Here is a 72,089-nt window from a genome sequence, read left to right as displayed (position 1 = left end):
ACTCAAAACAGCACAATCCTGCTCCATTCGCATCTGTGACAGAGCATTTCATTATCTGCTCATTTATATCAAAGTAAAGATACATTAAAGTCATGATGCATGTTTAATGATCTACATCAAGCATTTTCAAGTGTTTTGCAAGAGTTTTGTAAAGAAACGGAAACAATTATTACGTATTGTCATTATACTAGTATAGCTATACAGTGTGTATATATATATATATATATATATATATATATATATAATTGATTTTTAAGCATGGTAATAGATATATGGCTATATTTTAAATACACAAGTAAAAATCTTACTTTGTGCCAAGGTTAAGGACTGAAGGCAGGAGAGCCCTAGGAGAACCAGCAGAAGAGAACGACAGAACATGGCTGCTGATGATGGAGACAATGATCATTTAGATGTGTTATTGTTTAAATGAACAACAACAGTATCTGGATATGATCTCCACACTGGTGTTATAAGCCAATCAGAGGAGGAGGGAGAATGTGGGGTGTAGTGGAAGGGGTTGGAGGGCAGTTTGAGAAAACATTTCCTATTTGACTAAAAAAGAACACACCACCACTTCTTCAGCGAGAAGCTCACTGTGGTTGTCCCCAAAAACGATAAAGATCAATGTCTTCAAATATACAATTTCCCACGACTGTGTTTAATCAAATGCACTTAAAACATGAAACCTTTAAACCTGTTAAAACAACACACTGTAACTCATGTAAATCACTTCTACCTTATCATTTTTTGTTGTCCACATGACCATTGAGATGGATCTTACACTGATTCTTTGCCGTAAGCTGCAAGGTGAAGAGAGAACTAACAGCATCAAGATTCAAGGATGACCACATTGTCGAGGATCCATCCTGGTCGCAGAACAAAAATCAACCATCGGAGGAAAAATAGAAGCAGCTTTACTTGCTGAGGAGACTGCCTGAGAAACTTCTACACTGGAGAACTTGAACTTTCTGTGTGGTTTGGTGACTGTACTGCCCAGGATATTAAACACTCATTACAACACCTTAGAACGTCTATAAAAAGAGAGATGGGCGAGCAGTGATAGTCATTATGGCTTGTTCTCACCCTTTCACTCTTATGAGATCTGGTAAACCATTCCACTTCCAGGTCCCCCTCACACACAGACACTGATACTGACCAATAGAATAGGTTTATAGGTTTATATTACCTCCACACCTGTAAATGGTGCCAGAGCGCTTCTGTGAAACACATAGATACTAATTTGTTCCTGGTGTAAAAGACAAAAAATAGATCATGTAGTGACCATTAATGTCTCCAGTGCACAGTTAAGTAGGTGGAAGCAAGGTCATGGGTAGCATCAGGGTGTTCAGGGCTCTGACAGCTTGGGGGGAGAAGCTGTTGCAGAACCTTGTATTGTTGGTCCTGATGCTTTGAAACCTCCTAGCTGAGGGCAGGGTCTTGAACAGTCTGTGGGAGGGGTGAGGGGATGCTTCACAATAGAAGTGGCTACATATGCAGCGTCTATTAAAGATGTCCTGAATAGAGGGGAGGGAGACCCTGATCATCCTCTCGGCTTCTCCACAGTGGAGTTGGTTTAATTAACCCAGATGAGGACCATAGAGATATGTACACCCAGAAACTCTCTCCACTACTGAGCCAATGATGAGCAGGGGAGGGTGATGACCCGTTTCTTTCCAAAAGCTGACAACGATCTCCTTTGTTTTGTCTACATTAAGAAACAGGTTGTTGATGTGACACAAGTTCACCAGTTGTTCCACCTTCTCTCTGTATAGTGTTTCATTGTCAATGCTGATGAGACCCACTACTGTTGTGTCATCAAGAAATGATGAGGTTGGATACTGACTTTGTCGTGCAGTCATGAGTGAGCAGATTGAATAGCAGTGGGCAGAGCACACAGCCTTGAGGTGCCCCTCTGTTCAGTTTCATGGTGCCTGATGTTCTACTGCCGATGCGCACTGACTGTGATGTGATTTTGTAGTCAGTTAGGCTCTGGATGTCCTGCCACATGATTCTAGGATCCTTAGTATCACAGTAGTGATTGTTAATTTTCTGTGCATACTGATGCTTTCTTGATGGCTTTGAGAAGGTGAGCTCTTGCCGACCTGAGAGGCCCTTCTTCTCCCAACTTGAAACAGGGTCTGGAAACACAGTCCAATAGTCCAATCCTGATGCAGATTATAATAAAGTGACAGTGCATTAAGTAAAAGACAGGAGGTGGAGCTAGAGGTAGCAGAGCTGAAGATGTTGAGGTTTTCATTGGGAGTGACAACAATGGACAGGATTAGAAATGAGTTTATTAGAGGGACAGCGCATGTAGGACGATTTGGAGACAAGGTGAGGGAGGTGTCATTACAATGGTTTGGACATGTGCAGAGGAGGGACATGGGTTATATCGGTAGGTGGATGCTGAGGATGGAGCCACCAAGAAGGAAGAAAAGAGGAAGACCAAGGTGGAGGATTATGGATGTGGTGAGAGAAGACTTGCAGGTGCTGACCTAGACTTGCCCCACCTTTTAGGTGGTGTAAAGGGTTTCAGGAGAGACATGTAAATGGTTGGATGGATGCGGTACCTAGGGGGCAGGTCTAGCCAATAAGCCACCTCATTGACCTGCCGAATGATCCGGAACGGCCCAATGAAACAAGGGCTGAGTTTCTTACAGGGGAGCCAGAGTCTCAGGTTTTGTGTGGACAATCAAACTTTATCCCCCGGTTGGTAGGAGGGGCCTTCGATCTCTGAGAGTCCGCAAACCTCTGGGTGGTTCACTCGCACACTCTTCCGGAACCAGTAATCTACTGCGGGAACGTGGAATGGATCGTCCGTCCGGAGGAACGGCGGGGTTGGAAACCCAGCACACACTGGAATGGTGTCAGACAGGTGGTGTCCTGGCACAAGGAGTTTTGCGCATACTCAGCCCAGGGGAGAAAGTGGTTTCACTCTGTTTCCACCCTAGGAGCCGAAAGAACTCCTTCTACACGTGGGATGTGAACTGGGATCCCTGGTCTGACATGATTTCATCAGGGAGCACGAAGTACCGGAACACGTGGTGAAACAGATCCTTGACGGTCTCTAGAGCGGTGGGCAGGCCACGGAGGGGGACCAACTTTCAGGCTTTTGAGAACCGGTCCACTGCCATGGGGATGCACGTGTGACCGTCAGATCGGGGCAGATCGATAACAAAGTCGATCCCCAGGTCTGACCATGGCCGCTGCGGGATCAGCAGGGGGACCAGCTTCCCTGCGGGTAGGTGTCGTGGGGTCTTTGACATGGCACAGACTGGGCAGCCCTGGATAAACCGAACAACCTCCCTTCTCATTCCAGGCTTCCAGTAGCTTGGGCCAAGAGGAGAGTGCGTCTTCTCCCCGGGTGACCAGAACCAGGGGCTTCATGATAGGATTTGAACAAGGTCTGCCAGCATGCCTCCGGGACGAATGTCCTTCCCTTTGGGCACCCTGCTGGGGAAGGATCATCTTAGGCCGCGCGGATTTCCTCCTTCAACTCCCAGGCGATGGGGCATAGGATGATGCCCCATCTTGCCCAGGCAGGCATCTTGCCTGCCTGGGATTCAAACACTTGGCCTCTCGGAGGTACTGGAGGTTTTTATGGTCGGTGATGACCGTGAAGGTGTGTGCTGCCCCCTCTAGCCAGTGCCGGCACTCATCAAGCACCAGTTTAATGGGGAGGAGCTCCTGGTTCCCGATGTCGTATTTCTGCTTCACAGGAGACAGCTTCCTTGAAAAGAAGGCACAGGGCCGGAGCCGTGATAGGGTTCTCGACTGTTGGGACTAGGCGGCCCCTGCGCCGGTGGAGGAAACATCCACCTCCACTACAATTGGGAGCTGGGGATCCGGGTGCCTGGACGGGGCCAGTCCAGTACCGTCTTCACCTTCCCCTCATCCATATGGATTCCTGACGAGCTGATCATATAACCCAGGAACTGCACCTCTGATTGGTGGAACTCACACTTCTGAAGATTGACGTAGAGGTAATGGTTCCTTAATCATTCCAAGACTTGGGTAACATGACTGTTTTTTTATTTTTATTTTCTGCTGTAACAGAGAAATTTCCCCACTGTGGGAGGAATAAAGGAATATCTTATCTTATCTTATCTTATCTTATCTTATCTTATCTTATCTTATCTTATCTTATCTTTTCAATTTAGACAATCATGAATTGTTGGAGAAATCATCTGAACACCTAATTCATAAAAGTCTGTAACACCATAGGGGAGATGGACAGGCTGTGAGGCATGATGCGCTATTCATAGTGTCCAGAGTGGGTGATGAAGGCTGTCTTTCACTAGTCCCCCTGGTGGATGCGCACTAGATTGTAGGTACTGTGCAGAGTTTTTTAAAGATCCGGGCACCCCGTAGGTCTTCCAGGGCGGCTGGGACCAGAGGGAATGGACACAGGAGTGAAGCGATCTGAGCGTTTATATTCTTATAGTCAATGCAGGGCCAGAGTCCCCCTCCCTTCCAAGGGAATCTCCACCGCTGATGAGCTTGTGCCTGCCAAGGGGATCAGGTTTGGGAGCGGACAGGGTAGGTGCTGCAGGCACTGCTACTTGCACCGGGTGCTCCACTCGAGGATGTCACAGGGATCCCATGAGCACTTGGGGGAGTGTTTAGACAGCTAGGGTCGGCCCAGTTGACGCTCACCGTAGAGTTCTTCAACATGGAACAGCCCGACTTGGTGGATGACCACTTTAGCACAGTATTTTACCCAGCCACGCTTCAAAGGTTTTCCCTGGATAGTTTGTCTGGCCAGATCCTGTGTCCCTCTCTCCCAGCGCAGATAAAAGCTGGTCTCGGGAGATGAAGTTCCCCGCGGAGTAAACTTGGGCAGGGACCTAGATGGTTACTAGAGTGACTGAAAGTTTAGAGAGATGGGTGATATCAGAGGTGACGTTGACTGTACTCACTGTGGGTCGTGGAGGTCTGGCGGGACACTGTGAAATAAAGTGGCTGCGATCTCTGCAATACAGGCATGCTCCGGCCACGAGGCGACTCTCTCTCTCCTTCCTCGACAGCCGATGAGAACCAACCTGCATGGGTTCAGACTCCGGAGCGAGAGACAGTGTGAGGAGGAGCAGGTTCTGGCTCCGGAGATCGACAGGCCGCCAGCCACTGGGAGCTGCAGATGGACCGTTGTATGAAAGCCTCCAACCCCAGTGCATCATCATATATTGCCATCACCAATCTAATGTCCGGGTTTAACCCTTGGCGCTAAGCCCCGAGGAGCGTGGTCTCGTTCCAGCCACTGGTGGCCACTAAGGTGCGGAAATGGAGGCTGTAATCCATCAGGGGGGAAAAGTCCCTTGGCGCAGATTAAGTAGTTGATCTGCCGTAGTAAGGGCCCCAGTGGCGGTGCAGAATACCTCTGTGAAATGGCTTGTGAATAGCGTGTAGGACATGTTTACTGCGCTATTGGTGCTCCATATTGCCCTCGCCTAGGCCAACGCCCTCCCGGTGAATGGGGAAGTGAGAAACGCCACCTTGGCTCGATCGGAGGGGAACTTGTGAGGTTGCATCTCAATATAGAGATTTACTTGCAGAAGGAAGTCATTGCACTCTGCCGCTTCTCTGGAATATGAAGCCAGGAGAGCCATCGGGCTGCTGAAGGTGGGTTGCAAAACCCGGCTGGCGGCGGTTGCTACGAAAGCCTCCCGGAGAGCTGCCGTGAGCTCCTTGATGGGATCCGAGATGGAAGTGGGTTGTGGATTCATCGAGGTAGTGTATAGTTGGGTACGATCTTCTGTCAGACGGTAATCAAGGGACGGAAACAAGGTTTAACGGTCAGGAAGAAACAGTACTGGTAAACGGTGTTTTTGCCTTTGCGCTAATGTTTCTTCGCTCCATAACCCTGTGTGCATCCTACAGTTGGGTCCTCCCATCCACTCACCCAGCACTTACCTAGCCCTGCACCCATATCTCTGACAGAGTGAGTGTGAACAGGGGCTTTAGGTAGGGGGAGAGATGATGGGAAACAGAAGAAGGTGGTTAGTAAGTCGGCGAGGTGCTGGGTGCTGAGGGAAGGCGTGGTCGGTGGTTCCCTGACAGAGGATTAGATCATTTGGATAGATCTGATCTCTTCATTGAATTGAGATGATTTCACAGTTTCTATGTGTTTTACTTCCATCTACTGGGCCTGATTGTGGGCAAAGATGTTAATGATGAATTTCAATTTCCTTCTAATAGTCATGCAAAATGTTTAAATGCTTCTGTTCCTGTTTCTTTAAGGATTCTTCTCTCTGTGTGTGATCCTAAATCCATTCATTAATACATATTCTACCACCATTATCTCTGGTTCCTGACCCTGATCACATCAAACATCTTTCTGGATATTGTTACTGTCTTCCCATGGTCTCTACATTTAAATCTTTCTATTCCAAAAGAAAAAAAAAAGGTTTTGTACTCCATCTTGCTTACCAGGATGTGATTCTTCGTTCTGTCATATCTGAGTAGTCATGGGGTGGTGGAGCAAAGAGGTTGAAAAATTACATCAAATTACATCTGATAAAATATATTCTTATATTTTATATAGTTCTTATAGCTTATTTATCTGCCTTCTTTTTCTTTGTTTTATTTTTTTAATTTTTTAATTTTTTTATTTTGTATTTTATTTTTTTCTCCCCATTCTATTACTAAACAATTGATGTCATTTTCTTTGAATAAATGTTACATATAAAAAAATGTAGTCATATTTTTGCCATGGAAAGTATTATTATATTTTACATTCATTTATATGGGAAACATTGAGTAAGATTCTGGAACGAATTATGCTCGTTACGCGAGGTTCCACTACATATATGAATATTTATATAGATATATATAGATAGCTCAATATACACTAATGTTTACAATCATTTAAATATTAATTATTGATCTATATAATTTTAATTATATGACTGTATAATTCCAAATCCTGTAAATAAAACCTCAAACTATAATAATATGTAATAATGATTATATCAGTATTTTAATGTTGTATAAAATGTTATCATAGATTTTTTTTTTTTAATGTGGAATTATTCAGCAAAAAAAAAAAAAAAAAAAGGAAATTGAGGGTAGTGATATAGTTTATTATTTTGTATTTTATTTTTTTCTCCCTATTCTATTCCCTCATGCCAGGCCATCGTAAAAAGCATTTCAGTGCATGTGGTACCCTGTATGTATGTGTATGTGACAAATAAAATTTGATTTGATTTGATTTGATTTGATTTGATTTGATTTGATTTGATGAGAAGGTACCAATTCTGGCCCTTGAGTAAAGTCATTAACCTTCAACTGCTCACACTAGATTGTTTATTAGGAAAAGTTCTATCACAAAAATTCATCCATTGTTGTTGTAAAATTAGTTTATATAATTACTTGAATGTAGTAATCTCATGAGTAATTAAATTAATCTCATCATGTTCTCCCAGTATACATGCACCAGTTCCTGGAAGAACCCAGAGTTTGCTAGAGAACAACCAAGACCATACCAAACATAAATCAATGTTCTAAGAAGAGATCATTCAGAGATGCAAACCAAGAGGCCATGAGTTAGGAATGTGCTTTTATTTGCATAAAAGACATCAATAAATCAGTGCAGTTACAGGAGAATGTTTAATATATAAGTTGTTCTGTAAGAAATGACAACAATTTGCTTTAAAAAACATCTAAATCTAAATCATTATGAGACGTTTTAAATGTGTTGTCTGATTCTATGCTGACTGTTTAGTTTTTTTTAAGATCTCCTTCACCCAGTCCTTCTCAGGGTCCGCACAAATCCGATGTTCTTTTTTGGTTTCAAGACTGTAGAAGAAGGAAGACAAAGGTCAGAACTGTGGTCTGTGAATCACATAATTTGAATGATCTAAAAATAGCAGAAGTTTGAAATCGTACATGACTCCAGGAAGTGTGCAGTCGAATCTCGTTTGTTCAACATTGATGACGTTCGTTGGAGGCACCGGATTTTATGAAACTCAAAACAGCACAATCCTGCTCCATTTGCATCTGTTACAAAATATTTTATTATCTTCTCATTTATTTAAATTAGTTACATCAAAGTAATAGGGCATTTTTCTAATGATCTACATCAGCATTTACATCAAACAGAAAGTGATCTGTGGTGTATAAAAACTAAAATTGTCATGCTTTTAATAGTGTATACATTTCAGGAATTTTCTGTTTATATTTTACTCAAGAGACTGATAAATAATAACATATTCATTATACAAATTCTTCGGTCTTTATCATGAGGCCTGTTTTAATTATCTACATCAGGCGTCTTTTTTTCAGATTTCTTTCTTTTTTTATTCTTTTTTTTATATTCATTTCTGGTATCTACTGCAGAAACAATCTAATTGACTTTTGCACAGTACAGTGTGTACTGTATTGCAATATATTTACAGTGGAAACTCGCTTAAGGAGTAATTCGCATAACAAGCACAATAAAAAAAAAAAAAATAGCTACCTTAACAAGCGACATTTCGCATAACAAGTGACATGGAAAGGGGACGTCCCCTCTCTTCATGTCACTCGCTTGTGCACCGGGACATTCCGAACCCGTACTACAATAGTCTGTGTTTAGCACTCATTCCGCTAGCATGTTAGTGTCGCTTGTAATCACACATTTTTCCAAACTTGTGTTCAATCAACGGTTACATATTCTTGACGATGTTCCAGGTTGGTTCGTTGCACGATAGAAGAAAATATGTAGATGATTTACGCTCCTAAACAATTTATGTCATTTTCTTTGAATAAATGTTACATATAAAAAAATGTAGTCATATTTTTGCCATGGAAAGTATTATTATATTTTACATTAATTTATATGGGAAACATTAAGAGTAAGATTCTGGAAAGAATTATGCTCGTTATGTGAGGTTCCACTACATATATGAATATATATATATATATATATATATATATATATATATATATATATATATATATATATATATATAGAGAGAGAGAGAGAGAGAGAGAGAGAGAGAGAGATAGCTCAATATACACTAATGTTTACAATTATTTAAATATTAATTATTGATCTATATAATTTTAAATATATGACTGTATAATTCCAAATTCTGTAAATAAAACCTCAAACTATAATAATATGTAATAATGATTATATCAGTATTTTAATGTTGTATGAAATGTTATCATAGATTTTTTTTTTTTTTATGTGGGAATTATTCAGAAAAAAAAAAAAAAAGGAAATAGAGTGTGTTTATACAGTCCATCTCAGCACTATGTTGGAAACCCGCAGATTTTAACTGAACATCTGAATTCATGCTTGGGTTCAAAATGTGATTTTTTTTTTTTAAACCCAGAAAGTAATTAATATTTACACTAATATAAATCAGACTCCCGGTTTACAGTGAACACACAAACACACATATAATTAGAATTTAGTTATGATAAAGGTTAATCGCTATATTTAAAATACACAAATAAATCTTACACTCTGCCATGGTGAAGGACTGAAGGCAGGAGAGCCCCAGAAGAACCAGCAGAAGAGAACGGCAGAACATGGCTGCTGCTGATGAAGATGATGATCGTTAAAATGTGTTAGCATTTAAATATACAATAATAATGTAGATATGATCTCTACAATGGGGTTATAGCCAATTAGAAGAGGAGAGAGAGTGTGTGGTGTGGGTGGGGGAGGAGAGTAGTTTGAAGATGAGAAAACATTTTTCTTTGAGCAAGCAAGGACAACCATCCCTCCACCCCACCACCACATCTTCAGCTAGAAGCTGACTGTGGTTGTCCACAAAATGATAAAGATCTAAAAAACTTTCCCACAGCTGTGTTTAATCTCATGCACAAATAAATAAAGAAAAAAAAAAGACAAATTTGAATCTAATTATGTTAAAACAACACTGACTGTAACTCATGTAAATCATTTCTACCCAATATTTTTTTAATTATACATCATTAGTATAAAACATCAACAGTGTCATAACCTAAATGTCAGCAACACCAATGAGATGGATCACACACTGCTTCAAATCTGGAAGCTGCAAGGTACAGAGAGCTAGCAGTCACTGTGCCAAAAGACACTGTCCTATGTCCATTGGGAGCTGTGCTACTGGTGCTATTCTGACCGTGGGCATTAACAGGAAGAACTTCAACAAGCTCAACCCACAAGTGTGTCATACGAAACAGTCCAGGCGATACTGCCAAGCTCAGCAGTTTGGGGATGGACTTGGCAGTATCGCCTGGACTGTTTCGTATGACACAGTGACAAAATCAGCAATGTTGTTATCTAATGATCATCATGCAAAAGTTGTTGAATGGTTTTGACATTGTTGGGGTTAAGCTTGTTGAAGTTCTTCATGTTAATGCCCACGGTCAGAATAGCACCAGTAGCACAGCTCCCAATGTACATAGGACAATGTCTTTTGGCATACTGACTTCACAGTGGAAGAGCCTATCATCTCCATGACCGTTAAAAGCTTAACCGAGTGAGAGTCCTACAGTGTGTGAGCTCTTTTTTCTTTTTGGTTTTTTTCTTATTAGAAATTAGTAAAGACACATGGTGAGGGTTAGAGTAAAGTTTATGGGTCAGTGATTTAGTGTTTAAAAAGGACCCCCAGCGGCCCCCAGCGTTTCGCTGGTCGGCAATGGCGCCTTCAAATCGACCATGTTTAGACGAGCTCACCTACAGACATGGATGCCCCTTTCAAGTTGTTCATTGTCTGGGAAGAAATAATGGCCAGAGCTGCTTAGTTCATTCTCTCAGGTCTGATGATAGACATGTAGTTGACAAAACTGCCTGAAATTAGACAGCAGGCTGTACAGTTCTATAATAAACTACATAAAAGTCAATGTAGGGAGGAAAAACGTTGTAAATCAGTTTTTATAAAGACCTGCGTCGACTACTAAAAAATTCAGTGGTAAAGCTGAAAAAACTCTTGTGCAAACAATATCTTTATAAAGTTCTACAAGACATGATGGATGGAAAGACCCCTGGCATCAGTGGGGTCCCAGCTGAGTTCTATAGAACTTTTTTCTGGGGGTGTTGGGTGAGGATCTCTTGCCAGTTCTCAGTGAGAGCATTGTGGCTTTTGGTAATTGGGAGGACGTCCTACCAGCACTTCTAATTGTGCTGATTTGAACAAACAGGTGGTCTCAAATACCTGGGAGTATTTATTTTCAGGATCCAGTCAGTACCTGGGCACCGAGAAGCTCAGGGGAACAGTTTCACTTTAACTTACCTCAGGATTTAAACATACACAAATGGATCTACTTCAGATACTTCACTAATATTATTGTTGTGTCTCCAAATCATGTACAGAAATATATATAAAGTACATTTCTAGTAAATGTTGAGATGATTAGATTGTTTGGATAGATCTCAGCAGTTGTGTGATTCTTTGCCTTGTCATATTTCAGACGTCCTGTGGTGGTTGGAGCACAGTGGTTAAGAATTTGGACACCTGATGGGAAGGTACCAATGTACCCACCTTCATCTGCTCATACTAATGAAGGAAATTTGCCAAATTATGTAAAAATATTATGTTCAAAGAGGCCATGCATATCTTTTGTAAGCTAAATTGGTAGAAATTGGAAAATGATCTTTTATTAATTATTTTTACAAGTATTCACCCATTGTTGGAATATAAATAATTGATATAATTACTTGAACGTAACCCATGAGCAATTAAAATAATCTTATCATGTTCAACCAGTATGCATTTATACAAGTTCCTGAAATAACCCAGAATTTGTTAGAGAACAACCAAGAACATACCAAACAGAGAAACGGTATTCGAAGAAAAGATTATTCAGAGACACAAAACAAGAGGCAATGAGTTATAAATGTGATTTAATGCATAGAATATATCAATAAATCAGAGCAGTTACAAAGATGCTTCTGATAGCTATAAAAAAGCTTTTACCGTTATGGACAGCATGAATTTGTTTTAAGCAACATGTTAAGCTAAAGGAATGAAGAAACACGTTGATTTTGTCATCTGAGTCTAGGTCAATGTTACATTTTTGATTTTCATGATCTCCTTCACCCAATCCACCTCTGGGTCTGCACACATTTGAAATTGATTTTTTGTAGTGAGACTGTAGAAGAAGAAAGAGAAAGATCAGGATAAAAAATGTAATCTGTAAATCAACTGGTTTAAATTGTGAAAAATAGAAGAAGGTTAAAGTCGTACATGACTCCAGAAAGTGTACAGTCGAATCTCGTTTTTGTGACATCGGCGACGTTCACTGCAGGCATCGGTTTTTTATGGAACTCAAAACAGCACAATCCTGCTCCATTCGCATCTGTGACAGAGCATTTCATTATCTGCTCATTTATATCAAAGTAAAGATACATTAAAGTCATGATGCATGTTTAATGATCTACATCAAGCATTTTCAAGTGTTTTGTGAGAGTTTTGTTAAGAATCGGAAAAAATTATTACGTATTGTCATTATACTATTATAGCTATACAGTGTGTATATATATATATATATATATATATATATAATTTTTTTTTTTTTTTTAAGCATGGTAATAGATATATTGCTACATTTAAAATACACAAGTAAAAAACTTACTTTGTGCCATGGTTATGGACTGAAGGCAGGAGAGCCCCAGGAGAACCAGCAAGACAGAACGACAAAACATGGCTACTGATGATGGAGACAATGATCATTTAGATGTGTTATTGTTGAAATGAACGACAATAGTATCTAGATATGATCTCCACACTGGTGTTATAAGCCAATCAGAGGAGGAGGGAGAATGTGGGGTGTGGTGGAAGGGGTTGGAGGGCAGTTTGAGAAAACATTTCCTATTTGACTAAAAAAGAACACACCACCACTTCTTCAGTGAGAAGCTCACTGTGGTTGTCCCCAAAAACGATAAAGATCAATGTCTTCAAATATACAATTTCCCACGACTGTGTTTACACATGCACTTAAAACATGAAAACTTGAAACATGTTAAAACAACACACTGTAACTCATGTAAATCATTTCTACCTTATCATTTTTTGTTGTCCACATGACCATTGAGATGGATCTTACACTGATTCTTTGCTATAAGCTGCAAGGTAAAGAGAGAGCTAACAGCATCAAGATTCCAGGATGACCACATTGTTGAGGATCCATCCTGGTTGCAGAACAAAAATCAACCATCAGACGAAAAATAGAAGCTTGACTTGCTGAGGAGACTGCCTGAGAAACTTCTACACTGGAGAGCATTTGAACTTGCTGTGTGGTTTAGTGACTGTACTGCCCACGATATTAAACACTCATTACAACACCTCAGAACATCTATAAAAAGAGAGATGGGCGAGCAGTGATAGTCATTATGGCTTGTTCTCACCCTTTCACTCACTGTTCACTCTTATGAGATCTGGTAAACCATTCCACTTCCAGGTCCCCCTCACACACAGACACTGATACTGACCAATAGAATAGGTTTATATGTCAGTTTACCTCCACCCTAGGAGCCGAAAGAACTCCTTCCACACGTGGGATGTGAACTGGGATCCCTGGTCTGACATGATTTCATCAGGGAGCACGGCACCGGAATATGTGGTGAAACAGATCCTTGATGGTCTCTAGAGCGGTGGGCAGGCCACGGAGGGGGACCAACTTTCAGGCTTTTGAGAACCGGTCCACTGCCATGGGGATGCACGTGTGACCGTCAGATCGGGGCAGATCGATAACAAAGTCGATCCCCAGGTGTGACCATGGCCGCTGCGGGATCAGCAGGGGGACCAGCTTCCCTGCGGGTAGGTGTCGTGGGGTCTTTGACATGGCACAGACTGGGCAGCCCTGGATAAACCGAACAACCTCCCTGCTCATTCCAGGCTACCAGTAGCGTGCTTGGGCCAAGAGGAGAGTGCGTCTTCTCCCCGGGTGACCAGAACCAGGGGCTTCATGATAGGATTTGAACAAGGTCTGCCAGCATGCCTCCGGGACGAACGTCCTTCCCTTTGGGCACCCTGCTGGGGAAGGATCATCTTAGGCCGCGCGGATTTCCTCCTTCAACTCCCAGGCGATGGGGCATAGGATGATGTAAGGGCCCCAGTATTGCCCTCGCCTAGGCCAACGCCCTCCCGGTGAATGGGGAAGTGAGAAACGCCACCTTGGCTCGATCAGAGGGGAACTTGTGAGGTTGCATCTCAATATAGAGATTTACTTGCAGAAGGAAGTCATTGCACTCTGCCGCTTCTCTGGAATATGAAGCCGGGAGAGCCATCAGGCTGCTGAAGGTGGGTTGCAAAACCTGGCTGGCGGCGGTTGCTACGAAAGCCTCCCGGAGAGCTGCCGTGAGCTCCTTGATGGGATCCGAGATGGAAGTGGGTTGTGGATTCATCGAGGTAGTGTATAGTTGGGTACGATCTTCTGTCAGACGGTAATCAAGGGACGGAAATAAGGTTTAACAGTCAGGAAGAAACAGTACTGGTAAACGGTGTTTTTGCCTTTGCGCTAATGTTTCTTCGCTCCATAACCCTGTGTGCATCCTACATTTGGGTCCTCCCATCCACTCACCCAGCACTTACCTAGCCCTGCACCCATATCTCTGACAGAGTGAGTGTGAACAGGGGCTTTAGGTAGGGGGAGAGATGATGGGAAACAGAAGAAGGTGGTTAGTAAGTGGGCGAGGTGCTGGGTGCTGAGGGAAGGCGTGGTCGGTGGTTCCTGACAGAGGATTAGATCATTTGATAGATCTGATCTCTTCATTGAATTGAGATGATTTCACAGTTTCTATGTGTTTTACTTCCATCTACTGGGCCTGATTGTGGGCAAAGATGTTAATGATGTATTTCAATTTCCTTCTAACAGTCATGAAAAATGTTTAAATGCTTCTGTTCCTGTTTCTTTAAGGATTCTTCTCTCTGTGTGTGATCCTAAATCCATTCATTAATACATATTCTACCACCATTATCTCTGGTTCCTGACCCTGATCACATCAAACATCTTTCTGGATATTGTTACTGTCTTCCCATGGTCTCTACATTTAAATCTTTCTATTCCAAAAGAAAAAAAAAAGGTTTTGTACTCCATCTTGCTTACCAGGATGTGATTCTTCGTTCTGTCATATCTGAGTAGTCATGGGGTGGTGGAGCAAAGAGGTTGAAAAATTACATCAAATTACATCTGATAAAATATATTCTTATATTTTATATAGTTCTTATAGCTTATTTATCTGCCTTCTTTTCTTTGTTTTATTTTTTAATTTTTATTTTTTTATTTTGTATTTTATTTTTTTCTCCCCATTCTATTACTAAACAATTTATGTCATTTTCTTTGAATAAATGTTACATATAAAAAAATGTAGTCATATTTTTGCCATGGAAAGTATTATTATATTTTACATTCATTTATATGGGAAACATTGAGTAAGATTCTGGAACAATTATGCTCGTTACGCGAGGTTCCACTACATATATGAATATTTATATAGATATATATAGATAGCTCAATATACACTAATGTTTACAATCATTTAAATATTAATTATTGATCTATATAATTTTAATTATATGACTGTATAATTCAAATCCTGTAAATAAAACCTCAAACTATAATAATATGTAATAATGATTATATCAGTATTTTAATGTTGTATAAAATGTTATCATAGATTTTTTTTTAATGTGGAATTATTCAGCAAAAATTTAAAAAAGGAAATTGAGGGTAGTGATATAGTTTATTATTTTGTATTTTATTTTTTCTCCTATTCTATTCCCTCATGCCAGGCCATCGTAAAAGCATTTCAGTGCATGTGGTACCCTGTATGTATGTGTATGTGACAAATAAAATTTGATTTGATTTGATTTGATTTGATTTGATTTGATTTGATTTGATGAGAAGGTACCAATTCTGGCCCTTGAGTAAAGTCATTAACCTTCAACTGCTCACACTAGATTGTTTATTAGGAAAAGTTCTATCACAAAAATTCATCCATTGTTGTTGTAAAATTAGTTTATATAATTACTTGAATGTAGTAATCTCATGAGTAATTAAATTAATCTCATCATGTTCTCCCAGTATACATGCACCAGTTCCTGGAAGAACCCAGAGTTTGCTAGAGAACAACCAAGACCATACCAAACATAAATCAATGTTCTAAGAAGAGATCATTCAGAGATGCAAACCAAGAGGCCATGAGTTAGGAATGTGCTTTTATTTGCATAAAAGACATCAATAAATCAGTGCAGTTACAGGAGAATGTTTAATATATAAGTTGTTCTGTAAGAAATGACAACAATTTGCTTTAAAAAACATCTAAATCTAAATCATTATGAGACGTTTTAAATGTGTTGTCTGATTCTATGCTGACTGTTTAGTTTTTTTTAAGATCTCCTTCACCCAGTCCTTCTCAGGGTCCGCACAAATCCGATGTTCTTTTTTGGTTTCAAGACTGTAGAAGAAGGAAGACAAAGGTCAGAACTGTGGTCTGTGAATCACATAATTTGAATGATCTAAAAATAGCAGAAGTTTGAAATCGTACATGACTCCAGGAAGTGTGCAGTCGAATCTCGTTTGTTCAACATTGATGACGTTCGTTGGAGGCACCGGGATTTTATGAAACTCAAAACAGCACAATCCTGCTCCATTTGCATCTGTTACAAAATATTTTATTATTTTCTCATTTATTTAAATTAGTTACATCAAAGTAATAGGGCATTTTTCTAATGATCTACATCAGCATTTACATCAAACAGAAAGTGATCTGTGGTGTATAAAACTAAAATTGTCATGCTTTTAATAGTGTATACATTTCAGGAATTTTCTGTTTATATTTTACTCAAGAGACTGATAAATAATAACATATTCATTATACAAATTCTTGGTCTTTATCATGAGGCCTGTTTTAATTATCTACATCAGGCGTCTTTTTTTCAGATTTCTTTCTTTTTTTATTCTTTTTTTTATATTCATTTCTGGTATCTACTGCAGAAACAATCTAATTGACTTTTGCACAGTACAGTGTGTACTGTATTGCAATATATTTACAGTGGAAACTCGCTTAAGGAGTAATTAGCATAACAAGCACAATAAAAAAAAAAAATAGCTACCTTAACAAGCGACATTTCGCATAACAAGTGACATGGAAAGGGGACGTCCCCTCTCTTCATGTCACTCGCTTGTGCACCGGGACATTCGAACCCGTACTACAATAGTCTGTGTTTAGCACTCATTCCGCTAGCATGTTAGTGTCGCTTGTAATCACACATTTTTCCAAACTTGTGTTCAATCAACGGTTACATATTCTTGACGATGTTCCAGGTTGGTTCGTTGCACGATAGAAGAAAATATGTAGATGATTTACGCTCTAAACAATTTATGTCATTTTCTTTGAATAAATGTTACATATAAAAAATGTAGTCATATTTTTGCCATGGAAAGTATTATTATATTTTACATTAATTTATATGGGAAACATTAAGAGTAAGATTCTGGAAAGAATTATGCTCGTTATGCGAGGTTCCACTACATATATGAATATATATATATATATATATATATATATATATATATATATATATATATATATATATATAGAGAGAGAGAGAGAGAGAGAGAGAGATAGCTCAATATACACTAATGTTTACAATTATTTAAATATTAATTATTGATCTATATAATTTTAAATATATGACTGTATAATTCCAAATTCTGTAAATAAAACCTCAAACTATAATAATATGTAATAATGATTATATCAGTATTTTAATGTTGTATGAAATGTTATCATAGATTTTTTTTTTTTTATGTGGGAATTATTCAGAAAAAAAAAAAAAAAAAAAGGAAATAGAGTGTGTTTATACAGTCCATCTCAGCACTATGTTGGAAACCCAGATTTTCACTGAACATCTGAATTCATGCTTGGGTTCAAAATGTGATTTTTTTTTTTTAAACCCAGAAAGTAATTAATATTTACACTAATATAAATCAGACTCCCGGTTTACAGTGAACACACAAACACACATATAATTAGAATTTAGTTATGATAAAAGGTTAATCGCTATATTTAAAATACACAAATAAATCTTACACTCTGCCATGGTGAAGGACTGAAGGCAGGAGAGCCCCAGAAGAACCAGCAGAAGAGAACGGCAGAACATGGCTGCTGCTGATGAAGATGATGATCGTTAAAATGTGTTAGCATTTAAATATACAATAATAATGTAGATATAATCTCTACACTGGGGTTATAGCCAATTAGAAGAGGAGAGAGAGTGTGTGGTGTGGGTGGGGGGGAGGAGAGTAGTTTGAAGATGAGAAAACATTTTCTCTTTGAGCAAGCAAGGACAACCATCCTCCACCCCACCACCACATCTTCAGCTAGAAGCTGACTGTGGTTGTCCACAAAAATGATAAAGATCTAAAAAAAAACTTTCCCACAGCTGTGTTTAATCTCATGCACAAATAAATAAAGAAAAAAAAAAGACAAATTTGAATCTAATTATGTTAAAACAACACTGACTGTAACTCATGTAAATCATTTCTACCCAATATTTTTTTAATTATACATCATTAGTATAAAACATCAACAGTGTCATAACCTAAATGTCAGCAACACCAATGAGATGGATCACACACTGCTTCAAATCTGGAAGCTGCAAGGTACAGAGAGCTAGCAGTCACTGTGCCAAAAGACACTGTCCTATGTCCATTGGGAGCTGTGCTACTGGTGCTATTCTGACCGTGGGCATTAACAGGAAGAACTTCAACAAGCTCAACCCACAAGTGTGTCATACGAAACAGTCCAGGCGATACTGCCAAGCTCAGCAGTTTGGGGATGGACTTGGCAGTATCGCCTGGAATGTTTCGTATGACACAGTGACAAAATCAGCAATGTTGTTATCTAATGATCATCATGCAAAAGTTGTTGAATGGTTTTGACATTGTTGGGGTTAAGCTTGTTGAAGTTCTTCATGTTAATGCCCACGGTCAGAATAGCACCAGTAGCACAGCTCCCAATGTACATAGGACAATGTCTTTTGGCATACTGACTTCACAGTGGAAGAGCCTATCATCTCCATGACCGTTAAAAGCTTAACCGAGAGTGAGAGTCCTACAGTGTGTGAGCTCTTTTTTTCTTTTTGTTTTTTTTCTTATTAGAAATTAGTAAAGACACATGGTGAGGGTTAGAGTAAAGTTTATGGGTCAGTGATTTAGTGTTTAAAAGGACCCCAGCGGCCCCAGCGTTTCGCTGGTCGGCAATGGCGCCTTCAAATCGACCATGTTTAGACGAGCTCACCTACAGACATGGATGCCCCTTTCAAGTTGTTCATTGTCTGGGAAGAAATAATGGCCAGAGCTGCTTAGTTCACTCTCTCAGGTCTGATGATAGACATGTAGTTGACAAAACTGCCTGAAATTAGACAGCAGGCTGTACAGTTCTATAATAAACTACATAAAAGTCAATGTAGGGAGGAGAAACGTTGTAAATCAGTTTTTATAAAGACCTGCGTCGACTACTAAAAAATTCAGTGGTAAAGCTGAAAAAACTCTTGTGCAAACAATATCTTTATAAAGTTCTACAAGACATGATGGATGGAAAGACCCCTGGCATCAGTGGGGTCCCGGCTGAGTTCTATAGAACTTTTTTCTGGGGGTGTTGGGTGAGGATCTCTTGCCAGTTCTCAGTGAGAGCATTGTGGCTTTTGGTAATTGGGAGGACGTCCTACCAGCACTTCTAATTGTGCTGATTTGAACAAACAGGTGGTCTCAAATACCTGGGAGTATTTATTTTCAGGATCCAGTCAGTACCTGGGCACCGAGAAGCTCAGGGGAACAGTTTCACTTTAACTTACCTCAGGATTTAAACATACACAAATGGATCTACTTCAGATACTTCACTAATATTATTGTTGTGTCTCCAAATCATGTACAGAAATATATATAAAGTACATTTCTAGTAAATGTTGAGATGATTAGATTGTTTGGATAGATCTCAGCAGTTGTGTGATTCTTTGCCTTGTCATATTTCAGACGTCCTGTGGTGGTTGGAGCACAGTGGTTAAGAATTTGGACACCTGATGGGAAGGTACCAATGTACCCACCTTCATCTGCTCATACTAATGAAGGAAATTTGCCAAATTATGTAAAAATATTATGTTCAAAGAGGCCATGCATATCTTTTGTAAGCTAAATTGGTAGAAATTGGAAAATGATCTTTTATTAACTATTTTTACAAGTATTCACCCATTGTTGGAATATAAATAATTGATATAATTACTTGAACGTAACCCATGAGCAATTAAAATAATCTTATCATGTTCAACCAGTATGCATTTATACAAGTTCCTGAAATAACCCAGAATTTGTTAGAGAACAACCAAGAACATACCAAACAGAGAAACGGTATTCGAAGAAAAGATTATTCAGAGACACAAAACAAGAGGCAATGAGTTATAAATGTGATTTAATGCATAGAATATATCAATAAATCAGAGCAGTTACAAAGATGCTTCTGATAGCTATAAAAAAGCTTTTACCGTTATGGACAGCATGAATTTGTTTTAAGCAACATGTTAAGCTAAAGGAATGAAGAAACACGTTGATTTTGTCATCTGAGTCTAGGTCAATGTTACATTTTTGATTTTCATGATCTCCTTCACCCAATCCACCTCTGGGTCTGCACACATTTGAAATTGATTTTTTGTAGTGAGACTGTAGAAGAAGAAAGAGAAAGATCAGGATAAAAAATGTAATCTGTAAATCAACTGGTTTAAATTGTGAAAAATAGAAGAAGGTTAAAGTCGTACATGACTCCAGAAAGTGTACAGTCGAATCTCGTTTTTGTGACATCGGCGACGTTCACTGCAGGCATCGGTTTTTTATGGAACTCAAAACAGCACAATCCTGCTCCATTCGCATCTGTGACAGAGCATTTCATTATCTGCTCATTTATATCAAAGTAAAGATACATTAAAGTCATGATGCATGTTTAATGATCTACTACAAGCATTTTCAAGTGTTTTGTGAGAGTTTTGTTAAGAATCGGAAAAAATTATTACGTATTGTCATTATACTATTATAGCTATACAGTGTGTATATATATATATATATATATATACATATATATATAATTTTTTTTTTTTTTTTTTTTTAAGCATGGTAATAGATATATTGCTACATTTAAAATACACAAGTAAAAACTTACTTTGTGCCATGGTTATGGACTGAAGGCAGGAGAGCCCCAGGAGAACCAGCAAGACAGAACGACAAAACATGGCTACTGATGATGGAGACAATGATCATTTAGATGTGTTATTGTTGAAATGAACGACAATAGTATCTAGATATGATCTCCACACTGGTGTTATAAGCCAATCAGAGGAGGAGGAGAATGTGGGGTGTGGTGGAAGGGGTTGGAGGCAGTTTGAGAAAACATTTCCTATTTGACTAAAAAAGAACACACCACCACTTCTTCAGTGAGAAGCTCACTGTGGTTGTCCCCAAAAACGATAAAGATCAATGTCTTCAAATATACAATTTCCCACGACTGTGTTTACATGCACTTAAAACATGAAAACTTGAAACATGTTAAAACAACACACTGTAACTCATGTAAATCATTTCTACCTTATCATTTTTTGTTGTCCACATGACCATTGAGATGGATCTTACACTGATTCTTTGCTATAAGCTGCAAGGTAAAGAGAGAGCGCTAACAGCATCAAGATTCCAGGATGACCACATTGTTGAGGATCCATCCTGGTTGCAGAACAAAAATCAACCATCAGACGAAAAATAGAAGCTTGACTTGCTGAGGAGACTGCCTGAGAAACTTCTACACTGGAGAGCATTTGAACTTGCTGTGTGGTTTAGTGACTGTACTGCCCACGATATTAAACACTCATTACAACACCTCAGAACATCTATAAAAAGAGAGATGGGCGAGCAGTGATAGTCATTATGGCTTGTTCTCACCCTTTCACTCACTGTTCACTCTTATGAGATCTGGTAAACCATTCCACTTCCAGGTCCCCCTCACACACAGACACTGATACTGACCAATAGAATAGGTTTATATGTCAGTTTACCTCCACCCTAGGAGCCGAAGAACTCCTTCCACACGTGGGATGTGAACTGGGATCCCTGGTCTGACATGATTTCATCAGGGAGCACGAAGTACCGGAATATGTGGTGAAACAGATCCTTGATGGTCTCTAGAGCGGTGGGCAGGCCACGGAGGGGGACCAACTTTCAGGCTTTTGAGAACCGGTCCACTGCCATGGGGATGCACGTGTGACCGTCAGATCGGGGCAGATCGATAACAAAGTCGATCCCCAGGTGTGACCATGGCCGCTGCGGGATCAGCAGGGGGACCAGCTTCCCTGCGGGTAGGTGTCGTGGGGTCTTTGACATGGCACAGACTGGGCAGCCCTGGATAAACCGAACAACCTCCTGCTCATTCCAGGCTACCAGTAGCGTGCTTGGGCCAAGAGGAGAGTGCGTCTTCTCCCCGGGTGACCAGAACCAGGGGCTTCATGATAGGATTTGAACAAGATCTGCCAGCATGCCTCCGGGACGACGTCCTTCCCTTTGGGCACCCTGCTGGGGAAGGATCATCTTAGGCATGGATTTCCTCCTTCAACTCCCAGGCGATGGGGCATAGGATGATGTAAGGGCCCCAGTATTGCCCTCGCCTAGGCCAACGCCCTCCCGGTGAATGGGGAAGTGAGAAACGCCACCTTGGCTCGATCAGAGGGAACTTGTGAGGTTGCATCTCAATATAGAGATTTACTTGCAGAAGGAAGTCATTGCACTCTGCCGCTTCTCTGGAATATGAAGCCGGAGAGCCATCAGGCTGCTGAAGGTGGGTTGCAAAACCTGGCTGGCGGCGGTTGCTACGAAAGCCTCCCGGAGAGCTGCCGTGAGCTCCTTGATGGGATCCGAGATGGAAGTGGGTTGTGGATTCATCGAGGTAGTGTATAGTTGGGTACGATCTTCTGTCAGGCGGTAATCAAGGGACGGAAATAAGGTTTAACAGTCAGGAAGAAACAGTACTGGTAAACGGTGTTTTGCCTTTGCGCTAATGTTTCTTCGCTCCATAACCCTGTGTGCATCCTACATTTGGGTCCTCCCATCCACTCACCCAGCACTTACCTAGCCCTGCACCCATATCTCTGACAGAGTGAGTGTGAACAGGGACTTTAGGTAGGGGGAGAGATGATGGGAAACAGAAGAAGGTGGTTAGTAAGTGGGCGAGGTGCTGGGTGCTGAGGGAAGGCGTGGTCGGTGGTTCCTGACAGAGGATTAGATCATTTGATAGATCTGATCTCTTCATTGAATTGAGATGATTTCACAGTTTCTATGTGTTTTACTTCCATCTACTGGGCCTGATTGTGGGCAAAGATGTTAATGATGTATTTCAATTTCCTTCTAACAGTCATGAAAAATGTTTAAATGCTTCTGTTCCTGTTTCTTTAAGGATTCTTCTCTGTGTGTGATCCTAAATCCATTCATTAATACATATTCTACCACCATTATCTCTGGTTCCTGACCCTGATCACATCAAACATCTTTCTGGATATTGTTACTGTCTTCCCATGGTCTCTACATTTAAATCTTTCTATTCCAAAAGAAAAAAAAAAGGTTTTGTACTCCATCTTGCTTACCAGGATGTGATTCTTCGTTCTGTCATATCTGAGTAGTCATGGGGTGGTGGAGCAAAGAGGTTGAAAAATTACATCAAATTACATCTGATAAAATATATTCTTATATTTTATATAGTTCTTATAGCTTATTTATCTGCCTTCTTTTTCTTTGTTTTATTTTTTAATTTTTAATTTTTAATTTTTAATTTTTTATTTTGTATTTAATTTTTTTCTCCCCATTCTATTACTAAACAATTTATGTCATTTTCTTTGAATAAATGTTACATATAAAAAAATGTAGTCATATTTTTGCCATGGAAAGTATTATTATATTTTACATTCATTTATATGGGAAACATTGAGTAAGATTCTGGAACGAATTATGCTCGTTCTGAGGTTCCACTACATATATGAATATTTATATAGATATATATAGATAGCTCAATATACACTAATGTTTACAATCATTTAAATATTAATTATTGATCTATATAATTTTAATTATATGACTGTATAATTCCAAATCCTGTAAATAAAACCTCAAACTATAATAATATGTAATAATGATTATATCAGTATTTTAATGTTGTATAAAATGTTATCATAGATTTTTTTTTTTAATGTGGGAATTATTCAGCAAAAAATTTAAAAAAAAGGAAATTGAGGGTAGTGATATAGTTTATTATTTTGTATTTTATTTTTTTCTCCCTATTCTATTCCCTCATGCCAGGCCATCGTAAAAAGCATTTCAGTGCATGTCGTACCCTGTATGTATGTGTATGTGACAAATAAAATTTGATTTGATTTGATTTGATTTGATTTGATAAGAAGGTACCAATTCTGGCCCTTGAGTAAAGTCATTAACCTTCAACTGCTCACACTAGATTGTTTATTAGGAAAAATTCTATCACAAAAATTCATCCATTGTTGGTGTAAAATTAGTTTATATAATTACTTGAATGTAGTAATCTCATGAGTAATTAAATTAATCTCATCATGTTCTCCCAGTATACATGCACCAGTTCCTGGAAGAACCCAGAGTTTGCTAGAGAACAACCAAGACCATACCAAACATAAATCAATGTTCTAAGAAGAGATCATTCAGAGATGCAAACCAAGAGGCCATGAGTTAGGAATGTGCTTTTATTTGCATAAAAGACATCAATAAATCAGTGCAGTTACAACAATTTGCTTTAAAAAACATCTAAATCTAAATCATTATGAGACGTTTTAAATGTGTTGTCTGATTCTATGCTGACTGTTTAGTTTTTTAAGATCTCCTTCACCCAGTCCTTCTCAGGGTCCGCACAAATCCGATGTTCTTTTTTGGTTTCAAGACTGTAGAAGAAGGAAGACAAAGGTCAGAACTGTGGTCTGTGAATCACATAATTTGAATGATCTAAAAATAGCAGAAGTTTGAAATCGTACATGACTCCAGGAAGTGTGCAGTCGAATCTCGTTTGTTCAACATTGATGACGTTCGTTGGAGGCACCGGGATTTTATGAAACTCAAAACAGCACAATCCTGCTCCATTTGCATCTGTTACAAAATATTTTATTATTTTCTCATTTATTTAAATTAGTTACATCAAAGTAATAGGGCATTTTCTAATGATCTACATCAGCATTTACATCAAACAGAAAGTGATCTGTGGTGTATAAAACTAAAATTGTCATGCTTTTAATAGTGTATACATTTCAGGAATTTTCTGTTTATATTTTACTCAAGAGACTGATAAATAATAACATATTCATTATACAAATTCTTCGGTCTTTATCATGAGGCCTGTTTTAATTATCTACATCAGGCGTCTTTTTTTCAGATTTCTTTCTTTTTATTCTTTTTATATTCATTTCTGGTATCTACTGCAGAAACAATCTAATTGACTTTTGCACAGTACAGTGTGTACTGTATTGCAATATATTTACAGTGGAAACTCGCTTAAGGAGTAATTCGCATAACAAGCACAATAAAAAAAAAAAATAGCTACCTTAACAAGCGACATTTCGCATAACAAGTGACATGGAAAGGGGACGTCCCTCTCTTCATGTCACTCGCTTGTGCACCGGGACATTCGAACCCGTACTACAATAGTCTGTGTTTAGCACTCATTCCGCTAGCATGTTAGTGTCGCTTGTAATCACACATTTTTCCAAACTTGTGTTCAATCAACGGTTACATATTCTTGACGATGTTCCAGGTTGGTTCGTTGCGATAGAAGAAAATATGTAGATGATTTACGCTCCTAAACAATTTATGTCATTTTCTTTGAATAAATGTTACATATAAAAAAATTTAGTCATATTTTTGCCATGGAAAGTATTATTATATTTTACATTAATTTATATGGGAAACATTAAGAGTAAGATTCTGGAAAGAATTATGCTCGTTATGCGAGGTTCCACTACATATATGAATATATATATATATATATATATATATATATATATATATATATATATATATATATATATATATATAGAGAGAGAGAGAGAGAGAGAGAGAGATAGCTCAATATACACTAATGTTTACAATTATTTAAATATTAATTATTGATCTATATAATTTTAAATATATGACTGTATAATTCCAAATTCTGTAAATAAAACCTCAAACTATAATAATATGTAATAATGATTATATCAGTATTTTAATGTTGTATGAAATGTTATCATAGATTTTTTTTTTTTATGTGGGAATTATTCAGAAAAAAAAAAAAAAAGGAAATAGAGTGTGTTTATACAGTCCATCTCAGCACTATGTTGGAAACCCAGATTTTCACTGAACATCTGAATTCATGCTTGGGTTCAAAATGTGATTTTTTTTTTTTAAACCCAGAAAGTAATTAATATTTACACTAATATAAATCAGACTCCCGGTTTACAGTGAACACACAAACACACATATAATTAGAATTTAGTTATGATTAAAGGTTAATCGCTATATTTAAAATACACAAATAAATCTTACACTCTGCCATGGTGAAGGACTGAAGGCAGGAGAGCCCCAGAATAACCAGCAGAAGAGAACGGCAGAACATGGCTGCTGCTGATGAAGATGATGATCGTTAAAATGTGTTAGCATTTAAATATACAATAATAATGTAGATATGATCTCCACAATGGGGTTATAGCCAATCAGAAGAGGAGAGAGAGTGTGTGGTGTGGGTGGGGGGGAGGAGAGTAGTTTGAAGATGAGAAAACATTTTTTCTTTGAGCAAGCAAGGACAACCATCCCTCCACCCCACCACCACTTCTTCAGCTAGAAGCTGACTGTGGTTGTCCACAAAAATGATAAAGATCTAAAAAACTTTCCCACAGCTGTGTTTAATCTCATGCACAAATAAATAAAGAAAAAAAAAAGACAAATTTGAATCTAATTATGTTAAAACAACACTGACTGTAACTCATGTAAATCATTTCTACCCAATATTTTTTTAATTATACATCATTAGTATAAAACATCAACAGTGTCATAACCTAAATGTCAGCAACACCAATGAGATGGATCACACACTGCTTCAAATCTGCAAGCTGCAAGGTACAGAGAGCTAGCAGTCACTGTGCCAAAAGACACTGTCCTATGTCCATTGGGAGCTGTGCTACTGGTGCTATTCTGACCGTGGGCATTAACAGGAAGAACTTCAACAAGCTCAACCCACAAGTGTGTCATACGAAACAGTCCAGGCGATACTGCCAAGCTCAGCAGTTTGGGGATGGACTTGGCAGTATCGCCTGGACTGTTTCGTATGACACAGTGATAAAATCAGCAATGTTGTTATCTAATGATCATCATGCAAAAGTTGTTGAATGGTTTTGACATTGTTGGGGGTTAAGCTTGTTGAAGTTCTTCATGTTAATGCCCACGGTCAGAATAGCACCAGTAGCACAGCTCCCAATGTACATAGGACAATGTCTTTTGGCATACTGACTTCACAGTGGAAGAGCCTATCATCTCCATGACCGTTAAAAGCTTAACCGAGAGTGAGAGTCCTACAGTGTGTGAGCTCTTTTTTTCTTTTTGTTTTTTTTCTTATTAGAAATTAGTAAAGACACATGGTGAGGGTTAGAGTAAAGTTTATGGGTCAGTGATTTAGTGTTTAAAAAGGACCCCCAGCGGCCCCCAGCGTTTCGCTGGTCGGCAATGGCGCCTTCAAATCGACCATGTTTAGACGAGCTCACCTACAGACATGGATGCCCCTTTCAAGTTGTTCATTGTCTGGGAAGAAATAATGGCCAGAGCTGCTTAGTTCACTCTCTCAGGTCTGATGATAGACATGTAGTTGACAAAACTGCCTGAAATTAGACAGCAGGCTGTACAGTTCTATAATAAACTACATAAAAGTCAATGTAGGGAGGAGAAACGTTGTAAATCAGTTTTTATAAAGACCTGCGTCGACTACTAAAAAATTCAGTGGTAAAGCTGAAAAAACTCTTGTGCAAACAATATCTTTATAAAGTTCTACAAGACATGATGGATGGAAAGACCCCTGGCATCAGTGGGGTCCCAGCTGAGTTCTATAGTACTTTTTTCTGGGGGTGTTGGGTGAGGATCTCTTGCCAGTTCTCAGTGAGAGCATTGTGTCTTTTGGTAATTGGGAGGACGTCCTACCAGCACTTCTAATTGTGCTGATTTGAACAAACAGGTGGTCTCAAATACCTGGGAGTATTTATTTTCAGGATCCAGTCAGTACCTGGGCACCGAGAAGCTCAGGGGAACAGTTTCACTTTAACTTACCTCAGGATTTAAACATACACAAATGGATCTACTTCAGATACTTCACTAATATTATTGTTGTGTCTCCAAATCATGTACAGAAATATATATAAAGTACATTTCTAGTAAATGTTGAGATGATTAGATTGTTTGGATAGATCTCAGCAGTTGTGTGATTCTTTGCCTTGTCATATTTCAGACGTCCTGTGGTGGTTGGAGCACAGTGGTTAAGAATTTGGACACCTGATGGGAAGGTACCAATGTACCCACCTTCATCTGCTCATACTAATGAAGGAAATTTGCCAAATTATGTAAAAATATTATGTTCAAAGAGGCCATGCATATCTTCTGTAAGCTAAATTGGTAGAAATTGGAAAATGATCTTTTATTAATTATTTTTACAAGTATTCACCCATTGTTGGAATAAAAATAATTGATATAATTACTTGAACGTAACCCATGAGCAATTAAAATAATCTTATCATGTTCAACCAGTATGCATTTATACAAGTTCCTGAAATAACCCAGAATTTGTTAGAGAACAACCAAGAACATACCAAACAGAGAAACGGTATTCGAAGAAGAGATTATTCAGAGACACAAAACAAGAGGCAATGAGTTATAAATGTGATTTAATGCATAGAATATATCAATAAATCAGAGCAGTTACAAAGATGCTTCTGATAGCTATAAAAAAGCTTTTACCGTTATGGACAGCATGAATTTGTTTTAAGCAACATGTTAAGCTAAAGGAATGAAGAAACACGTTGATGTTGTCATCTGAGTCTAGGTCAATGTTACATTTTTGATTTTCATGATCTCCTTCACCCAATCCACCTCTGGGTCTGCACACATTTGAAATTGATTTTTGTAGTGAGACTGTAGAAGAAGAAGAGAAAGATCAGGATAAAAATGTAATCTGTAAATCAACTGGTTTAAATTGTGAAAAATAGAAGAAGGTTAAAGTCGTACATGACTCCAGAAAGTGTACAGTCGAATCTCGTTTTTGTGACATCGGCGACGTTCGCTGCAGGCATCGGTTTTTTATGGAACTCAAAACAGCACAATCCTGCTCCATTCGCATCTGTGACAGAGCATTTCATTATCTGCTCATTTATATCAAAGTAAAGATACATTAAAGTCATGATGCATGTTTAATGATCTACATCAAGCATTTTCAAGTGTTTTGTGAGAGTTTTGTTAAGAATCGGAAAAAATTATTACGTATTGTCATTATACTATTATAGCTATACAGTGTGTATATATATATATATATAATTTTTTTTTTTTTTTTTAAGCATGGTAATAGATATATTGCTACATTTAAAATACACAAGTAAAAAACTTACTTTGTGCCATGGTTATGGACTGAAGGCAGGAGAGCCCCAGGAGAACCAGCAAGACAGAACGACAAAACATGGCTACTGATGATGGAGACAATGATCATTTAGATGTGTTATTGTTGAAATGAACGACAATAGTATCTAGATATGATCTCCACACTGGTGTTATAAGCCAATCAGAGGAGGAGGGAGAATGTGGGGTGTGGTGGAAGGGGTTGGAGGGCAGTTTGAGAAAACATTTCCTATTTGACTAAAAAAGAACACACCACCACTTCTTCAGTGAGAAGCTCACTGTGGTTGTCCACAAAAACGATAAAGATCAATGTCTTCAAATATACAATTTCCACGACTGTGTTTACACATGCACTTAAAACATGAAAACTTGAAACATGTTAAAACAACACACTGTAACTCATGTAAATCATTTCTACCGTATCATTTTTTGTTGTCCACATGACCATTGAGATGGATCTTACACTGATTCTTTGCTATAAGCTGCAAGGTAAAGAGAGAGCTAACAGCATCAAGATTCCAGGATGACCACATTGTTGAGGATCCATCCTGGTTGCAGAACAAAAATCAACCATCAGACGAAAAATAGAAGCTTGACTTGCTGAGGAGACTGCCTGAGAAACTTCTACACTGGAGAGCATTTGAACTTGCTGTGTGGTTTAGTGACTGTACTGCCCACGATATTAAACACTCATTACAACACCTCAGAACATCTATAAAAAGAGAGATGGGCGAGCAGTGATAGTCATTATGGCTTGTTCTCACCCTTTCACTCACTGTTCACTCTTATGAGATCTGGTAAACCATTCCACTTCCAGGTCCCCCTCACACACAGACACTGATAATGACCAATAGAATAGGTTTATATGTCAGTTTACCTCCACCCTAGGAGCCGAAAGAACTCCTTCCACACGTGGGATGTGAACTGGGATCCCTGGTCTGACATGATTTCATCAGGGAGCACGAAGTACCGGAATATGTGGTGGAACAGATCCTTGATGGTCTCTAGAGCGGTGGGCAGGCCACGGAGGGGGACCAACTTTCAGGCTTTTGAGAACCGGTCCACTGCCATGGGGATGCACGTGTGACCGTCAGATCGGGGCAGATCGATAAAGTCGATCCCCAGGTGTGACCATGGCCGCTGCGGGATCAGCAGGGGGACCAGCTTCCCTGCGGGTAGGTGTCGTGGGGTCTTTGACATGGCACAGACTGGGCAGCCCTGGATAAACCGAACAACCTCCCTGCTCATTCCAGGCTACCAGTAGCGTGCTTGGGCCAAGAGGAGAGTGCGTCTTCTCCCCGGGTGACCAGAACCAGGGGCTTCATGATAGGATTTGAACAAGGTCTGCCAGCATGCCTCCGGGACGAACGTCCTTCCCTTTGGGCACCCTGCTGGGAAGGATCATCTTAGGCATGGATTTCCTCCTTCAACTCCCAGGCGATGGGGCATAGGATGATGTAAGGGCCCCAGTATTGCCCTCGCCTAGGCCAATGCCCTCCCGGTGAATGGGGAAGTGAGAAACGCCACCTTGGCTCGATCAGAGGGGAACTTGTGAGGTTGCAACTCAATATAGAGATTTACTTGCAGAAGGAAGTCATTGCACTCTGCCGCTTCTCTGGAATATGAAGCCGGGAGAGCCATCAGGCTGCTGAAGGTGGGTTGCAAAACCTGGCTGGCGGCGGTTGCTACGAAAGCCTCCCGGAGAGCTGCCGTGAGCTCCTTGATGGGATCCGAGATGGAAGTGGGTTGTGGATTCATCGAGGTAGTGTATAGTTGGGTACGATCTTCTGTCAGACGGTAATCAAGGGACGGAAATAAGGTTTAACAGTCAGGAAGAAACAGTACTGGTAAACGGTGTTTTTGCCTTTGCGCTAATGTTTCTTCGCTCCATAACCCTGTGTGCATCCTACATTTGGGTCCTCCCATCCACTCACCCAGCACTTACCTAGCCCTGCACCCATATCTCTGACAGAGTGAGTGTGAACAGGGGCTTTAGGTAGGGGGAGAGATGATGGGAAACAGAAGAAGGTGGTTAGTAAGTGGGCGAGGTGCTGGGTGCTGAGGGAAGGCGTGGTCGGTGGTTCCCTGACAGAGGATTAGATCATTTGGATAGATCTGATCTCTTCATTGAATTGAGATGATTTCACAGTTTCTATGTGTTTTACTTCCATCTACTGGGCCTGATTGTGGGCAAAGATGTTAATGATGTATTTCAATTTCCTTCTAATAGTCATGAAAAATGTTTAAATGCTTCTGTTCCTGTTTCTTTAAGGATTCTTCTCTCTGTGTGTGATCCTAAATCCATTCATTAATACATATTCTACCACCATTATCTCTGGTTCCTGACCCTGATCACATCCAACATCTTTCTGGATATTGTTACTGTCTTCCCATGGTCTCTACATTTAAATCTTTCTATTCCAAAAGAAAAAAAAAAGGTTTTGTACTCCTCCTTGCTTACCAGGATGTGATTCTTCGTTCTGTCATATCTGAGTAGTCATGGGGTGGTGGAGCAAAGAGGTTGAAAAATTACATCAAATTACATCTGATAAAATATATTCTTATATTTTATATAGTTCTTATAGCTTATTTATCTGCCTTCTTTTCTTTGTTTTATTTTTTAATTTTTAATTTTTTATTTTGTATTTTATTTTTTTCTCCCCATTCTATTACTAAACAATTGATGTCATTTTCTTTGAATAAATGTTACATATAAAAAAATGTAGTCATATTTTTGCCATGGAAAGTATTATTATATTTTACATTCATTTATATGGGAAACATTAAGAGTAAGATTCTGGAACGAATTATGCTCATACGCGAGGTTCCACTACATATATGAATATTTATATAGATATATATAGATAGCTCAATATACACTAATGTTTACAATCATTTAAATATTAATTATTGATCTATATAATTTTAATTATATGACTGTATAATTCAAATCCTGTAAATAAAACCTCAAACTATAATAATATGTAATAATGATTATATCAGTATTTTAATGTTGTATAAAATGTTATCATAGATTTTTTTTTTTAATGTGGGAATTATTCAGCAAAAAATTAAAAAAGGAAATTGAGGGTAGTGATATAGTTTATTATTTTGTATTTTATTTTTTCTCCTATTCTATTCCCTCATGCCAGGCCATCGTAAAAGCATTTCAGTGCATGTGGTACCCTGTATGTATGTGTATGTGACAAATAAAATTTGATTTGATTTGATTTGATTTGATTTGATTTGATTTGATTTGATTTGATTTGATGAGAAGGTACCAATTCTGGCCCTTGAGTAAAGTCATTAACCTTCAACTGCTCACACTAGATTGTTTATTAGGAAAATTCTATCACAAAAATTCATCCATTGTTGTTGTAAAATTAGTTTATATAATTACTTGAATGTAGTAATCTCATGAGTAATTAAATTAATCTCATCATGTTCTCCCAGTATACATGCACCAGTTCCTGGAAGAACCCAGAGTTTGCTAGAGAACAACCAAGACCATACCAAACATAAATCAATGTTCTAAGAAGAGATCATTCAGAGATGCAAACCAAGAGGCCATGAGTTAGGAATGTGCTTTTATTTGCATAAAAGACATCAATAAATCAGTGCAGTTACAGGAGAATGTTTAATATATAAGTTGTTCTGTAAGAAATGACAACAATTTGCTTTAAAAAACATCTTAATCTAAATCATTATGAGACGTTTTAAATGTGTTGTCTGATTCTATGCTGACTGTTTAGTTTTTTTTAAGATCTCCTTCACCCAGTCCTTCTCAGGGTCCGCACAAATCCGATGTTCTTTTTTGGTTTCAAGACTGTAGAAGAAGGAAGACAAAGGTCAGAACTGTGGTCTGTGAATCACATAATTTGAATGATCTAAAAATAGCAGAAGTTTGAAATCGTACATGACTCCAGGAAGTGTGCAGTCGAATCTCGTTTGTTCAACATTGATGACGTTCGTTGGAGGCACCGGGATTTTATGAAACTCAAAACAGCACAATCCTGCTCCATTTGCATCTGTTACAAAATATTTTATTATCTTCTCATTTATTTAAATTAGTTACATCAAAGTAATAGGGCATTTTTCTAATGATCTACATCAGCATTTACATCAAACAGAAAGTGATCTGTGGTGTATAAAAACTAAAATTGTCATGCTTTTAATAGTGTATACATTTCAGGAATTTTCTGTTTATATTTTACTCAAGAGACTGATAAATAATAACATATTCATTATACAAATTCTTCGGTCTTTATCATGAGGCCTGTTTTAATTATCTACATCAGGCGTCTTTTTTTCAGATTTCTTTCTTTTTTTATTATTTTTTTTATATTCATTTCTGGTATCTACTGCAGAAACAATCTAATTGACTTTTGCACAGTACAGTGTGTACTGTATTGCAATATATTTACAGTGGAAACTCGCTTAAGGAGTAATTCGCATAACAAGCACAATAAAAAAAAATAAATAGCTACCTTAACAAGCGACATTTCGCATAACAAGTGACATGGAAAGGGGACGTCCCCTCTCTTCATGTCACTCGCTTGTCACCGGGACATTCGAACCCATTACTACAATAGTCTGTGTTTAGCACTCATTCCGCTAGCATGTTAGTGTCGCTTGTAATCACACATTTTTCCAAACTTGTGTTCAATCAACGGTTACATATTCTTGACGATGTTCCAGGTTGGTTCGTTGCACGATAGAAGAAAATATGTAGATGATTTACGCTCCTAAACAATTTATGTCATTTTCTTTGAATAAATGTTACATATAAAAAAATTTAGTCATATTTTTGCCATGGAAAGTATTATTATATTTTACATTAATTTATATGGGAAACATTAAGAGTAAGATTCTGGAAAGAATTATGCTCGTTATGCGAGGTTCCACTACATATATGAATATATATATATATATATATATATATATATATATATATATATAGAGAGAGAGAGAGAGAGAGAGAGAGAGAGAGATAGCTCAATATACACTAATGTTTACAATTATTTAAATATTAATTATTGATCTATATAATTTTAAATATATGACTGTATAATTCCAAATTCTGTAAATAAAACCTCAAACTATAATAATATGTAATAATGATTATATCAGTATTTTAATGTTGTATGAAATGTTATCATAGATTTTTTTTTTTTATGTGGGAATTATTCAGAAAAAAAAAAAAAAAGGAAATAGAGTGTGTTTATACAGTCCATCTCAGCACTATGTTGGAAACCCAGATTTTCACTGAACATCTGAATTCATGCTTGGGTTCAAAATGTGATTTTTTTTTAAACCCAGAAAGTAATTAATATTTACACTAATATAAATCAGACTCCCGGTTTACAGTGAACACACAAACACACATATAATTAGAATTTAGTTATGATAAAAGGTTAATCGCTATATTTAAAATACACAAATAAATCTTACTCTCTGCCATGGTGAAGGACTGAAGGCAGGAGAGCCCCAGAATAACCAGCAGAAGAGAACGGCAGAACATGGCTGCTGCTGATGAAGATGATGATCGTTAAAATGTGTTAGCATTTAAATATACAATAATAATGTAGATATGATCTCCACAATGGGGTTATAGCCAATCAGAAGAGGAGAGAGAGTGTGTGGTGTGGGTGGGGGGGAGGAGAGTAGTTTGAAGATGAGAAAACATTTTCTCTTTGAGCAAGCAAGGACAACCATCCCTCCACCCCACCACCACATCTTCAGCTAGAAGCTGACTGTGGTTGTCCACAAAAATGATAAAGATCTAAAAAAAAACTTTCCCACAGCTGTGTTTAATCTCATGCACAAATAAATAAAGAAAAAAAAAAGACAAATTTGAATCTAATTATGTTAAAACAACACTGACTGTAACTCATGTAAATCATTTCTACCCAATATTTTTTTAATTATACATCATTAGTATAAAACATCAACAGTGTTATAACCTAAATGTCAGCAACACCAATGAGATGGATCACACACTGCTTCAAATCTGCAAGCTGCAAGGTACAGAGAGCTAGCAGTCACTGTGCCAAAAGACACTGTCCTATGTCCATTGGGAGCTGTGCTAGTGGTGCTATTCTGACCGTGGGCATTAACAGGAAGAACTTCAACAAGCTCAACCCACAAGTGTGTCATACGAAACAGTCCAGGCGATACTGCCAAGCTCAGCAGTTTGGGGATGGACTTGGCAGTATCGCCTGGAATGTTTCGTATGACACAGTGATAAAATCAGCAATGTTGTTATCTAATGATCATCATGCAAAAGTTGTTGAATGGTTTTGACATTGTTGGGGTTAAGCTTGTTGAAGTTCTTCATGTTAATGCCCACGGTCAGAATAGCACCAGTAGCACAGCTCCCAATGTACATAGGACAATGTCTTTTGGCATACTGACTTCACAGTGGAAGAGCCTATCATCTCCATGACCGTTAAAAGCTTAACCGAGTGAGAGTCCTACAGTGTGTGAGCTCTTTTTTCTTTTGTTTTTTCTTATTAGAAATTAGTAAAGACACATGGTGAGGGTTAGAGTAAAGTTTATGGGTCAGTGATTTAGTGTTTAAAAGGACCCCAGCGGCCCCAGCGTTTCGCTGGTCGGCAATGGCGCCTTCAAATCGACCAATGTTTAGACGAGCTCACCTACAGACATGGATGCCCCTTTCAAGTTGTTCATTGTCTGGGAAGAAATAATGGCCAGAGCTGCTTAGTTCACTCTCTCAGGTCTGATGATAGACATGTAGTTGACAAAACTGCCTGAAATTAGACAGCAGGCTGTACAGTTCTATAATAAACTACATAAAAGTCAATGTAGGGAGGAGAAATGTTGTAAATCAGTTTTTATAAAGACCTGCGTCGACTACTAAAAAATTCAGTGGTAAAGCTGAAAAAACTCTTGTGCAAACAATATCTTTATAAAGTTCTACAAGACATGATGGATGGAAAGACCCCTGGCATCAGTGGGGTCCCAGCTGAGTTCTATAGTACTTTTTTCTGGGGGTGTTGGGTGAGGATCTCTTGCCAGTTCTCAGTGAGAGCATTGTGGCTTTTGGTAATTGGGAGGACGTCCTACCAGCACTTCTAATTGTGCTGATTTGAACAAACAGGTGGTCTCAAATACCTGGGAGTATATATTTTCAGGATCCAGTCAGTACCTGGGCACCGAGAAGCTCAGGGGAACAGTTTCACTTTAACTTACCTCAGGATTTAAACATACACAAATGGATCTACTTCAGATACTTCACTAATATTATTGTTGTGTCTCCAAATCATGTACAGAAATATATATAAAGTACATTTCTAGTAAATGTTGAGATGATTAGATTGTTTGGATAGATCTCAGCAGTTGTGTGATTCTTTGCCTTGTCATATTTCAGACGTCCTGTGGTGGTTGGAGCACAGTGGTTAAGAATTTGGACACCTGATGGGAAGGTACCAATGTACCCACCTTCATCTGCTCATACTAATGAAGGAAATTTGCCAAATTATGTAAAAATATTATGTTCAAAGAGGCCATGCATATCTTTTGTAAGCTAAATTGGTAGAAATTGGAAAATGATCTTTTATTAATTATTTTTACAAGTATTCACCCATTGTTGGAATATAAATAATTGATATAATTACTTGAACGTAACCCATGAGCAATTAAAATAATCTTATCATGTTCAACCAGTATGCATTTATACAAGTTCCTGAAATAACCCAGAATTTGTTAGAGAACAACCAAGAACATACCAAACATAGAAACGGTATTCGAAGAAGAGATTATTCAGAGACATAAAACAAGAGGCAATGAGTTATAAATGTGATTTAATGCATAGAATATATCAATAAATCAGAGCAGTTACAAAGATGCTTCTGATAGCTATAAAAAAGCTTTTACCGTTATGGACAGCATGAATTTGTTTTAAGCAACATGTTAAGCTAAAGGAATGAAGAAACACGTTGATTTTGTCATCTGAGTCTAGGTCAATGTTACATTTTTGATTTTCATGATCTCCTTCACCCAATCCACCTCTGGGTCTGCACACATTTGAAATTGATTTTTTGTAGTGAGACTGTAGAAGAAGAAGAGAAAGATCAGGATAAAAAATGTAATCTGTAAATCAACTGGTTTAAATTGTGAAAAATAGAAGAAGGTTAAAGTCGTACATGACTCCAGAAAGTGTACAGTCGAATCTCGTTTTTGTGACATCGGCGACGTTCGCTGCAGGCATCGGTTTTTTATGGAACTCAAAACAGCACAATCCTGCTCCATTCGCATCTGTGACAGAGCATTTCATTATCTGCTCATTTATATCAAAGTAAAGATACATTAAAGTCATGATGCATGTTTAATGATCTACATCAAGCATCTTCAAGTGTTTTGTGAGAGTTTTGTTAAGAATCGGAAAAAATTATTACGTATTGTCATTATACTATTATAGCTATACAGTGTGTGTATATATATATATATATATATATATATATATATATATATATATATATATATATATATATATATATATATATATATATATATATATAATTTTTTTTTTTTTTTTTTAAGCATGGTAATAGATATATTGCTACATTTAAAATACACAAGTAAAAAACTTACTTTGTGCCATGGTTATGGACTGAAGGCAGGAGAGCCCCAGGAGAACCAGCAAGACAGAACGACAAAACATGGCTACTGATGATGGAGACAATGATCATTTAGATGTGTTATTGTTGAAATGAACAACAACAGTATCTGGATATGATCTCCACACTGGTGTTATAAGCCAATCAGAGGAGGAGGGAGAATGTGGGGTGTGGTGGAAGGGGTTGGAGGGCAGTTTGAGAAAACATTTCCTATTTGACTAAAAAAGAACACACCACCACTTCTTCAGCGAGAAGCTCACTGTGGTTGTCCACAAAAACGATAAAGATCAATGTCTTCAAATATACAATTTCCCACGACTGTGTTTACACATGCACTTAAAACATGAAAACTTGAAACATGTTAAAACAACACACTGTAACTCATGTAAATCATTTCTACCTTATCATTTTTTGTTGTCCACATGACCATTGAGATGGATCTTACACTAATTCTTTGCTATAAGCTGCAAGGTGAAGAGAGAGCTAACAGCATCAAGATTCCAGGATGACCACATTGTCGAGGATCCATCCTGGTTGCAGAACAAAAATCAACCATCAGACGAAAAATAGAAGCTTGACTTGCTGAGGAGACTGCCTGAGAAACTTCTACACTGGAGAGTATTTGAACTTGCTGTGTGGTTTGGTGACTGTACTGCCCACGATATTAAACACTCATTACAACACCTCAGAACATCTATAAAAAGAGAGATGGGTGAGCAGTGATGGCTTGTTCTCACCCTTTCACTCACTGTTCACTCTTATGAGATCTGGTAAACCATTCCACTTCCAGGTCCCCCTCACACACAGACACTGATACTGACCAATAGAATAGGTTTATATGTCAGTTTACCTCCACACCTGTAGATGGTGCCAGAGTGCTCCTGTGAAACACATAGATACTAACTTGTTCCTGGTGTAAAAGACAAAAAATAGATCATGTAGTGACCATTAATGTCTCCAGTGCACAGTTAAGTAGGTGGAAGCAAGGTCATGGGTAGCATCAGGGTGTTCAGGGCTCTGACAGCTTGGGGGGAGAAGCTGTTGCAGAACCTTGTAGTGTTGGTCCTGATGCTTTGAAACCTCCTGGCTGAGGGCAGGGTCTTAAACAGTCTGTGGGAGGGGTGAGGGGGATGCTTCACAATAGAAGTGGCTCTACGTATGCAGCGTCTATTAAAGATGTCCTGAATAGAGGGGAGGGAGACCCTGATCATCCTCTCAGCTTCTCCACAGTGGAGTTGGTTTTATTAATCCAGGTGAGATCATCAGAGATATATACACCAAGAAACTCTCCACTACTGAGATAATGATGAGCAGGGGAGGGTGATGAACTATTCCTTTCCTGAAGCCGACAACGATCTCCTTTGTTTTGTCTACATTAAGAAACAGGTTGTTGATGTGACACACGTTCACAAGTTCACCTTCTCTCTGTATAGTGTTTCATTGTCAATGCTGATGAAACCCACTACTGTTGCGTCATCAGGAAACTTGACAATGAGGTTGGATACCGACTTTGTCGTGCAGTCATGAGTGAGCAGATTGAATAGCAGTGGGCAGAGCACACAGCCTTGAGGTGCCCCTCTGTTCAGTTTCATGGTGCCTGGTGTTTTACTGCCGATGCGCACTGACTGTGATGTGATTTTTTAGTCACTTAGGCTCTGGATGTCCTGCCACATGATTCTAGGATCCTTAGTATCACAGTAGTGATTGTTAATTTTCTGTGCATACTGATGTTTTGCTTTGAGAAGGTGAGCTCTTGCCAACCTGAGAGGCCCTTCTTCTCCCAACTTGAAAGCAGGGTCTGGAAACACAGTCCAATAGACCAATCTCGATGCAGATTATAATAAATTGACAGTGGCATTGAGTAAAAGACAGGAGGTGGAGCTGGAGGTAGCAGAGCTGAAGATGTTGAGATGTTCACTGAGAGTGATGACAATGGACAGGTTTAGAAATGAGTTTGTAAGAGGGACAGCGCATGTAGGATGTTTTGGAGACAAGGTGAGGGAGGTGTGATTGAGATGGTTTGGACATGTGCAGAGGAGGGACATGGGGTATATTGGTAGGAAAATGCTGAGGATGGAGACACCAGGAAGGAGGAAAAAATGAAGAACAAGGAGGAGGTTTGTGGATGTGGTGAGTGAAGACATGCAGGTAGTTGGTGTGAAAGAGGCAGATGTAAAGAACATGGGGGGGTTTGGAGACGGATGAGCCGATGTGGTGCCCCCTAATGGAGGCAGCTGAAAGAAGAAAAAGAAGATAATAAATTCTTCTATTAGCATTGGTTATGTACCTAAATCTTTTAAACTGCAGTTATCAACCCCTTAATTAAGAAACCTGACCTTGACCTTATCAGTTGTCCAACTACAGGCCAATATCAAACCCCTATTTTATCTCAAAGATTCTAGAAATAACTTTGCTAAAAAGAAAGCACAAACCTCTTACTGTATATGGAGTATATTAAGATTTCATATTGAAAGGATTAGATCATTTGCATAGATCTGATCTCTTCATTGAATTGAGATGATTTCACAGTTTTAAGGTGTTTTACTGCCATCTACTGGGCCTGATTGTAGGCAAAGATGTTAATGATTTATTTTAATTTCCTTCTAATAGTCATGAAAAATGTTTAAATGCTTCTGTTCCTGTTTCCTAAAGCATTCTTCTCTCTGTGTGATCCTAAATCCATTCATTAATACATATTCTACCACCATTATCTCTGGTTCCTGACCCTGATCTCATCCAACATCTTTCTGGATATGGTTAATGTCTTCCAGTGATCTTTACATTTAATTCATTCTATTTAAGTAAGAAAAAAAGGTTTTGTACTTCTCCTGGCTTACCAGGATGTGATTTTTCATTCTGTCATATTTGAGTAGATTGGGGTGGTGGAGCAAAGAGGTTGAAAAATGACATCAAATTACATCTGATGAGAAGGTACCAATTCTGGCCCTTGAGTAAGGTCATTAACCTTCAACTGCTCACACTAGTTTACTAAACTATTTCACACTAAATTACAAAAATTCATCCATTGTTGGTGTTAAATTAGTTTATATAATTACTTGAATGAAGTTAACCTCATGAGTAATTTAATTAATCTCATCATGTTCTCCCAGTATACATGCACCAGTTCCTGGAAGAACCCAGAGTTTGCTAGAGAACAACCGAGAAAATAACAAACGTAAAACAATGTTCTAAGAAGAGATCATTCAAAGACGCAAACCAAGAGGCCATGAGTTAGAAATGTGCTTTAATGCGTAGAATATATAAAAAATTAGTGCAGTTACAGCAGAAAGTTTGATTTATTGATTTATTTAAAAAATTTTTGTCCTTTAATTTGCTTAAAATAAAAACATCTTAATCTAAATCAATTCTGAGACGTTTTAAATATGTTGTCTGAGTCTATGCTGAAGGTTTACTTTTCATGAGCTCCTTCACCCAGTCCACCTCAGGGTCCGCACAAATCCGACGTCCTTTTTTTGTTTTAAGACTGTAGAAGAAAGAAGACAAAGGTCAGAGCTGTGATCTGTGAATCACATGATTTCAATGATCTAAAAATAGAAGCAGGTTGAAATCGTACATGACTCCAGGAAGTGTGCAGTCGAATCTCGTATCTTGTACAGCCGCGATGTTCGCTGAAGGGATCGGTCTTTTGTGAAACTCGAAACAGCACAATCCTGCTCCATTTGCATCTGTAACAAAACATTTCATCATCTTTTTTTTATTTAAATTAGTTACATTAAAGCCACAAGGCATTTTTCTAGCATTTACATCAAACTGAAAGTGATCCATGGGATATAAAAACAACTTTTTTTCCTGCTTTAAGTAGTGTATACATATTTCAGGAATTTTCTGTTTATATTCTACTCAAGAGACTGATAAATAATAACATATGTTCATTATACAATTTCTGGAACAATCTAATCTAATGGTGGATTAAGACATCTAAAGGGTGCCACGAGATTTATGCAAGGATGTTGGTGGTTGATTTTAGCTCAGCTTTCAAGAACGTTAACCCTTCCAAGCTAGTCCTGAAGCTGAAAAGCTTGGCATCAGCACACCTCCACTCTGGACTTCATTACTAAACACTGTAACCTTCTCCAGTTTCCCCCTCAGCACTGTGGTTCCTCAGGGATGTGTATTGTCCCCTCTCCTATACTCCCTTGTCACCACTCATGCTCCCATTCACATCAACGGAGCTGCTGTGTACCCAGCTTCGAGTTCCTTGGAGTCCAGATCTCTGAGGATCTCACCTAGTATCTGAACTCTCCTATCCTGATTAGAAAGCCCCGTCCGTGCTAGAGGATACTGGAGAACTTTTACCTCAAACTGCATCTCAGTGTGGTACAGAGCTGCACTGCTTTGGACCATAAAGTCCTTTAGAGGGTGGTGAAAACCCTCAGCACTCAGCTACACACCTTGTAGGACATCTACAAGAAACGTTGTTTCTTTTTGTTTGGTTGGTTTTTGTATGTTGCCATTTTTATATTTTTCTCATTTTAGGTATGAATTATTCAGCAAAATGTAGGATGTTTATAGACTCCATCTCAGCACCATGTTGGTGATCCCCTGATCTTAATAAACATTTAAATTCATCCTTAGTTTAATAGATGATTTTTTTATTTTGAAAACCCAGAAAGTAAAATATATATACACTAAAATGAATCGGACACCCGTGTACAGTGAACATACAAACGCAAATACTATATTTTAAATACAGATATGATAATAGGATTGTTGGTATATTTAAAATTAAATAAATAAATATCTTACTCTGTGCGAAGGTGAAGGACTGAAGGCAGGAGAACCCCAGGAGAACCAGCAGAAGAGAACGGAAGAACATTGCTGCTGATGATGATGGAGTCAATAAATAACTAATAAATGTGGAAGAATAAAGTAGATACGATCTCCACACTGGGGTTATATACATATATATACAGTATATATACGTACAGTATATATATCCCTATATATCAGAGAAGGAGGGAGAGTGGGGTGGGTGTTGTAGGAGGGCAGTGTGAAGATTTACAAAAAATGTTCTGCTAAGAAAGGACAAAACTTACCCCCCGCCCAAACACCATTTCTTTATCTCGAAGCTGGCTGTGGTTGTCACCTAAAATTAAGGAAGTGCTAACACTTGAAATTTGCACTTCTTCACAGCTTTGTTTAATAATAAAAAAATTAAGATAAACATGTTAAAACATGTTAAAACAATACTGAATGTAACATAAAAAGAACTTCTACCTTATATTTTTTTATACATCATCAGTGTAGGACAACCTAAATATCAGCATGGCCAATGAGATGGATCTAACACTACTTCTAATCTGCAGGCTGCAAGGTAACGAGGGCTTGCAGCTAGAAGATTCCAGGATGAACACGAAGCAACCATATGAGGAAACATATAAGCAACTTCACTTACATGTACATTTGAACTCGCTGTGAGGTTTGGTGACTGTACTGCCCAGATATTACAGAATTCATTAAAACCCCTCAGAACATCTACAACATTAGAGATGGGCCTGCAGTGTTAGTCACCAGAGAGTGATCTCATCCTTTATACTACTGATCACACTTATGAGATCAGGTAAACCCTTCCACATTGAGGTTGACCTCAGACACTGAGACTGTAAGTAAATAAATGTAACTAAACATCTCAACAGCTACTCTTTGAAACATAAATTGAGGTGCATCTAAGCCCTGTGCACAGAATGTAGCCATTGGTCGACCTCAGTTGCTTTGCTCCATGAATGAAGCGGATGACTGGGGGCTGCTTGCCTACAGAGACCCCATCAATCAGAGTGTGACAAGCCGAAAGGTGGCCACATAAACCCTTCAGAGTAACAGGACCTGTATCTGTGGGAAATGTTTTTAGCACTAAAACAATTTGGCAGTCAACTGGGTCTGCATTGTGTGTCATACACCAATCTTTAAAAGCATGCCATCTGAGGACATAGCTACTGCTTGTGGAGGGAGTCCTAGCATTTAAAAAAGTCTGTATTACACTGTCTGGAAGCCCATCATCTTTTAGTTGATCCCTTTCAGGCGTCCGATATGATGGTTACAGTGCTCCGACCACCGAAGAAACACTGTCCTGTCCACCTGAGATGGGATATTACTTCTCAGGAAGGATATTAGATCTGAGAACCATACTCTGGTCAGTCAAAATCGTGCTATCACTAAGGAGAGAGGTCCATCAGCAAGGGTCTAGCTCTCTCTTACTGATAGATTGGTGGAAATCCATGAGAATGCAGCCTGGGCAACATAAGGTCCATTGCAGAGAGAGCATTGTGCTGTCTGCTGTGAAGCAAAAAGCTCACCTCTGCTTTGTACAGGAGGAGGCATCCAAATATGTATTATTTCATGCCATTTATTCATTGTATGGCAGAACACCAGTGTCCCTGAGGGGGTCAGGAATGATCCTTTACTCTCTGTTAGAATTTCTTGTTCTCCTTCTTGAGGAGACACACGACCATGGTCCTGGGTGCAAACACTCTCAGGACATTGGGAATCGAAGGGTGGTTTTCTCCTTATGAAGCCTCCAGAAGTTTTGCCCCCTGGTGGTAGCTTAGTGGTTAACCTGTTAGATCACACCCCCACTTTTGGGACTCACTGCTGAAAATAACCTATCTAACTTTATGGCATTGGTTTCTGGATCAGAAAGTCACACATTCAAGTCCCAACACCACCAAGGTGTCAATGATGGATCCTTCAGCAAGTACCTTAATCCGCAACAGATAAGTTCCCTTTCAGGAACTCGAGCTGCATCGCAACGCTTTGGGAACGCTTCCGCATTGTCAACGCTCTGAATCAGATGTGTGATGTGTTGTGTGATCTGTATAATGGAAGGCACAGCGTCATTGGCAGGGTGACATTACGACTAGTGAAGTGGGTGCCAGCTTCTGTTTGCTCATTAAAAGCTCTGTGTGGGGCGCAGTTTGCGAGTCAGAGATTGAGGAGCTTATGGAGGTTGTGGCTTGAGCTGTCACCAAGCTAGACCTGTCAACCACTTATCTAGGCGGCAAATGGAATTCGGCTATTATGCGCGTGCTGCTTTCCCCTGCCTGCATTGCGTCCAGGAAGTTTAGAGAAGGACAGACACTCACTGTCAAGCAGCTCCTGAACTGCTTGAGCTTATGACAGCAGTGTCCAATGTGATTCCTTTTGGCCTCCTGCACATGAGACCCCCTTCAGTGGTGGGTCAGGATCCGTTGTTTCTCATGAAAGGGCAATTCCCTCGTACTATCAAGGCATGTAGCGATGCCTAAGTATGTTTAAAAAGATCCCGTATTCTTATCTCAAGACCCCATGTTGGAAGTTCCTGGTCATCGTGTAATGGTCACGACAGATGCGTCCCTGCGGGGTGGGGAGTCATGAGTGGTCTAGAGTTGTGGACACTGTGGCTGTGGCCCCTAAGGTTTTGGTTGAGGTGGTAGAGACCATTCTTCATTCCAGAGCTCCCTTTACGAGGGGTTGTATGCCACGAGATGGCGCCTGTTAAATGTGTTGTATAAACATCACCATTTGGATCCAGTTCACTGCCCAGTTGGTTCAGTGCTGGAATTCTTCCAGGGATAGCTCGCCATAGGTTGGCTCCGTCCACCCTGAAAGTCTATACATAAGTCATTTTGGCCTATCATGCCCCGGTGGCGAGGCAATCACTGGGCAGTGGCCCTATAGTGATGCGTTCTCTCTGTGGCACCTGGCCGTTGTGCTGGAGACTCTATCTGAGCCCCACTTCAAGCCATTGGCCAAGGTGTCTTGGAGGCACCTCACAGTTGAGACTATGTTTCTATTGGCTATTTGCTCTCCGAAGAGAGTAGGAGATTACAGACCTTCTGTGGCCCCCTCCTTCTGACGTTTACTCCAGGTATGGCCAATACCTTAGACCGGGTTACATCCCAAAGGTGCCCTTGGTCGTCCCGTGACCTGTTACAGGCATTCTATCCTCCTCTGTTTCAGGCCCCAGACCAGGAAAAGCTGAACCAGCTGTACCCGGCACAAGCACTGGACCTTTTTGTCCACAGGACAAGTCAGTGGAGGAAGTCAGATCAGCCGCTCGTCTGCTACGGCTGTCAGAGAAGAGGCCTCTGACCTTGAGCAGGTGGACTGTTGATGCTATTGCCCTCTGGACTCCCTGCTCTATTCGGGGTCAGAGTTCACTCAACCCAGAGTGTGGCAGCCTCTAAGGCTTGGTCTTCTGGAGTGTCCCTCCAAGACATCTGCAACAAGACAAGACAAGACATCTGGCTGGCCCACCCTTCAACTTGACCTTTAACCTGTCCTTTCAACCTAGCTGTGCCTATACACACTAGTCATTGTCAGTCTGTAAAGTATATTTAGAGTACATGTTGAGGTGATCAGATCATTTAGATAGATCTTGGATGTCTTCTTTAGGGTGAGATGATTACAGTTTTAAGGTGTTTTACTGCCATCTATTGTAACAATTAATAGGCATTAAATATTTATTTTAAATTCTTTCTAATTTTCATGAAGACTTTAAAATGTTTCAGCTCCTGTTTCTCTATGTGAAACTAAATCTATTTATTAATGTTAAGATAAGATAAGATAAGATAAGATAAGATAAGATAAGATAAGATAAGATAAGATAAGATAAACCTTTATTCGTCCCACAGTGGGGAAATGTCTTTGTTACAGCAGCATGAAAAAATAAAAAATAAATGCATATATAAAAGAATAGACAATAGACATACTATAGTATACAAGTATATACACAACACAATGTATAAATACAAATGAGGAAAAAGTACGTATTGCAGGTAGTATTGCACACAGGTGGTATTGCACGTATTGCAAGTGATATTGCACACAGGTAGTATTATTACACAGTAAAACAGTAATAATAGTAACTATTACACCATTGAATCATAATAGTGTGTATTATGGTTAATGGTTCACTGGGAGCAGCTTTGATTGTAAAGTCTAATAGCAGCAGGGAGTAAAGACCTTCTATAACGCTCCTTCAGACACTTAGGATGTAACAGTCTGTCACTGAAGGAGCTGCTCAACGAGGTAACAGTTTCATACAGGGGGTAAGAGGCGTTCTGCAGTAATGATGATAGTTTTGCTACCATCCTCCTTTCTCCCACCTCCTGTACAGTGTCCAGGGAATCCCCAGGACTGAGCTGGCCTTCCTGATCAGCTTGTCCAGTCTCTTCCTGTCTGCAGTAGAGATGCTGCTGCCCCAGCAGACCACACCATAGAATATGGCTGAGGCCACCACAGAGTCAAAAAAGTTCTACCACCATCTCCTCTGGTTCCTGGTCCTGATCACTTCCAAATTTGTTGGATTGTTCCTGTCTTCCCTATAGCACCATTGAATCCGCCTTGCTTACTGGAAAGTGAATCTTTGTTCTGTCATATTTCAGAAGTCATGTGTTTAAGAAATTGGACATCTGATGGGAAGGTATCATGCTGGACCCTTGAAGGTCATTCTCCAAATGGCTTAAAAGTATTATGTTCATAGGAGCCATGTATATATTTAGATGAGCTAAATCATTAAAGATTATAAAATCATTATGAATTATTTTGTCACAAGAATTCACCTATTGTTGGTTTAAAACTAGTTTATATAATTACTTGAATGTAGTAATTAAATGAGCAATGTAGTAATGTAGTAATGAGCGATTAAATTATTCTCATTATCTTTTCTCAGTATATCTGCACCAGTTCCTGGAAGAACCCAGAGTTTGCTAAAGACCACACCCAGAACATTCCAAACATAGAAACAGCGTTCTAAGAAGAGACCATTCAAAGATGCAAACCAAGAGGCCATGAGTTATAAATGTGCTTTATTGCATAGAATATATAATAAATCATTGCAGTTACAGCAGAAAGTTTGATTTATATAAAACATTTCTGTCCTGTTAAAAACGACAACAATTTGCTTAAAATTAACATTTTAAGCTAAATCATGGTGAGACGTTTTAGATGTGTTGTCCGAGTCTATGCTGCCTGTTTACTTTTCATGACCTCCGTCACCCAGTCCACCTCAGGGTCCGCACAAATTTGATATCCTTTTCTTGTTGTAAGACTGTAGAAGAAAGAAGACAAAGGTCAGAGCTGTGATCTGTGAATCACATGATTCGACTGATCTAAAATAGAAGTAGGTTGAAATCGTACATGACTCCAGGAAGTGTGCAGTCGAATCTCGTTTCTTGTACGGCCGCGATGTTCATTGAAGGGATCGGTCTTTTGTGAAACTCAAAACAGCACCATCCTGCTCCATTTGCATCTGTAAAAAAAAAGTCTTTATTTATTCCAAACTAAAGGATGAAGTTACAATAAAGCATTTGCTAAATGAGTTTGAAGGCAGTGTATATATATATATATATATATATATATATATATATATATATATATATATATATATATATATATATATATATATATATATATATATATATATATACTGTACATTTTCGGTATTTTATGGCGTTATTCTACCAAAAAGACTAAGAAAATGTATGTAATGCATATAAGTGATATTATATATTGTCATATATATTATACACTGATATAAATGGGACACCCTGTGTACAGCACACACACACATAAACACACACATTAAATTGAAGCACAATAAAAAAAATTGCTATATTATAAATCAATAAAACTCTTACTCTGTGCCGTGGTGAAGGACTGAAGGCAGGAGAGCCCCAGGAGAACCAGTAGGACAGAACGACAGAACATGGCTGCTGATGATGATGGAGACAATGAATAAATAAAAAATTTTAGAATTATAACATGGATACGATCTCCACCCTGAGGTTATAAGCTTATCAGAGGAGGAAGGAGAGTGTGGGGAGGGTAGGAGGGCAGTGTGAAGATAAAAAAAAAAAAAAAGATTTTCACTTTGACTAAGAAAGGACAAAACTCCCCCCCACCCCCCACACCCACTCACCCGTTCTTCATCTAGATGTTGGCTGTGGTTGTCACCTAAAATAAAAAAGATCTAACACTATATTTTTGCACTTACTCACAGCTGGGTTTAATAAATAATAAAGACAAGTAATCTAAACATGTCAAAACAATACTGAATGTAACTTATAAAATCTTATTACTTATATTATCTACCTTCTACCTTTTTTATTTATTTGTATTCTTTTTTTATTTATCATCAGTGTAAGACCACCTGGTCCCCTGGTGGTCTAGTGGTTAAGATGCAGCGCTCTCACTGCTGCGACCCGGGTTTGATTCCCGGTCAGGGAACCATCCCCAGCCACTCTTAGTGCCGGTCCCAAGCCCGGATAAATTGGGGAGGGTTGCGTTAGGAAGGGCATCCAGCGTAAAACATGTGCCAAATCAAACGTGCGGAGGATCTGCTGTGGCGACCCCTAACGGGAGAAGCCGAAAGAAAGTAGTAGTATCAGTGTAAGACCACCTAAACATCAGCATGGCCAATGAGATGGATCTTACACTGCTTTTAATCTGCAGGCTGCAAGGTAAAGAGAGCTTGCATCTACAAGATGGCTACAGGATGACCACATCGTCGAGGATCAATCCTGGCCTTGGAACACGAAGCAACCATCTGAGGAAACATAGAAGCAGTGTCATTTCCTGAGGAGACTGCTTGAAAACGTCTTTACATGTTCATTTGAACTCGCTGTGTGGTTTGGTGACTGTACTGCACAGGATATTACAACATTCATTATGACCCCTCAGAACATCTATAACAGGAGATCTATCTCACCCCTTCCACTACTCATCACGCTTATGAGAAATGGTAAACCCTTCCACCTTCAGGTTCACCTCACACACATATACTGGCACTGTGAGCATATAAATACATGCTGAATCAGCACTTCTGATGGAACTACCCTGAGTCATCTCAACAGAGAGTTTGTGTAAAAAAAAGAATGATGGAGGTGGAGGAATTACCAGATTTGAGAAGTGTTAAGTGAGTGGGACAGGTATGAGGAATCCGTGATGATTTATCTTGTTATAAATCTCATAAAGCCGCGAAAGGAGTCAATTTCTGGGATTTGCTTAGCTGTTGTGGTATTTGAGTGACTTTCGGTCCTGTGTAGAACAATCAGGATCCAATGATCTCCCTGGACAACCGTCTGATCTCTAAGCATGGAATATCAACTGTCCTCTTTCTCATCTATTGCTAATCAATTTCTCCACAGCTTGCTGAGGTGTTTATTCAGTTCATTATTATTTAAAGACTGGACAATTCTCTTGGCAGCACTGCCTATGAACACCATCCGAATCTTATTTGAAATGCAGTTGCATGACATGTTTTCAACCTTCTTAAGTTCTCCTAAACTACCCCAATGCTACACTTCTCCAGTTTACCACTGCTTCACTGATCCCTCCATCCTCTACCACTGCTTCACTGATCCCTCCATCCTCTACCACTGCTTCACTGATCCCTCCATCCTCTACCACTGCTTCACTGATCCCTCCATCCTCTACCACTGCTTCACTGATCCCTCCATCCTCTACCACTGCTTCACTGATCCCTCCATCCTCTACCAGTGCTCCACTGATCTCTCCATCCTCTACCACATTTTACTTTTGATGATATCACCCAAATATTACCCTTGATATCTTGATATCTTAATTTGATCTAACTGAGGATGAGGTTCCCCTTTTTTATCTGGTTTCTCTCAAAATTCCTTCCTCATACCATCTAATGGAGTTTTTCCTTCACCACAGTGACCCCAGACTGCTCATCAGGGATAAACACACATCATTCAATTTGTTGTTCTATAATTCTTACATTCTGTAAAGCTGCTTTGAGACAATGTCCATTGTGACAAGCGCAATAGAAATCAATTTGAACTTGAACTTGAAACTGACCTTGACCTTGATGACCTGCTGCTCCCACTCCATCCCATCCTGAATCCCTTTATTGTAGTAAAACTGCAGAAGAAAGATTATATGGATCAATATAGAACTTTAGCCAGGTCTCCAGTGACTTTATATATATATATATATATATATATATATATATATATACAAATTAAAAATATAAATAAATCATGCATGACTCCACTGTCATTCAGTACTGTTTACTTCACCTCTTAATCCCATCATTATGACGCCACATCTATGAAAAGCATCAGTATTGTAGAGAAGTTCAGTAGAACAGAGCGCTGCATCACACGGGATCTCATACAGTAACAATGAACATTATAAAGCAAGAAACCCAATGAACACAAATCAACACGTCTCCTTTCACTGTAGCCACAACTGCACCTCCCACATACATCATCTCCAGCAGAACTATTGATATTCACCTCATCACATCACCCCATGCCTTTTTTCCATGCATTACAGTTTTTCTGGGGATTTTAAATGAAAATACATTAGTGCAAATTCTACAGGAAATGTATAAATGGTTCTTGAAAAATCTTAACTGTTTTGGTGAACTTTCCTCACAATGTGCAGCTTTTCTTGAAATGTTCTAGTAAGTGCAACCATATAGGTTTCTTATCATTTGTCAGCCATTATGGAATAAAAAAAAACAGCTATTAAATCCACATGAATTTATTTGGGATTGTTCAGTTCACTACGACTAGTGTGCTCTTTGACCGTCCAATCAAAGGAGGTGAAAATGCTGACGCTATTGGTGCTGATTCAAAATCTGTTTGGCAAAAGCAACAACTTCAAGCAATGTGTACTTTATGCTACAAGCATCCACACTGCTGATTCTCAAAGCCTCCTGGCAGATTTTGACCCTAGCAACACATGAAGCAATGGCTGAAATCTGATTGGATAAAAAGTCTAACCTAAACAGACACTACAGGAAGCAGCACAGCCGAGAGAAAAGCTATAAAATTAAGAGACTATTGTGAATAATTGAATACCTATTAATAGACAAAAATATATTAAAACTGTAAGTCAGCGATTCTGATAGAGTTTGGGCCAATAGAGAAGTGTACAAGTATACAAAACTGCACATTAATAAAACATACAAAATGATTGGCTCTAAAAAGTCTCACTTTGTGCCATAATTAAGGACGAAAAGCAGGAGAGCCACAGGAGAACTGGAAGGAGAGAACATGAGAACATGATGATGGAGATGATGAACGTTCAGATATGGGTTTATCAGAGGAGGAAGTGAAGGAAGTGGAAAGAGGGGAGGGGAAGAAAAAAGGGCAGATTGAAACAGAAAACAAGCAACACGTCTAGCAAATTTATCAAACCTATCTGTGGTTCTCAGATGAATAGAGAAATCATGTTGCACTTTCTTATTGAGCAACACTATTGTATTAAGACAGAAGTACTTTTACTAGGACCACATGCAGCTAGGAGTAAACTTTCGGATTTAGCTTCTCCGGATGTTGTTTCTGTCTCAGTGTGTACAGCAGTCAAAGACCTTGGTGTGATTATTGACCCGAGTCTTTTATGTGGATAAAATGACCAGGATCACCTTCTTTCACATTGCTTTAATTAGACATATGAAGTTTTTACAGGATGCAAAAAAACTAGATAATACTTTTCTAATATCTAGATTAAACTACTGTAACCTTCAGTAGTCTACTGTCTAATTACTGTAACTACTATCTTTCTCTTATTAAGGCCCACAGTTATGGAACAGCCGTCCAATTAGTTTTGCAAGTCCACTATGGTGTGCAGGCATCTAGTGGCCTGACCTGCCAAAGCATAAGCCTTACCCACGAGTGCTGATGTAGTACGCAGCATCTTAGTGGGTAGTGTCAGGCCTTAAGGGAAGAGGCAAAGCCTGGGGAGAGATAGCATCTCTTCAACCCGAGGCATGGCTCCATAACTGTGTTCCCTGAGCCCCATGACGTTCGAATAGAACGCCGTCTTGGGGCTAAAGGCGCGGGCCAAGAAAGGCTTTGCCCAAGACCTGGACACCTCGGTGTGCAGGTCAGAGAAAAACGGGAGACCCCAACGTGGAGCCGGGAGCAGAAAGCACTTAATGGATGGACAGACTTTCCGTTCATCGGCTGGCCAAGAGGAAGAGATGCGGAGCTGCATGCTTTCATCACAGGGGGAAAGAATCTGCTGAAAGACGTGCTTGTGAAGCCTGCGAACGGGAGATGGACCGGGCAGGTGAGGTTTAAGAAAAGGGACAAGCCCATCTCGAAACCCTCTGCGAGGTCTGTTTGTAAACCTCAGGAACTGGAGCACCGGTCTGCCTCAGCAAGAGCAGGACTAGAAAAATGAGGAGTGAGGGTACCCTCCTCGAAGAGTGCCCACCTTGAGCAGAGCAATCGCACAGACATGAGAGCGCAGTGTTAGCAGTCAACTCCCCTGAGAACCGACTTAGCGTGGTCCATTTCGAGGAAAAGCCACAAAAAGGCTGTGTGTTTTCCCCCATTATATATTGAGGGCAGAGAGAAACACAACTGGAAAGTGTACTTAATCTTTTTTGAAACCTTCATATTGGACAAACAAGTGAAATACACACAGAGTGCTTCATGAACAAACAGAAGCTAGTGACCGCTTCACTCCATGTGCATTTTATAGCTGACACTGCACCTTTCATGGGACAGATTACACATGTGATTCAGAGCGTGGGCAATGCGGAAGCGTTCCCAAAGCGAGTTCCTGAAAGGGAACCAGTTTCACTTTAACTTGTTTTAGGATTTGAACATTATTCCACCTCAGATACTTAATTTTTTTTCACTACTTTTTATTGTCTGTAAATCATATACATACATGTTCTGCTGTATATAAAATATATATTTGGATTACATGTTGAGATAATTAGATCATTTGGATGGATCTTGATTATGCTTTGAGTTGAGATGATTTCACAGTTTTAAGGTGTTTTACCGCCATCTACTGAACCTGGTTGTGAGCAAAGATAATAAATATTTCCTACAAATTTCTTCAAGGGTTCAGGAAAACTGTTTAAAATGTTTCAATTCCAGTTCCTCTGCGGGTTTTTCTCTCTGTGTGATGCTAAAGCCATTTATTCATACACGTTCCACCACTATCTCCTCTGCTTCCTGATACTGATCACATCCAACCTCTTTCTGGATATCGTTCCGGTCTATAGTGTACCACTCTTATATCCTAGAGTGTCACCAAGATGTCAATCTTCGTGCCATATTTCAGAAGTCATGTGGTGAAGGAATCTGACATGTGATTGTAGGGTAGCAATGCTGGACTCCGGATTAAATTTATTAAAATTAAACTGCTCACACTGAATATCTCACACAGGAGAATCTGACGAATGGTGTAAAAGTATTATGTTCATAAGAGCCATGTATTAAAATGATGTATATTATTTTGTTGAAAATTTTCATCCATTGTTGGTGTACAACTAGTTTATAGAATTACTTGAATGTAGTGACCCCATGAGCAATGAAATGAATGTCATCAGGTTCTCCCAGTATACACGTGCACCAGTTCCTGGAAGAACCCTGAGTTTGTTAGAGAACAACCCAGAACATACCCAACATAGAAACAGTGTTCTTAAAAGAGATCATTCAGAGACACAAACCAAGAGGCCATGAGTTAGAAATGTGCTTTAATGCGTAGAATATATAAAAAATCAGTGCAGTTACAGGTTCATGTTTGATATATAAAAAATAATCTTTGTCCTGTTAGGCATTGCGTCTATTTGCTTTAAGCACCATGTTAAGATAATTCATGGTGAGATGCTTTGAATTAGTTGTTTAAGTCGGACGCGGCGTTGTATTGTTTTTTGCTGTGATGATCTGCTTCACCCAGTTCTCCTCAGGGTCCGCACAAAGCCGAAATCCTTTTTTTGTTGTAAAACTGTAGATAAAAGAAGATAAAAGTCAGGATAGAGCTGTGATCTGTGTCACATAATTTGAAATATCTTAAAATAGAAGCAAGTTGAAATCATACATGACTCCAGGAAGTGTACAGTCGAATCTCGTTTCTTCAACAGAGACAACGTTGGCTGTTGGCAAGGGTCTTTTGTGGAACTCAAAGCAGCACAAACCTGCACCATTTGCACCTGTGACAAAAACATTTCATTCAGGTTTTTATGATTTCCCGATTCCTGCTGTTGCTCAAGGTCTCACTTACTACATGCTACCACTTTACCCTAGAGGTAGAGGTGTTTTAACTAATTTCTTTACGTTTTTTAATACTGGCATACACATTTCCTAAAAGTTTCAGGTTATATCAAAATCAGAATCAGAAAGAGCTTATTGCCAAGTATGTTTGCACTTTGGAATTTGTTTTGATGACAGAAGCTTTTTTAATAAATACAAATATATTTTTTTAATAGAAATATAAAAATAATAAATAAATAAAAAAGTGAAATAAAATAAAAAAATATCATTTCTATTTTTATGTTATAAAATAAAATAATTAAGAATAAAAAGAGACTGATAAACACACACACACACACACACACACACACACACACACACACACACATTTCTAAAATGACTTTTAAAAAAACTTCATAAAAGGTTTAAAATGAGCTATAAGGTTAATCGCTATATTTAAATATATCAATAAAAATCTTACTTTCTGCCATGGTGAAGGACAGAAGGCAGGAGAGCCCCAGGAGAACCGGCAGGAGAGAACGACAGAACATGGTTGCTGCTGATGGAGACGATGATGTGTTTGATGTGTTATTGAGAAAATGTTCACTAATAGAAAACAACATAGATAAGATCTCCACACTGGGGTAATAGCCAATCAGAGGAGGAGGGAGAGTGTGTGGTGTGGTGGGCGGGTTAGAGGGCAGTTTAAAGATGAAAAAAAATTTCTTTTTGACTAATAAAGGACAAACACCCCCCTCCCCCCACACACAGCCCACCCCTCCGCCACTTCTTGAGCTAGAAGCTGGCTGTGGTTGTCACCTAAAATGATAAAGATCTAACATTTTATATTTGCACGTCCTCCCTGCTGTGCTTAATCACGCGCACAAATAAAAAAGAAAGACACGTAGGCTTCAATATAAACGTGTTCAAACAATACTGAATATAACTTCTAAAAATGACTTCTACCTTATATCTTTTACATTACACATCATTAGTATGAGTCATAAACATCAGCAAAGTTCATGCAATAGATCACACACTGCTTCTTATCTGCAAGCTGCAAGGTAAAGAGATCTAACAGCTAGAAGGTGTCAGAATGTCCACATGATCCATCCTCATCACAGAACACAAAATAACCATCTAAGGAAACGTAGAAGCAGCTTAACTTCCTGATTTGACTGCCAGAGAAACGTCTATCTCGTACATGTACAGTACATTGAAGAACATTTGAACTATGTGTGGTTCTGGAAACTTTGTTGCACAGGATATTACAACAGTCACTGAACACCAAAATCAAGAGAGATGGGTGAGCGGTGTTTATCTTCAGAGATCAATCTCATCATTTTCACTACTGATCACACTTATGAAACCTGGTAAACCATCCACCTCCGGCTTCACCTCACACACAAATACTGACACTGGCACTGTAAGTGTATAAATATCTGCTGAATGTGCACTTTTGAAGGGACTACACTGCACATTTCAACAGATGTGTATAAATTCAGCTGCTGGTGAAGGATTTACCAGATTCGAGTGGAAAGTGAGTGGGAAGAGTGAAAGGAATCCCTGATGATTGTTCTTGTTATAAATGTCATGCAGAGAAAGAGGTCTGTGCCTGGAGTTTGGTTAGGTGTTGCAGTATTGGAGTGCCTCCATCCTCTATCACTGCTCCACTGATCCCTCCATCCTCTATCACTGCTCCACTGATCCCTCCATCCTCTATCACTGCTCCACTGATCCCTCCATCCTCTATCACTGCTCCACTGATCCCTCCATCCTCTATCACTGCTCCACTGGTCCCTGCATCCTCTATCACTGCTCCACTGATCTCACCATCCTCTTCACTGCTTCACTGAACCCTCCATCCTCTATCACTGCTCTACTGATCCCTCCATCCTCTACCACTGCTCCACTGATCCCGCCATCCTCTACCACTGCTCCACTGATCCCGCCATCCTCTACCACTGCTCCACTGATCCCTCCATCCTCTATCACTGCTCCACTGATCCCTCCATCCTCTATCACTGCTCCACTGATCCCTCGATCCTCTACCACTGCTCCACTGATCCCTCCATCCTCTATCACTGCTCCACTGATCCCTCCATCCTCTATCACTGCTCCACTGATCCCTCCATCCTCTATCACTGCTCCACTGATCTCACCATCCTCTTCACTGCTTCACTGAACCCTCCATCCTCTTCACTGCTCCACTGATCCCTCTATCCTCTACTTACGGCTCCACCAATCTCTCTCTATCCTATACCACTGCTCCACTGATCTCTCCATCCTATACCACTGCTCCACTGATCTCTCTATCCTCTTCACTGCTCCACTGATCCCTCTATCCTCTACTTACGGCTCCACCAATATCTCTCTATCCTATACCACTGCTCCACTGATCTCTCTATCATATACCACTGCTCCACTGATCTCTATATCCTATACCACTGCTCCACAGTTTTGCTCTTCAGTTTTCTGTGTTTTTTCCACACCTGTTTCATTTCATTAAAAACTATTTTCACCATACTCCTGTTGCAGCCTGCATTTTGGTCCTCCTTACAGTCGCATCCCTGACAGAACAATCTGGGCAACAATAGACCCGCAGATGCCCAGACCCTACAGATGCCTCAGCTGCCGACCCCCTGCTAAGGACGTTACTCCGCTCCTGAGCCCCGCTGAGGACATTGTTCCGATCCTGAGCCCCGTTGAGAACATTACTTCTGAGCCCCGCAGAGGACATTGCTCCACTCCAGAGACCACAGACAATAGTTTCCCGCTATTGAGCCCTGACAAGGTGGTCCATTCACTTCCGAGCTCAAACATAGATGTCAGTTAATTCCAGAGTCCCGCTGAGGATGCCGCTCTGCTCCAGAGTCCTGCTGAGGGCACTGCTCCACCTCAAACCTCTGCAGAGGGGCCCACCCCACTTTATCATGTCAAACAGTAAGCCTGGGTGCCAACCAGAGACCTGCCTCTAGGGGCAGCCACAAGGAGGCTTACTCCATGCTTCGTTTGACCTTTCCCAACCTCCAAGGCATTCTACCTAGTAGTGGTCCGCCTCAAGTTCCACTGTGTGCTGCTTTGGTCCGGAAAGGTGGCGGCGTTTCTGGATCATGTTCACGCATGACTTCTTCTATGATGATAGAGATGATAGAGATTTAACCTGCATTTGTGGATGAAATGGAGAACTGTGTGCAGTGTTTTCTATTACAGAATTAATAAAATCGAGGGGCCAAAAATCACAAACATCCAATATTGATTTTGTCCCTTGTGCACAGACATTTGTCAAGATTCTTTAAAGCTTTTGATATTATCAGCTGTAAATGATTAGATATTCTGTTTTACAATTTGATGTTCAGGAACATTATTCTGAAATTGATCCACCAAGACTCTGCCTCTCTAAGATGCACTATTTATACCCAATCATCTTACTGACCCAACATTTTTGAGACGTGTTATAGCCATCAAATTAAGATAAAATACCATTTATCAATCCTGGAGGAAATTATTTTTGACTACTTCAAAGTACAAGAAACAAAAATAAATATAAATGAAATATAATAGAAGAAATAAATGAAATATTCTATATATTCAAATTTTTTTAAAAAAATACAAAAAACATTTTCTCATTTTCAACATTTGATATGTTTTCTAGGTTCTACTGTGAATATTATATGGGTTTATGAGACTTGCAAATCATTGCATTTTGTTTTTATTTACATTTCATTCAGTGTCTTTTTTTGGAATTGGGATTGTATTTTTTTTTTAAATACACAAAATGATAAAAAGTCAGTGTCAGCAATAAAGTTTGTAAATTAAAGGGATGAACCTCCTTCTGTAAAAATTCTCTTCTATACAATAATCATTTTTAAAAGTCCATAAGGAATTATTCTCCTCCTCAATTCTTATTTTCTATTAACCATGTTTCTAAACAAAAAAGTTGAATAGAAATTGAAGCTTCACGGATTCTAAAAACTGGTTTAATCATTTTGCCTTTACAGTTTTTCTCAGTCGCTTTGGAGCATTTCTCGAATCATCCTTAAGATTTGCAAATCAGTAAGTGCATTCTCAAAACAATGTGAACAAACAGCACAATGCATTGGATTTTGTGCAAAAGCCTGTTTTTTGCTTAAAATCCTTAGTACTTCTCTCAAAAGTAAGTATTTGTGTCAATGAACATATCATTGCCATCAAAATAACAAGTCCTTTTATCATTGTTTACGAACAAGATAGTCAAATTGTTTAGTCATTTTTTCAATATGGCAATGCTTTATTTTAGTGTTTCCTGATGTAAACTCTGTTTTGCATTACAAGTATTGAAAATGCACGAGGTTGAATTTCTTCTAAGTGGCAACTATGAATTTCAACAGCACAAATGTACACATTACTGTATGTGGGATATTGATTGTAAGAGACTGGACAGGATTTATTTTTTGAATTTTTCTTTACTGATGGACTGTCAAAAATTAACAAAATAATGTCGTGGTGATAGAAAATAAAAAGACACAAATTAAAATTCCAAAAGGTAAACATAGGAAACACTTCTTAGGCAGAACAGTGCATGCCACACTATACAGTGCAATCTGTCTCTACTCCCTGACGTCCCAGTCTGTCAGGCCACAGATTTTCATCCACATCACAACAGATATCCTCCCTTGCAATACAGCATGGAAAAATCTTCTAGAATGTCTAATCCAACCTCTGCAGGCTTCTGCTGTGATGTCCTCACATGCTGCATCCATTGCAGCCAGCAGGGTCATCTGAGTATGTGGCTGGCAATCATAAACCTTCCACCTCCATTCTGAATAGAACTCCTCAATTGGGTTGAGGAATGGGGAAAAGGGTGGGAGAAATTGCATCAGCATCCTGTTATGGTTTAGAAACCATTGCCTGATGGTGTTTGAGTGATGGAAACTCACATTATCCCAAAGTATCACATACTTTGGTAAATCATCTCGAAATGGACCCCTCTCATCATCAGGGATGAGAGCCCTATAGAGGGTCTCTAAGAAGGTAAGGAGATGCTGTGTGTTGTATGGGCCTATAAGGGGAATATGAGATAGCACACCCTGCTCTGACATAGCAGCACACAGTGATATTTCCTCCCCGCTGGCCTGGCAAATCAACAGTAGCTCTGTTTCCGATGAATAAAGTTGTAAGGTAGTTCACTTGACCCAGAAGATCAAACGTACACGTATTGCATGTTTTTTTCCTACAGCTATAGCAAATGTACATAGGCCACACATGCTGTATTATATATAAGGCACTATAAGAAGTTTATGTAAATGAGATAAAGTATGCCCATAGATGTTTTACCTGTACATACTGGTACCGTTGCTCCTTCACTCTGTCACCATTCCTTTGAAATGGTACATGTTTCAGCTGTCTTATGCTAATGTCGTGTCTCTTCAACACCCTAATGATAGTTGAGATGCAAACAGACTGGATGTTTTCAAATACATTATTATCTTCTACAACAGTCTGTTGTATTTCCCTTAACCTTATGGTATTGTTTGGTCGGACCATGGTGCACATAGCCTCCTCTTGTTGGGGTGTGAAAAGCGGTCCTCTGCCACCCCTATGAGGTAATCCTGCAGTCCTGTGTGAAAAAAAATGCAATACAAATTTACTTAGATGTGTTAGAGAATGTATACACACACTTACAGTAACAGCACAGTCCACACTGGTGAACATTCCTGTTCTCTCTACGAAATGTTTGAATTATTAAAGACACAGTTGATCTCCCAGTATTCGGCTGTACCCTCCGACCCGCCTTAGCCATTGTGAGGCCATGATTGACAACATGGTCCACAATAGTGGCTCTAATTTCATCAGAAATGTGCCGATGTCTCTGGCCTCTTCTTCCTCTTCCTCTATTTTGCCTCCTAACCCTTCCAGCATGCATCTTATTCTTGGCTCTTGACCATGTTTATTTCCTAGTTGTTCATCCATTTTCAACAATCGTAAGTCTGTGTTTTGCTCTTTTTATATGCACTCGCCAATTGAAGTTTGACGAGATTCAGCCTCGAAATATTTTAGAGAACTAGTTGATTATTGGTTAATCTGAAAGTAAACACACCCCTTCATTAGTGACATTCAAGGTTCATCTGCACAATTCATCATTCATTCATCCATTCAAACAAAAAAGTTTAATGGAACTGTGATAAAGAAAAGTGTGACAAATTTTCACAACTGGTTTAACCATTTTGCACTCAATGGCTTATGAGAAATGTTCGCATGAAGAGCACAAATGACGAAAGGATGTGGAGTTTGAACAAGTAGTTTTGAGAATTTAATTTCTGATCTGAAAAATGCTCCAAAGCGACTGAGAAAAACTGTAATGACGTATACAATGAACTGACGCTGAGATGTTTTGGGGGTTAAAACTATTTAGGTGAAAGCAGTAGAATATATTTTGATCAACATGAACATAAACAACTGATAATGTAGAAAACAGTAGACACTCGTACATGATTAATTAAATACATGTACAAAAGCGTTCGTAATTTGATCGAAGCGACAAGAAATGCTTTTAATTATGTGCACAAATGACGACATGATGTGGAGGTTGAACAAGTAGTTTTGAGAATTTCATTTCTGATCTGAGAAACGCTCCAAAGCGACTGAGAAAACTGAAGATTGTAGGAGACTGGACAGGATTCACACTTTTACTCTTTTGTATTAGTGTCCGTTTATTTTCTTGGTTGTTCTTCCATTTTCAGAAATTGTAATTTTGTGTTTCGCTCTGTCTGTCGCCAACTGAATGGTCACAAGATCCAACTTTGACCTGTTTTAGAGAACTGGTTGAGAACTGGTTGATCTGATGCTGTTCACTGTCCTGTTTTTATCTTAACGATTCATCAATTCGAAACACATTTGACTGGTTTAACCAGCAACCGAGACTCACAATAAAAACACTACAGCTGAGTTTAAGTGTCTTCAACAAAAAATGGAAGGCAACGTCGCAGTAAGAGGAAGAGAAAGAGTGAAGTTGAGAGGGGGAGCCCATGGAGGAAAAGAGAGGGTGAGGAAGGAAGGGCAGTAGAGAGAGGAGGGGAGGGGGGTAGACTTGAGGATTGAGGGTCGAGAACGTAGAGGAGGAGGAGGCCCATCTTCACAGAGGAACAAGATCGGAAATATGTTTTGTCCAATAATCTGAAATGTCTCAGAGAAATTCAGACACATGTGGAAGTGCTATGCGCAGATCCAACAAGTCATGAAGCTTAATGTCATTTTAACCAGATATATCAGACGCAGTACACAGTGACATGAAACAACGTTCCTCCAGAACCCTGGTGCTCCATAAAACAACATAAAGCTACATAACAGAAACACAGAGTTCAGGACTAGTAAGTGTCCTCGGGACAGAAAGTGCATCGTGTGCAACCTGGTGCAAACAGTGCAAGACCACACAAGATAGTGTAGGACAACACAAAATAGAACTGAGATGTTCTGCTTTTTGTGTGTGTGGATGTGTGAATTGTGTGTAGCGTTTTGACCAAATGAGCCTTGTTTTTAAAATAGTGCATAAGCAGTCACACAAAGCTCTATGTTAGATTTCTGTGTTTAATGTAGAGATGTGTGTTTAGCTAAGTGTGAGGCTGAGAATATGCTAATTGTTGTGCATATCTGAGCTGAGGTTTTGCTCCTCGAGTATAAGGTTTCACTGTGTGTTATTTTTATTTTAGCGTGTATGTGATCAGAAAAACTATAATACTGAGAAACAGAATCACAGTGTATGAACCGTGTGTGTTCCATCCGACTTTTTTTTATGATTTCATTTTGCAAAAGAACTGAGATGTTCTGCTATTCGTGTGTGTGTGTGTGTGTGTGTGTGTGTGTGTGTGAATTGTGTGTAGAGTTCAGTCAAAATGATCTTTCAGATCCCTACACCTCATTATCACTTAAACCCCAATACCACTTTGTGTAAAAGACTTAAAAACAATGACAACACAATGGCAATAATGTGTAACAAAAATGCTGTTTATTTGGGCAGAAGATCAGATAAATCAGTGAGTGCAGCTGAAAAAAAAGCTTTGTTCTGTTACATTCAAGAAGATCAAATTATAAGAAACATGTTGATGAAATGAAGCGTTCTGCAACTCAAAGCGAATTCGTGGAAGATGAAGGGATGCTCTCAGGCCTGTTTGTTCGGTTTTTGGTCTCAATGATCGTCTTCACCCAATCCACCTCAGGGTCCACACACATCCGGAATCCCTTTTTTGTAGTAAAACTGCAGAGGAAAGAAGATATGGATCAGTATAGAAGTGAAGTGACACTGAATTATATATTTAAATCAAATTGAAATCATAAATCATACATGACTCCAGGAAGTGTACAGTCAGATCTCGTTTCATTAACAGTGACAATGTTCGCTGCAGGAATTGGTCTCTTGTGGAACTCAAAACAGCACAAATCTGCTCCACTCGCAGCTGTGACAAAACATTTCATTCATACTAAAGGTTAAAGTTCATATAAAAGTTACAGATCATTTTGAATGAGCTGAGTGAATATCTGCAATCATTAGTGGCTCCATCAGAAAGTGATGGACTTTAATTTCTTACACTATATAAATAAGACAGACAAACACAAAAACACAAACAGACACAATTTCTTCTGCAAATTCAGAACTGTAGATCAAATGACTGATAAACCAAGTATAAAAAACAGTACATTATCAATACATAATCATTTAATTGCTTTAAAAAAGAGAAAAAAGTCTTACCTTGTGCCATGGTGAAGGACTGAAGGCAGGAGAGCCCCAGGAGAACCAGCAGGAGAGAACAGGAGGACATGGCTGCTGATGATGGAGATGATAATCGTTGAGATGTGGAATAGATCTGAGCTCGAAAAGCTGAGGTTTATAAAGCCATCAGAGAAGGAAGAGAAGGAGGAGTGAGTGGACAGAGGGGAGGGGAGAAGGGACTGAGACTGAGAACGAGTAGACAGAAAACAAGCAACACGTCTTCCACAAGAACCTGTCTGTGGTTTTCAGCTGAATGCAGAAATCAACATGTTGCACTTTCTAGATGAAGAACACAATGTTTTAATCTCACACAAAATAAATACACTGTATTGGATTATTATTATAATGTTATAATATGGGATTCATTTTGCATCCTTAGTCCTTTTAAAAGGTTTCGTCCTCATACATTATTTGACCAAAACTATTGGAAACCTGATGTTTCCAGCCATATGCTCCGGCTGTTCCTTATATGTACATTTCACTTTTCCGGCCTCTTATTGCTACCTGTCCCAACTTTTTTGGAATGTTTAGCGCTTATGAAATCCAAAATGAGCCAATATTTGGCATGACATTTCAAAATGTCTCACTTTCAACATCTGATATGTTATCTAAATTGTGAATAAAATATAAGTTTATGAGATTTGTAAATTATTGCATTACTTTTTTATTCACAATTTGTCCAGTGTCCCAACTTTTTTTGAATCGGGTTTGTAAATCTGTTCCTTATAATTGTAAAAAGTTTATCTCTAATGAGTGATCCAGTGGTGACTGTGGTGATGGAAAAAAAACCTGAGACTTTATGGGGAAGAAAACTTGAGAGGAACCAGACTCCAAAGGGATCTTCATCCTCATCACTGAATGTCCCTTCATTACAGTACAGTTAAATGCAGAACTGTTCATGGTCCTGAAACATCAAAGCATAATGTCGATATTAATTCCAGTCCAAATGCATCTTTAAAGTTCTTGAGTTGCTCAGTAACTTTATGGATCTTTAGGCTTTAGACGTAGAACCATCCTCACACAGAGTGGTCTCTGATTTAAGAGAACTCCATCCAGAAGTAGGTAGAAGTAGTTTGATGTATCAGGCAGATCCGAAAAGGAGAAAAGGACAAAAACACTGGTCACTGATACCCCAGGAACATGTTTAAACATATAGTCTATCTGAAATAAACAAACTGGGTCGATTCAGGAAAGGGGGAGCTCAGTGGTTGAGATGTTGGTGTTCTGATTAGAAGGTTGTAAGTTCAAATCCCACCACCACTAAGTTGCAACTTCTGGGCACTTCAGCAGTTGAAAGAATGAGGTTGCGTCTACACTACTCAAAAATGTTCCACACGCATCCAACACTTTTGTTTAAAGTTGTTTCCCAAAAATACACATTGAAACGTCTGAAAACGCTCACGTCATTGTCCTGCGCATCAGCAAAACATAAGATGATTCGACTGCATCATTTGCGCCCGCCGCTTATTTTCTTTACAGCTCTTAGAAACAACGCGGCAGCAATTAAAAATTCGTCATCGGTTTCTAAAGCCTCCGTTTTCACACACGGTCTGACACAAAAATGCCAATTTCAAATTTATTCACTTTGAAGTGGACAAAAGCCCAAAACTGAGACAAAAATATAAATTTTTTTTTAAAACTTTTTTTTTTTTTTTTTTTTTTAAAACCTGGACAAGTCAAGTCATGAAGCTTTTATTGTCATTGAAACCGTATATATCAGACGCAGTACACAGTGACATGAAACAACAAACAGTGCAAACAGTGCAAGACCACACAATACAGCGTAGGACAAATACACAAAACACAAAATAGCGCCACCAGTTAACCTGCTGTATATTACACAGTGTGGTGTGTAAAAGAGAACTGAGTACAGGAGGGAACATTGTAATTAAACAAAATGAGACAAAATAGTTTGTGCGAAACAGCATGTAAAACAGTTTGTATTAATGAGGTAATATAATATGGAAATCCAACAGATCCAAAAGCAATGATTTTGTAAATGTTTTTGTTCATGAACTATATTGTATTTGGAATGTTCTGATTTTCAATTCAGATTTTCAACCTTTAAAAATGAGTGGATGAACTCACTGGTTCAGAAATGTGGAGAGAAATAAATATTTGTATAAGGATGCAGTGGTGGTCTTGTGTTTACTGTTTGCTCAATATATTCATGTTCTTTACGGTATCTGTGAAAAAAATCAAACCCAGTCTACATCATCATATCAAATTAGAAATGTTTACGTGTGTAAGATTGTGAACAGCAGTGTGTAAATAAATCAAAAGGAATTCTATTGTTTGAACCTCGTGTGTTCTATACGGTGTAAACATTGGGTTACATTATTGTAATGTTTTCAATGAAATGTTTCATTTTGCAAAAGAACTGAAATGTTCTGCTATTCGTGTGTGTGTGAATTGTGTGTAACGTTCAGACAAAATTATCCTTGTTGTTAAAATTGTGTTTAAACAAAAAAAACAGTATAACTGACACCACAATGTCTTTCAGATCCCTACACCTCATTATCACTTAAACCCCAATATCACTTTGTGTAAAAGACTTAAAAACAATGACAACACAATGGCAATAATGTGTAACAAAAATGCTGTTTATTTGGGCAGAAGATCAGATAAATCAGTGAGTGCAGCTGAAAAAAAAGCTTTGTTCTGTTACATTCAAGAAGATCAAATTATAAGAAACATGTTGATGAAATGAAGCGTTCTGCAACTTAAAGCGAATTCGTGGAAGATGAAGGGATGCTCTCAGGCCTGTTTGTTTATTTTTTTGGTCTCAATGATCGTCTTCACCCAATCCACGTCAAGGTCCACACACATCCGGAATCCCTTTTTTGTAGTAAAACTGCAAAGGAAAGAAGATATGGATCAGTATAGAAGTGAAATCATGTCTCCATTGACTGAATTATATATTTAAATCAAATTGAAATCATAAATTATACATGACTCCAGCAAGTGTACAGTCAGATCTCGTTTCCTCAACAGTGACAATGTTCGCTGCAGGAATTGGTCTCTTGTGGAACTCAAAACAGCACAAATCTGCTCCACTCGCAGCTGTGACAAAACATTTCATTCATACTAAAGGTTAAAGTTCATATAAAAGTTACAGATCATTTTGAATGAGCTGAGTGTATATCTGCAATCATTAGTGGCTCCATCAGAAAGTGATGGACTTTAATTTTTTATATAAATCACAGATTTTTTCTGCCAATTCAATAACTGTAGATCAAATGACTGATAAACCAAGTCTAAAAAAAGTATGTTATAAATACATGAATTTAATTGGCTCTTTAAAAAAAAATAATAATAAAAACAGAAAAGTCTTACCTTGTGCCATAGTAAAGGACTGAAGGCAGGAGAGCCCCAGGAGAACCAGCAGGAGAGAACAGGAGGACATGGCTGCTGATGATGGAGATGATAATCGTTGAGATGTGGAATAGATCTGAGCTCGAAAAGCTGAGGTTTATAAAGCCATCAAAAAAGGAAGAGAAGGAGGAGTGAGTGGACAGAGGGGAGGGGAGAAGGGACTGAGACTGAGAACGAGTAGACAGAAAACAAGCAACACGTCTTCCACAAGAACCTGTCTGTGGTTTTCAGCTGAATGCAGAAATCATTATGTTGCACTTTCTAGATGAAAAACACAACGTTTTCATCGCACACATAAACAAAATAAATACACTGTATTGGATTATTATTATAATGTTATAATATGGGATTCATTTTGCATCCTTGGTCCCTCTAAAGGTTTCGTCCTCATACATTATTTGACCAAAACTATTGGAAACCTGATGTTTCCAGCCATATGATCATCTTCCCCAAACTGTTTGCAAAAAAGTTGGGGACCCACAATTGTTTCGGACGTCTTTGGAGTCACTATCATGAAATTCACCCAAAACTTTTCCAGCATGACATGAGCATGCTTAAAGCACCTTTCTAGATATAAAGCAGTTATAAAGTTTTATAATAGAGTGAAGTTTAGTGCTTATAAATCTGTTCCTTATAATTGTAAGTTTATCTCTAATGAGTGATCCAGTGGTGACTGTGGTGATGGAAAAAAACCCTGACACTTCATGGGGAAGAAACCTTGAGAGGAACCAGACTCCAAAGGGATCTTCATCCTCATCACTGAATGTCCCTTCATTACAGTACAGTTAAATGCAGAACTGTTCATGGTCCTGAAACATCATAGCAAACTGTTGATATTGCTCAGTAACTTAATGGATCTTAAGGCTTTAGACGTAAACCAATCCTCACACAGAGTGGTCTCCAATTAAAGAAAATGCCACCCAGAAGTAGGTAGAAGTAGTTTGATGTACCAGGCAGATCCAAAGAGGAGAAAAGGACAGAAACATTGGTCACTGATACCCCAGGAACATGTATAAACATATAGTCTATTTAAAATAAATCCAAATTATTTTATAAATAACCCTGTAGACAGCAGTGCAATTATAACATACAATCAATTACAACATTTTACTCCTATTCAAGAGAATAACTTCATTTCATTAATTTCCTAATTAAAATCATCAACCTGCATTCTCGATCCCTCGCCTACAAGTTTCCTCAAACAGATCATTCCAGAGGGAATTAAACCTGTTTTAAAAATAATAAACTCTTCCATCAGCACTGGTTTTCTACCTAAATCCTTCAAACTGCAGTTATCAACCCCCTAATTAAGAAACCTGACAATCACCATGTCAGCTGTCCAACTACAGTCCAATATAAAACCTCCCCTTTATCTCCAAGATTCTAGAAAAGGTTGTAGCACAGCAGTTCTGCTCACATCTATTAATGAATAAAAATTTTAATATGAATCAGTCAGGATTTCGGCCTCTTCATAGCACAGAGACGGCGCTAGTGAAGGTGGTAAATGACCTGTTATTGGCCTCTGATCAGGGGTTTGTCCTATTTACTTGTTTTGCTCGACCTCAGTGCAGCTTTTGACACCATGGATCATAATCTCCTGCTTGCTAGACTTGATCCAAGATGGCGGCGCGGCAGTAGCTTGCAGTGGCCTCTCCGGGTCCAAAAATGGTGCTTTCACCATATTTAGCTCGACCTTTCACAATACATGGACACCAGAGTCAGCTGTGTTCATGTGTATGACCACCAGACACTGCTACGGTACAGGCATCCTGCAACCAACAATCTGCATGATTATGTCACCAATAACCTTCGCGACCTCGGCTTGCTGCGACCTCCGCCACAAAGACCAGGCCCTCAGCCCTTGGTGTCACCTGATGCCGGTGGCCTGGAGAGGGGATGTCGGAAGCGCTGCTCGAGGACACGGAAGCACGGCAATCGGGGGGGTGTCTATGCTAGGCTAAATGCTAACCCTAGCCGGCGGCTCTCCCGTCCATTTTTCTTCTGCTCCCTGGACAAAAAAACTGGATTACATCCGATTCCAGTGAACCACAAGGCAAGAGTTTAGAGACTGTTGCGACTTTGTTTTCACGGAGACGTGGCTCACTCGCGGTGGTGGCATGTGTGTTTATATCAACATGGAATGGTCAGACCATTTTATTTACCACGGGAATTCACCACTGTTTACATTGTCGGAGTGTACATTCCACCCAGTGCTAATGCTAAGGAGGCACTAAGTGAACTCTACGGCACTATTAGCGACCTGCAGAATACTCACCCCGACGGATTGTTTATAATTGCCAGAGATTTCAACCATGTGAATCTCAGGACTGTGTTTACTAAACTCCATCAGCATGTGGACTTTGCAACGAGAGGAGCGAACACGCTGGATCTTGTTTACACAAACATCCCCGGCGCGTATCGTGCGGCGCCCCGCCCCATCTCGGATACTCAGACCACAGCTCTGTTATGTTAATTCCAGCAAACAGACCGCTCATCAGACACGGTGAAACAGGTGAAAACCTGGCCTGAAGGAGATACTTCTGCTCTTTAGGACTGTTTTGAGTGCACTGACTGGGACATATTTAGAGAGGCTGCAACCAACGGCGATTCCACGCTCCAACCAGAAGCCACGGATGACTGCAAATGTGCGTGTGCTGTTGAAAAAAAGAGACTCTGCCTTCAGAACAGGGGACAAGATGGCCTTAAAAACAGCAAGGGCCAAACTGTCCCGTGCCATCAAAGAGGTGAAGCACGCACGCAAAGAAAATTTGACCACAACCACTTCCAGGACAGCGGAGACACCCGGCGCATGTGGCAGGGCATCCAGGCGATCGCAAATTACAAGACATCATCACCTGCTTGTGACCATGATGCCTCCAACCCAGATGCGCTTAACAACTTTGAGGCACAGAACAACGTGTGGCGAGAAAGACCACCCCTCCTCCCACTGACCAGGTGCTCTGTCTAACCACAGCTGAAGTGAGGAAAACTCTATGCAGAGTTAACCCACGGAAGTCTGCTGGACCTGACAACATTTCTGGCAGAGTGCTCAGGAAATGTTCAGAACAGCTAGCAGATGTCTTCACTGACATCTTTAACATCTCCCTGAGCAGCAATGTTGTTACTCAGTGCCTCAAGACAACGACCCAGCTCAGCATTCAACACAATCATTCCTCAGCACCAGATCGAGAAGTTGAGCCTACTGGGCCTGAACACTTCCCTCTGTAACTGGATTCTGGACTTCCTGACTGGGAGACCTCAGTCAGTCCGGATCGGGAACAGCATCTCCAGCACCACCACACTGAGCACTGGGGCCCCTCAGGGCTGTGTGTTCAGCCCACTGCTGTTCACTCTGCTGACTCACGACTGTGTAGCAATGCACAGCTCCAACCACATCGTCAAGTTTGCCGATGACACGACCGTGGTGGGTCTAATCAGCAAGAACAACGAGTCAGCATACAGAGAGGAGGTGCAACGGTTAACTGCCTGGTGTGGAGCAAACAACCTGTCTCTGAACGTTGACAAAACCAAAGAGATGGTTGTGGACTTCAGGAGAGCACAAAGCGAGCAATCTCCACTGACTATTAATGGATCCTCAGTGGAGATCGTCAAGAGCACCAAATTCCTTGGTGTTCATCTGGCAGACAACCTCACCTGGTCACTCAACACCAGCTCCATCACGAAGAAAGCCCAGCAGCGTCTCTACTTCCTGAGAAGGCTGAGGAAGGCCCATCTCCCTCCCCCTATTCTGACCATGTTCTACAGAGGGACCACTGAGAGCATCTTGAGCAGCTGCATCACTGCCTGGTTTGGGAACTGCACCGTTTCGGATCACAAGACCCTACAGAGGATAGTGAGGACAGCTGAGAAGATCATCGGAGTCTCTCTCCCGTCTATCATGGACATTTACACCACACGCTGCATCTGCAAAGCAAACAGCATTGTGGATGACCACACACACCCCCCACACACCCGTCACACACACTTTTTACTCTCCTGCCATCAGGAAAACGGTTCCGAAGCATTGGGGCCGCCACATCAAGACTGTGCAACAGTTTCTTTCCTCAAGCTATCAGGCTCCTCAATACACAGAACAAAAACGGAACTCACACACACACACTCACTCAAATGTTTGTTACCAAACTGTACAACCTGGACTAAACACCTAACACACACTCATTACCCATCTCAATCCATTCCACCACCATTTATTTATTTATTTATTATTGTTTATACTTGACCGTACCACTCTCTCACTGCTGTTTTTTGCACCTTTCACTTTATTATACTGTTTACATGCTGTCTTTTGCACCTTTGACTGCTTCTTTTTTTTCGCACTACATTGTTCTGGTTATATTCACTCCCGGGTATAGTTTTTAGGTTTACTGGTCGGCGCTATATTACTTTTTTGTCTTGTCTTGTGTTGTCTGTCTGCACTGTCTGTCTGTACTGTTTTTTTGTCTGCACTGTTTGCACCAGGTTGCACTCGATGAACTTTATGTAGCTTTGTGTTGTAGTTCTATGTTGTTGTTTAGTTTAGCACCAGGGTTCCGGAGGAACATTGTCTCGTTTTTACTGTGTACCACTGTGTATAGTAAAAATGATAATAAAAGCCTCTTGACTTGACTTGACTTGACTTGAGAACGTTGTTGGAATAAAGGGAACAGCTCTCTCTTAACTTAGGTCTTATTTGACTGATTGCTATCAGTTTGTTGATGTAAA

At 39.4% G+C, this 72,089-nt stretch overlaps 2 protein-coding genes and 4 long non-coding RNA genes across 6 annotated transcripts; all 6 read right to left on the bottom strand.

Annotated features, from left to right (window-relative positions):
* Positions 1–16,199: 16,199 nt before the first annotated feature.
* LOC124387988 lies at positions 16,200–18,131 on the bottom strand. Its single transcript, XR_006926301.1, has 3 exons — positions 18,011–18,131; positions 16,463–16,574; positions 16,200–16,372 (listed from the first exon to the last, which is right to left on the bottom strand). It is a non-coding gene; the product is annotated as an uncharacterized LOC124387988 (long non-coding RNA).
* Positions 18,132–24,703: 6,572 nt separating this feature from the next.
* On the bottom strand, positions 24,704–26,635 carry LOC124387993. The gene is made up of 3 exons (XR_006926306.1): positions 26,539–26,635; positions 24,996–25,107; positions 24,704–24,905 (listed from the first exon to the last, which is right to left on the bottom strand). It is a non-coding gene; the product is annotated as an uncharacterized LOC124387993 (long non-coding RNA).
* Positions 26,636–33,219: 6,584 nt separating this feature from the next.
* Positions 33,220–35,201, bottom strand: LOC124387989. The gene is made up of 3 exons (XR_006926302.1): positions 35,092–35,201; positions 33,557–33,668; positions 33,220–33,466 (listed from the first exon to the last, which is right to left on the bottom strand). It is a non-coding gene; the product is annotated as an uncharacterized LOC124387989 (long non-coding RNA).
* Positions 35,202–41,504: 6,303 nt separating this feature from the next.
* LOC124387982 (C-C motif chemokine 3-like) lies at positions 41,505–49,092 on the bottom strand. Its single transcript, XM_046852612.1, has 3 exons — positions 48,917–49,092; positions 41,854–41,965; positions 41,505–41,763 (listed from the first exon to the last, which is right to left on the bottom strand). The coding sequence occupies exons 1-3, from the start codon at positions 48,984–48,986 to the stop codon at positions 41,676–41,678; spliced, it is 270 nt and encodes an 89-aa protein (XP_046708568.1). The 5' UTR covers positions 48,987–49,092; the 3' UTR covers positions 41,505–41,675.
* A 14,121-nt stretch (positions 49,093–63,213) lies between these two features.
* Positions 63,214–64,108, bottom strand: LOC124387975 (C-C motif chemokine 3-like). The gene is made up of 3 exons (XM_046852605.1): positions 63,972–64,108; positions 63,567–63,678; positions 63,214–63,479 (listed from the first exon to the last, which is right to left on the bottom strand). Exons 1-3 carry the CDS (start codon positions 64,039–64,041, stop codon positions 63,350–63,352), a joined length of 312 nt encoding a protein of 103 aa, XP_046708561.1. The 5' UTR covers positions 64,042–64,108; the 3' UTR covers positions 63,214–63,349.
* A 2,471-nt stretch (positions 64,109–66,579) lies between these two features.
* LOC124387986 lies at positions 66,580–67,461 on the bottom strand. The gene is made up of 3 exons (XR_006926299.1): positions 67,329–67,461; positions 66,944–67,055; positions 66,580–66,846 (listed from the first exon to the last, which is right to left on the bottom strand). It is a non-coding gene; the product is annotated as an uncharacterized LOC124387986 (long non-coding RNA).
* Positions 67,462–72,089: the final 4,628 nt, after the last annotated feature.

The sequence above is a fragment of the Silurus meridionalis genome, chromosome 6 (assembly GCF_014805685.1).
Source record: "Silurus meridionalis isolate SWU-2019-XX chromosome 6, ASM1480568v1, whole genome shotgun sequence".
Taxonomy (NCBI): domain Eukaryota; kingdom Metazoa; phylum Chordata; class Actinopteri; order Siluriformes; family Siluridae; genus Silurus; species Silurus meridionalis.
This window is presented reverse-complemented; position numbering and strand designations above follow the sequence as displayed.

What these genes read in the sequence shown, in the direction of transcription:
- LOC124387975 (XM_046852605.1), bottom strand. Translation starts at nt 64,041, where the DNA reads ATGTCCTCCTGTTCTCTCCTGCTGGTTCTCCTGGGGCTCTCCTGCCTT. An exon ending in GTCCTTCACCATGGCACAAG is followed by an intron (nt 63,679 to 63,971) that starts GTAAGACTTTTT and finishes GTTTTGTCACAG; the next exon opens with CTGCGAGTGGAGCAGATTTG. An exon ending in TGTACACTTCCTGGAGTCAT is followed by an intron (nt 63,480 to 63,566) that starts GTATGATTTATG and finishes TTTCCTCTGCAG; the next exon opens with TTTTACTACAAAAAAGGGAT.
- LOC124387982 (XM_046852612.1), bottom strand. Translation starts at nt 48,986, where the DNA reads ATGTTCTGTCGTTCTGTCCTACTGGTTCTCCTGGGGCTCTCCTGCCTT. An exon ending in GTCCTTCACCACGGCACAGA is followed by an intron (nt 41,966 to 48,916) that starts GTAAGAGTTTTA and finishes GTTTTGTTACAG; the next exon opens with ATGCAAATGGAGCAGGATTG. An exon ending in TGCACACTTCCTGGAGTCAT is followed by an intron (nt 41,764 to 41,853) that starts GTACGATTTCAA and finishes TTTCTTCTACAG; the next exon opens with TCTTAAAACAAAAAAAGGAC.